At 43.4% G+C, this 72,089-nt stretch overlaps 2 protein-coding genes across 2 annotated transcripts in view; both read right to left on the bottom strand.

Moving 5' to 3' along the window:
- SAMM50 (SAMM50 sorting and assembly machinery component) overlaps nt 1-15,613 on the bottom strand; it is a 46,758-nt gene extending 31,145 nt beyond the window's left edge. The window contains 6 exon segments of the mRNA XM_015425125.1: nt 3,978-4,084; nt 4,388-4,475; nt 6,610-6,711; nt 8,551-8,640; nt 8,643-8,663; nt 14,925-15,613. Of these exon segments, the coding sequence (XP_015280611.1) occupies nt 3,978-4,084; nt 4,388-4,475; nt 6,610-6,711; nt 8,551-8,640; nt 8,643-8,663; nt 14,925-14,945 (429 nt within the window). The 5' untranslated portion in view covers nt 14,946-15,613.
- Nucleotides 15,614-31,208: 15,595 nt separating this feature from the next.
- On the bottom strand, nt 31,209-70,733 carry LOC107122093 (patatin-like phospholipase domain-containing protein 3). Its single transcript, XM_015425124.1, has 9 exons — nt 70,466-70,733; nt 59,934-60,166; nt 51,975-52,040; nt 48,309-48,518; nt 44,960-45,020; nt 37,871-38,080; nt 33,574-33,706; nt 33,012-33,128; nt 31,209-31,793 (listed from the first exon to the last, which is right to left on the bottom strand). Exons 1-9 carry the CDS (start codon nt 70,650-70,652, stop codon nt 31,508-31,510), a joined length of 1,503 nt encoding a protein of 500 aa, XP_015280610.1. The 5' UTR covers nt 70,653-70,733; the 3' UTR covers nt 31,209-31,507.
- Nucleotides 70,734-72,089: the final 1,356 nt, after the last annotated feature.

The following is a 72,089-nucleotide window of genomic DNA, read 5'->3' as shown; positions in this document are numbered from 1 at the left end:
TTTATTAATCAAAGATAATATGGACTAGGCGATAAACCATCTAAGGTCCTAGCTAGATTATTACAAAGAGAGAAGGAAAATTTGGTTGTATCTTTGTTAGTAAAAGGGGAAACATTTTGAGGGATAACATTTTTGAGTGTTTCCAGTCTTATTGCCAGAATTTATATAGCCAAGAGAATAATGTTGAGGAGAATATTAGGGATTATCTTGAAAAAATTAGATATCCACGCAATCTCTAGGGAGGATCATTATGAGTTACAAGTTCCTTTTACAAAAGGAGAGTTGACTAAGGCAATTGCCTTAGTAAAACTAAGTAAAAAAAATAATAAAGCTCCTGGACTTGTTGGCCTTCCTTCAGAGTTTTATGAACTTTTTATTCATAAGATTAGCTTTCCCCATATAGTTGTGATTCTGAAACCAGAAAGGATATTTCATCCTGTGATTTACACAGACCCATCTCATTTTTCAATCAAAATTGGAAGTCTATGATGGCTGACCTTCCTCAGACAGCTTATCATGAGCTTGTTAACTGCTGAACAACCATGTGCGACATCTTGTCAGAAATCTTCTGAATCCCCTAATATTAATGATTGTAATATGAGGATATGAAAAACTGCTCCCATGTCTAAAATGACATATCAAAGTAGACGTACACATCAAGATGACTTAAGGGCTGTTAAGTCTACAGAAAGACTGGTTTTGTTTCTAAAGGCATGAAATGATAAGATTAACAAGAGTTTTTCTCCATTTATGTTTCTTGAAACTTAGCTTCTGAGATCTCAACAGATCAACTCGCATGGGCTATCCAGGTCTGGGCACAGGGAACTGGCAGGTCTGACTTGGCAGTCATTTTCTATTCACTTGCCTGGGAGTGAAAGGAAAAGTAAGACTGACATGAGGGTTCAGGGAACCAAGATGGCCAACGCCATTTTCCCGGCCCTTCTATGGCCTTCCCTGGGCCTTTTAGCTCCCCGTCTGTTCCAAGGGGAAAAAGAGAGCGGGGGGGCGCTTTTTAATCCGCTCCAACCTGTCTCGGGTTGGGGAGATCGGAAGCCCCAGGAATCAATTTCCTCTTCTTCCTCCCTGAATAGTTTGGGGGTTCGCTTGTGGCTTTCCCCTCAACCTACCAACCACCTCCAGTCTAGGTTTTTTGCACCATTGGGGCTTACCATGATTCTGTTGAGAGCTAGAGGCTCCCGGCTTGTCTGTTCCCCTGCATGCTGGGCCCTCCAAGACTGGGGAGACTTCCGGGTCTGCGGCAGCATCCTGGTCTCCTTACAGACTCAACCACTTCCCCTGATGTGCATTGGTTGGGGAGGGGACCTCCAGCCACAGGCAGAGCCTGGAGGGAGTCTACACACACAGCCACGGCTGCTGGGATCTCCTAGTGCTGTTGGCTTCCTTTGCGGTCTGCCACCGACCGCAACTTGAAAATAATGAAGAGGGAAGGTCTCTCCCTTCTCCTTCTCTTCTTCTCATCCCTGGATTACTGTACTCTACACAGCGCCTGTCAAACACATTCTGCTCAAGCAGCAGGGCTGGTGAGACTGGCCCCTCCCTCTCTTGGATCAATCTGAGGAAACCGACCCTGTTCTGAAAGAGGAGCCTTTTCCCAAGAACCCTACTCCCAGGACCACCAGAGAATAATATCGTAGGGATGTCATGGTCCATTTTATGGTCAACACTTCCTTTTCCAATGTCAAATATGCTTGTTCATGTGGAAACAGCTACCTACTTAAGAACATGATTGCATGCTCCACTCCATCTTGTTCTTAGGCCAAATAAAACAGCTTAGCAAAATCTGGGTTATGGTGCATCGAGGGTGATGAAAGCGCTTGGAGCAATGTTTCTAAAGCTCTCTGGCAGTCCATATTCAACAGCAGAGGATTCTTTATACCCTTCTTTAACAGATCTGATAGTGGGGCCACGGTCGTAGCAAAACAAAGTACAAATCGACAATAATACCCTGCTAACCAAAGCAACTACTGCACTTGTTTCCATGAATGCGAGATTGGAAGCTGTCGCAAAGCCTCCACTTTCTCTTTTACTGGTTGCACTCTCCCCCTCCCCCAATATGTCCTAGATACTGTAGCTGAGGCTGGGCCAAAATACACTTCCGAGTGTTAAGATGCAACCCTGCCCGCTCAATCATCTCAAACACCTCCTTCAAATTGCCATAGATGTTCAGGTCACGTTCAACTAAACAATGTAATCTATATACTCTGCAGCACAGCCCTGACAGGCACTCAGCAACCAATCTACCAGTCTTTAAAATGTTGCCACCACCCCAGGAAGCCCAAATGGCATAGCTACAAAGTGATGCAACCCCATGGAGTCGCAAAAGGTATTTTTTCCTGATATTGTACCTGGAGGGATATCTGCCAAGAACCTTTAAGAACATAAGAACATAAGAGTCGCCAATGTTGGATCAGGCCAAAGGCCCATCCAGTCCAACACTCTGTATCACACAGTGGCCAGAAATACCAGTGCCATCAGGAGGTCCACCAGTGGGGCCAGGACATTAGAAGCCCTCCCACTGTTGACCCCCTGCTAACCTTTGGTCATGTCAAAAATTGTTAGCTATTGAGCTTTTCTCAGCTGTTCTAACAACCCAAGTACAGGATATACATCAAAATGTTAAACACGATTTACACCCCAAAAGTCCAAACACATGCGAATGGTGCCATCTGGCTTGGGCACAATCACTACCGGACTTCTCCACGGACTAATCGAAGGCACGATTATTCTGGCCTGCAACATGGCCTCTAGCTCTTTATTCACTGAAGCCCATGTCTTTCTAGGTAAGGGCCGTAGCAGTTCTCTGACAATCTTTCCTATCTCTGTCTCAACAGCATGTTCGATAACATCCGTATGGCATGGTAATGATGAAAATAAACTCCAATAGTGTTCCAATAACCTCTACAATTCCATTTGCTGTTGTATTGTTAACCTTTCCTTGGGAACCTCCAGTAAAGCAGCTACTCCTACATTCCACTGGGGAGTAATTTGTTCCTCCAACAGTTCTTCTGCCAATGCAAATAAAGTCTCAGCCTCTCTCCATTCTTTCAACACATTAATTTGTAGGCACTTAGGATGGGCCCTAGTTTTACCCACTCTTACACATTATTCCCCACTCGACCAACTACAGAAAAGGGCCCTACCCAAGGATCACCTCCTTTCTGTCCCAACACATGGGCCTTTACCAAGACAAACCTTTCTTCCTCTAGTCTAGAATCTACTGTTGGGCTTTTTCATCAGACAACCTTTTCTGAGTTTGTTGAATCTGTAAAAGATATTGTACCCCCTCATTTTGAACTTGACGAAGCATCCCTTATAAGCATTCCACATAAGCTTCTGGGTCCTGTAGGGGCACTTTGCAACTCCCTCCCCATCCTTCTGCCAGCACTACTAATGGTCCTCAAGGTGTTCAGCCATAAACCAAATGGAAAGGTGTTTCTTTCAAAGATTCTCAGGACACTTTTCTAACTGCAAACATTAAAGGATCTAGCATCAAGCGGTACCACGGTCGGACCACCTTGCTCTGAATGGCACCTTGTCTTAAAAAGCATTTCATTCATTCAAAATTTTAAAAATCATAGGATTTTTAAATTGATTCCCCAAGTGGTTTTTAGCAGAAAAAAATGGCAATTTCACCCCTGAAATTTTCTGTGTCCCCCCCATGCTTTCACATCTCTACACAGACTGTAAAATTCCTTGTCCCCCGCCCCCTACTGCAGACCAAAAGTGTCCACTATGTGCAGTGAGGGGGGGGAATCAGTGAAAATCCCCGAGCCTTCATCAGTGGAAATCCTCTGTAGAATCCAACTATTCAATTAAGCGGAATTTCCTTACAAGTAAATGTGACTAGGAAGAAATATTTTAAATAATGTTGCCACAAAAACATTTCTTATATAGTAAATTGGTCTCTATCACATCACCAAAAACAAAGATGCAAGAATTTATTAAACAAGTCTTACCATGCTCCCTTCGTTATTGCCAACCATTGTGTTATAGCTTCCAGTTAATCTTCTCAGCTCTGTAACTTCAAATGTTATATCTAAACCATTTGGAAGAGCATCATCTCCTAGATACAGAGAGGTATTAGTGAAGAGTACAGTATTCACAATACATTTTAAAAATCCTACAGTTACAATTTATTAATAGGTAACAGACAAAAGGTATTTCTTAAACAGCTTCTTTAATTTTAAGAACATCTGAGCGTTGAGAAACAGCCCTCCCCAGAAGCTTGGTACTCATAAGGCAAGAGGATATGAATATCAAATAATTATTTTCAAACTTTTGCCTCCATATATTATAAACTGTTTAAAATAAATCCATCCACCTTCATGAGAAACTAATCCTTGGCATCTCAGACAGATATAATTACCTTGACATGTATCAATTAGAACTTCCACCTGTCTAAAAATTCCTAGACGGAGCAGCTTTTCACGAGCTTCATGCGATTTCCTCATGACCTTCAAAACAGATAAGGACTTCAAACTCGAGTTTTAATAAAACAGTATGACTGAATGTACAGGAACAGTTATTTGCAAAAGGCAGGCTTTGAATTGTTCAGTTAACAAGCAATTCTATGCAGTTACTTCAGGGTTACTGAAATCAGTAGGCTTAGTCTGGAGTACACAAAAGATTATCCTGGAGACATCCAGTACCAAATAAAAAGCTACATTTTCTCTACTCTGTGGTTTTGTTAAGCAAATGGGGGGTTTTTTACCCATACAATTTTTGCAAGATCTTAACCTGTGTGATCAGATGATTGCATATTATTTTGATAACTACGGTCCAGTCTCAAATGTACCATCCTTGGGCAAGATGACTGAACGACACCTGGCTGGCAAACTTCAGGGATTCATGAATGGATTGTTTAGATCTGTTCCAATCTGGTTTCAGTTCTGGTTGTGGGACTGAAATGGTCTTGATCACGCTGCTATATGTCATACACCAGAGGATGGACAGGGGGAGTGTGACCCTGTTAATTCTCCTGAATTCGCAATGGCTTTCAATACCATCAGTCAGGGTAACATTTTGGGACAGCCTATTGGGAGACATTGACTAGGAGGCAATGCTCTGCAGTGGTACCGGTCATAACTGAAAGGGAGGTTTCAGAAAGTGGTGCTGCGGGGACTCCAGCTCTGCCCTTGGCCTCTGGAGTTCCACAAGGTTCCATCTTGTCCCCCATGCTTTTCAACAGTTATGTAAACCCGCTGGGAGAGGTCATCCAGACATTTGGAGTGATTTGTCACCAATATGCTGCTGACATTTAGCTCCATCTCACACTTCCAGCTATGGAAACTGTGAACAAGCACCTGGAGGAAGTTTAGGAATAGCTAACAAACTGAATCTTAATCCTGACAAAATAGAGCTGCTACTGGTGAGGGGGAAGGTCTGACCCAAGAACTGGGATCTCTTCTGTTCTGGATACGGTTGGAGCATGTTCACAGCTTGGGGGTGCTCCTGGAATGCTGCGGCCAAAATACTGAGGTGGGCATAGGGACCATACTACTCCCGTCTTGTTCCATCACCACTGGCTCCCAATTTGTTTCCAGGCCCAATTCAAGGGGCTGGTATTGACCTTTAAAGCCATATACAGTTGGGGGCAAACATACCTTAAGGACCACCTTCTCCCATATCAAGCTATCTGTTCACTCTGGTCACCTTCAGAAGCCCTGCTTTGGGTGCCCTTGCTATCTGAACCTAGATGGTTGGCAACCCAAGAAAGGGCCTTCTCAGTCATGGCACCAAAACTTTGGAACTTCCTCCCCAGGGATTGTCATCAGTGTCCATCTTCATCCACCAGTGAGCAAAGATTTTTTTGTTCCATTTGGAATACTCCCAGTAATGGTTATTGGCCTCGTCCTGGGTTTTTGGTGTTATGCCTGTTTATATGCTTTTATTGAAGTACTGTATATATATATATACTTTATTTTGAATGTTTTAATGTTTGCCACCTTGGAACCCTACTTGGTAAAAATGTGGCACATAAACGTTTCGAACAAAAATAAATAACTATTCCTTGAATTATTTAAAAAAGAATAACAGCACTTGCAGCCCCTCTCTGTAAATTCCATCTCCCTGTCTCAGAATTAACGTTGTTACACGTGCTATGTAATATTGTCTACAAAACCTACAATCCTGCAATTCCCCAATCTGGTCCCATAATTAGATATAAAATCTCTGCAGATCTTGAAGACAGAAAAAGAAATGTTAGAAATCCTGAGTACATTCTTTGTTTTTTTTAACATGAAATTAATCCATGTACTTCAGCAAAAGTAACAATTACCGGTACATGCATCTAACAGCTACGCTAACAGAACAGCCCACAAATTACACCTTAATTAAATCAGCTTTGCAGCCCAATCAAACAAGTATACGGAATGAGTGACAACACTGAGTAATTATGTTGCCAGCAACAACTGAAATTCTGGATGTAAACACATGACTCTACTCTCTAAACCTATTATTTGTTTAATACATACCTTTGACATCAGCACAGAACTTGGGTAACTCTGTGCTTAGATCTGTATTTTAGAATTGGCAAAACGCTAAAAGTTTTGAATGTTTAATAAAATATGTTCCATTAATTTAACTTACATCGATGAGATTTTTAGCCTTGAAAACATCACAAATTTCATACATAATAATATCATCTTTAGTCCTTCCAAGCCCATCAAAGTGTACATGCTGAACCACAACCTGCAAATGAAAACTATCATCAGAATATTAAGCCTGTAGAGATTTAATAATAAACAACCAGACAATATCACATTAAAGTTCATAGAAGCTTGAGCATTTTGGTTTTTGAGCATCAGCAAGTCAAAGGTTATCTACATGATATGTTGTGGGAAGGTTTTGTATTACAACTTATGTAAAATTTGAGAAAATGTTAACTACACATTAAGAGTACCTTTTTTTGAACCTGTATACTATTTTATCAAATTTATTACTTAAACATGATAACAGTTATAAGATGGCAAAAAGATACTGGTAGTAATTTAGATGATAAAGTGGATATATACATCAACACCTAACCCTTTTCAGGCAAAGATCTATGGAACGACACCTAACCTTTTTCAGCGACACCTAACCCTTTTCATCAACAACACCTAACCCTTTCCAGGCAAAGATCTATGGAACTGGGAGTAGTGTGCAGAGGTTATGCAGAGAAAGGAATTTGCAGAAAAATGTGAGACAAAGAGTTCTTAATTTCACAGGCTTTTTATGGTTTATGAAGACATGCTCACCTTGTACCTATTATGAATATCTCTTATGCATATCTATTACGTACATCCATTTTTATTAAGTATATCTTTTTATTGTATTGAATGTTTAAAAATATTAAACTTGGACAATTTGGAATACTTAATCATAACTAAAGACTCTACTACAGCTTTGATGCTTGTTTAGGGTTGCCAAGTCTACTCACCCCTCGGAGCGGGGGAGCCTCGCCGGGCCCCGGGAGCTTGCGGTGGATGTGTGCGCGCGCGCCGGCAGCACATCACAGGAAGTGACGTGCTACGTGCTTACGTTGGGGGCGTGGCCCAGATCGTCGGGGAGGAAACCATATGGAGTCCCCCCCGGGGCCTCCAAAGCAGGGAATTCCTGCCCACCGGGCCCATTTGGCAACCCTATGCTTGTTATAACTTAAGAATTATTGGACTACTGTTTAATAATTTCAGCAGGCAATATGGAACACATTGTTATGAATCAAAATCAGAAAATGAAAAACCAGAATTTTGAATAAGATTTTGTCATCAGTCCTCGTGCACAAAACGTTACACCTACAGTCTATACATCTCCTTATTCTACACACACAAATGTTAAATAAAACTGTGACATCATAATGATCATAAACAGGAATCCCTGGGCAACAACCAGCTCTTTGCCCCCAGAATCTTCTGAAGCAAACCACTGCTTTGTACCGAGGCAAAAAATACAAATAAAAATGAGCACGTTGTTTCTGATCTCACAGGAATCCCTCTCAGCAGGTTAACAATGTATAAAATCTCATCAGCTTCTCTTTGAGCTGGCCCCCGAGCACATAGATTCTAAAGCTTACACCTTTCTCCAATTCTAAAAATCTGGCAATCCCTGACTTCACTCAAAAGTACCAATATGCTATATTAATTACATCTTCTCTAACCTTCAAAATACTTCCTTTCAGGTTTAGGTACTCATTATACCAACAAAGTGCCACATGCTCCCTCTTAAATTAATAAATAGCACAGGTGTAGTATACTATAACCCCTTCAAAAAAAGTTATTATGCAGTACTGGAGAGCAGGGTTGTTTTTTAAAAAAATGACTTAACTACATTTTAATGCCTAGGATTGAAATTAGACAATCTGTTTTACATTTAAATTCTAACAATTATTTTACAATTTTTTCTATATTTATACCTCTGTAAAAATACTGAAAACATTTCACATAAGAGAACGGTAACTTTTTAAATCCAGGCATAGTTAAACACTGATTTAGGAGCTGAACTTCATATATACATAGATATACACACACCATTTAAAGAAAGGTTACCCACATCTTTATTTTCCAAAAGTTCCTGTTTGGCTTCTGGTTCAACTTCAATTAGTTCAGATTCTTCTCCTAAAGCACCAAAATCACTCCCACTCATTTCGGAAGAGGCTCTAGACTCTGTAAAATACATACATATTCCAAAATTATATTAGTAAATTCCCTGGTTACTGATCAAACAGCACTTTATTAATGTTACACAAATACCATTCTGCTTGTCTTAAACTAAAATGATAGTTTTAAGATCACTCATACAGCATCTGAAGTCACATTAACACAATATAATATTCACTTGGGTAGCCATGTTGGTCTAAAGCAAAAGAACAAAGTTTGAGTCCAGTGGCACCTGTGAGACCAACAAAATTTAATTCTGGGTATAAGCTTTCGTGTGCATGCATATATCTGATGAAGTGTGCGTGCACACAAAAGCTTATACCCAGAATTAAATTTTGTTGGTCTCACAGGTGCCACTGGACTCAAACTCTGTTACAATATACACAAGTAATCAATGGTAGTTTTGCTCTGTCATTGACCACAGGCATGCCTTCCAAAACCTATGATAATTTCTTTCTAACTTTATTAGTATTCAGAAACCAGTGGGAAAATATTTCTGTTTCTTAGGATGTTCTGTGCTGACACAGAAATTACCATTCTTTAACAAATGAACTTCAAAGGAAGTTAACCTACTAAATTGTAATTCAGCAGTTTTAGCAGGAGATTTTACATTATCTTGGCTACTGTATGGGTTAACTATCTTAACAAAACCTGAAGCTTCCTACCCCTTACAAATGTTAACTAGCAAATGGGCTCTATGTTTTTGTGATTAGCCTTAAGTTTTACATAATTACTTTTTATCCTATAATTCCTCAGTTTAACAACCCTGTTTTTCCCCAAACCAAGGTCTGCACAGTTAGGAATTACTCAGCACATCCAACAAAGTTGGTTCCAGTACACGAAAACTCATGCCAGAATATAATTTTGTTAAGCCTTTAAGGTGAAAAATATGACTCAGTGTGTGGTAGTGGTGAAAAACACAAATGCCACTCTAGGGATTTGTACAAAAGAAATTGAAAAGAAAATGGCCCAAACTGTAAGACCCCTTAATAGACCTATAATATAGCCTCATTCTGAATACTATGTACAGTCCTGGACTGGTCACCATATATCCCCATCTTCCATTGAGAATCTTTCAGTGGTACAGTCTCTCACTGAATTCTCCTTCCTGTTCACGTGGTTTTAGCTGCTATTATCACACACATATGTGTGTATATATGTGTGTATGTACATGTATATATGTGTGTATGTACATGTATATATGTGTGTGTGTACATGTGCATTTTACAGCCCATTTCAATGTTGTTGATCATTCATGTTCACAGCCTTTGAAACCCTAAGTTGGGTAGAAAGGAGGCATAAAAGTATTTTAAATGAATAAGCAAATAAGATATTGCAGAGCTGGAATAGGTACAAAAGATAGCAGCTATGGTGATCTCACCCTCTTCCCTCCCTCATGCACAGGATGTTTCTTCTTTCTTGCTTTTCTTTCTATTTTCTTCTTATTTGTGATCTATAGCTGTTTCACCCTGCCATGTTATAATATATTTTAATGCTGACCCCGCCCAGGGATTTGAGGGAAGTCACAAAATCACCATCTAATATTCTACTCCTATAATGGGACAAGAGAGGCTTTTGAAAGTTCAAAAATAAGAAAAATATTTTACTTAACTCAGAGGGGAAAAGGTCAGGTGGAATCAGGGGTAGGATGTATGAGGTGAACCAATAATAAAAACTGAGGTAACTTTGTAATCACACTAAATCCATCAAATTTGTTGCCAACAAGTAAGTGTTTTTGTTTTTCAACAAGAACTTTGAAACTCTGAGGAGAGAGGCTTTCTTATCAGTTTCTACTTTAACTCGCAAGCATAGGTTTCTGAGTTTCACTGACACTTCATATTTAGAAGGCAGAAACATACAATGAAGTTCCCAAAATTCTTCTCTCTACATAGACCAGGGATCACTTCTCTTTTAAGAGTGATCTCCTTTTTCACTTGGCAGGGATTACTTTTCTTAAGTAGAAGTTCTGTTCCTTCTTGGCTTGAACAGAGATCTTCTGTGATCCTCTCACTCTTCTTGCCTCCTTCCCAGTCCTCAATCAGTGCTAAACTGTCTCTTCTTCTACTGTCAGTTCCCAACTGTCATTTCCTAACTGACTCTCAACAGAATTCCATTTGAACAGCCTGTCACCCAAAAGTTCTCAGACTCTGTTAGGTATTAACCCTTGACGGTGCATCACAGCAAACTAAGACTCACACAACCATTTTTAACTTTAAAAGGGGTAATTTCTCTGATATGAGGGGACACGTGGGGAGGAAACTGAAAGGAAAAGTAGAAAGGGTCAAAACAATTGGGGAAGCTTGGGATCTATTTAAAACTACGATCCTAGAAGCTCAAAAAATATATATTCCGCAGGTTAGGAAAGGCACAAAAAGGTATAGGAAAAAGCCTGCATGGTTAACAAACAGAGTAATGGAGGCTGTAAAAAGAATTCCTTTAAGCAGTGGAAAGCTAGTTACAGTGAGGCTGATAAAACGGAACACAGGCTATGGCAAATAAAATGCAAGTCTGAGGTCAGGCAGGCAAAAAGGGAATATGAGGAGCATATAGCAAAAAACGTAAAAACCAACAATAAAACTTTCTTCAAATACATTAGAAACAGGAAACCAGCCAGGGAGGCAGTGGGGCCCTTGGACGACCAAGGGGTAAAAGCAGTATTGAAGGATGATAGGGAAATGGCTGAGAAGCTAAATGCATTTTTTGCCTCCGTCTTCACTGTGGAAGATGAGAAGTGCTTGCCCTCTCCAGAACCACTGATTTCAGGAGGGGTGTTGAAAGACCTGAGTCAGATTGAGGTGACGAGAGAGGAGGTCCTAAAACTGATAGACAACTTAAAAACTGAAAAATCACCAGGCCCAGATGGCATACATCCGAGAGTTCTGAAAGAACTCAAATGTGAACTTGTAGATCTCCTGACAAAGATATGTAATCTTTCCTTAAAATCTGCCTCCATTCCTGAGGATTGGAAGGTAGCTAATGTCACTCCCATCTTTAAAAAGGGTTCCAGAGGAGATCCGGGAAATTACAGGCCAGTCAGTCTGACGTCGATACCGGGTAAATTGGTGGAAACCATTATTAAGGAAAGAATTAGTAGGCACATAGATGAACAAAACCTATTGAGGCAGACTCAGCACGGTTTCTGTAAGGGAAGATCTTGTCTCACTAACCTGTTAGTGTTCTTTGAGGGGGTGAACAAACATGTGGACAAGGGGGATCCAATAGATATTATTTACCTTGACTTCCAGAAAGCTTTTGATAAAGTTCCTCATCAAAGGCTCCTAAGTAAGCTCAAAAATCATGGGATAGAAGGACAAGTCCTTTTATGGATCAAAAACTGGCTAGTTCATAGAAAACAGAGAGTGAGTGTAGGTGGGCAATTTTCTCAGTGGAGGGTGGTAAGCAGTGGGGTACCGCAGGGATCAGTACTTGGTCCACTGCTTTTTAACTTGTTCATTAATGATTTGGAGATGGGAGTAAGCAGTGAAGTGGCTAAATTTGCGGATGATACAAAGTTGTTCAGGGTGGTGAAAACCAGTGAGGATTGTGAGGCACTCCAAGGGGATCTGTCAAGGATGGGCGAGTGGGCGTCAACATGGCAAATGGGGTTCAATGTGGCCAAGTGCAAGGTGATGCACATTGGAGCCAAAAATCCTAAATATAAATACACATTGATGGGGTCTGAACTGGCAGAGACTGAGCAAGAGAGAGATCTTGGAGTTGTAGTGGATAACTCACTGAAAATGTCGAGACAGTGTGTGACTGCAATAAAGAAGGCCAATGCTATGCTGGGGATTATTAGGAAGGGTATTGAAAACAGATCAGCCAATATAATAATGCCCCTATATAAATCAATGGTGAGACCTCATTTGGAATACTGTGTGCAGTTCTGGGCACCACACCTTAAAAAGGATATTATAGCTTTGGAAAAAGTGCAGAAAAGGGCAACTCGAATGATAAAAGGGTTGGAACACTTTCCCTATGAGGAAAGGTTAAAGCGCTTAGGGCTCTTTAGCTTGGAGAAAAGACGACTGAGGGGTGACATGATCGAGGTTTATAAGATTATGCATGGGAAAGAGCAGGTAAAGAAAGAGGTACTTTTCTCCCTTTCTCACAATACAAGAACTCGAGGGCACTCCATGAAACTGCAGAGCGGTCGGGTTAGAACGGATAAAAGGAAGTACTTCTTCACCCAAAGAGTGATTAACACATGGAATTCACTGCCACAGGAAGTGGTGGGTGCTACAAGCATGGACGGCTTCAAAAGGGAATTAGATAAGCATATGGAGCAGAGGTCCATCAGTGGCTATTAGCCACAAGGTATAGCTAGGGGCTCTGGGGCAAGTGATGCTCTGTCTTGGTGCTTGGGGGGGGGGTCAACAGGGGGAGGGCTTCTAATGTCCTGGCCCCACTGCTGGACCTCCTGATGGCACTGGTATTTCTGGCCACTGTGTGACACAGAGTGTTGGACTGGATGGGCCTTTGGCCTGATCCAACATTGGCGTCTCTTATGTTCTTAAGATGATTAAGAAGTTGAAACACCTTTCCTAAATGGAAAGGTTAAACAGTCTGGTGCTCCTCAGTTTATAAAAAGATGACTAAGGCTGACATGTCTATAAAATTAGACATGTGGTAGAGAAAACAGGTACAGAAAACACCCAATAAAGTTTAGATTCTGGACAGAGAAAAAAATATTTCACTTAAGGAGTTGCAGTTTTATTGTAATTATTTTATGTGTTTCAAATTTGTTGTAACTGCATATTTATTTACATCTTGAAAGCTGCCATGGCCACAGTGGAAAAATAAAATATAAATATTTTAAATAAACCCTGGAATTCATTGCCAGTGGACATAGTGATGATGTGAGCATAGATGGGGGATTAATCAGATTCATGGAGGATAGATCCTTCAGTGGTTATTAGCCATAGTGACGAAAGAAGCCTCCACATCCTGAGGCAGTAGACCTCTCAATATCAGCACTAGGAGGCAGCATCAGGATGGTGTGTGATGGCTCTCCAGGACAAGTGGTTGGCCACTCTGTGATACAGAATACTAGACTACAGGAAACACTGGTCTGATCCAGCAACAGGGTTGCCAGCTCTGGGCTAGTTAACACCTGGAGATTCCGGGGTTGGCATGGGAGGGCAGGGTATGGGGAGGGGAGGGACATCAGCAGGATACGATGTGATAAGAGTCCACCCTCCAAAGCAGCCATTTTCTCTGGGTGAACCAATCTCTGTCCTCTGCAGATTAGTTGTAATAGCGAGAGATCTCCAGTCCCACCTGGAGGTTGGCAACCCTATCCAGTAGGGTTCTGCTTCTGATCTGATGCTGACAAAAGAATCCTATTGCTTTTTATTCATTAAGACTTTCAAGACTATCATCTAGTTAACCATTACTGTTTACATCTGAGCTTTTCAACAGGTCTTACTAAACATTAGCAGATTAGTAATATAACAAAATTTTCTCAAACTTTTATTTTTATAAAGTTTGTTTCCAGTGGCACCTTTAAGACCAACAAACTTTTATTCCGGGTTGAAGCTTCTGTGTGCATGCACATTTCTTCAGACCAACATGAATCTACCCACGTGAATCTATTCTATTTTAATCATATTCACTCCTGCAACAACAAAGAAATTTCAGAACTTTTTTTCCTGATCAGGATGTGACAGGGAAACCTTCCTCTTCGGGATGGGGCGAGGGCTTTTATCACCTTTTAAAAACGTCATAAATTCTACTGCGACTTTTAAAAAATCTATTTTTTCGACAAGACTAAGCTAGATTGGACAGCTTTCCACTTTTGTAGCTCCACTTTCGTCTATTCTTTTGGGCAACGATTCGGCGCGCGGCTTCGATTCGGCGCGCGGCTCTTGTAGTTCTCCCCCGCCCTGCTCAGCCTTTCGTCTCGCGCGAAAGCCAGCTGCACCGTCCAGCAGCCTCAGGCCTTGTCTATAGTGGCGGCCGGGGGAGCCATCCCTACGGCTGCTGGCGTCTGCACGCACTCGCTCTGCCCACTGACATGCACGGGCTGACAGACGAACTCCCACATACTCTCGAGGCGGAGGGGGGCGGAGTTAGACGAGGTCAGCGACAAGGGCCTCGGACATCTCTCGGCCAAACCCCTCCGCCGCTGGCCTCCTCCTGGAAACTCCGCACAGGTGCCACGGCTCACAGGCCGGGCTTTCCCTCACGGGGGGGGGGGGGGGGCAGCAGAGCGGGACGCGCCCTGCCCACCCTGGCATCAAAGGACTCGAGTGACCCGCTCCTTACCCGCGCGTGCACTGTCCCCATGGCTTCGCAGCACACGCAGCAAGCCCGTCCCACGTCGCTCAGCACCCGGGGGGGTGCCCTGATTGGTCACACGAGGGCAAAAAAAAGCTGTGCCGGGCAAACCGCTGGCATCTCAGCTAGGCGTGCGCGAGACCCTAAGGAAATTGTCAGAACGCGCAACTTCCGGTGATAGGGGGGGGAAACCACCGCCTAGGATTTAAACAAAGTCAGGCCAACACGGCTGCCCACTTTGATTCGCCTAGGATTTGGGCATCGCTCTACCCCTGGCATCTTTATGGTGAAAGCTTCGCTTCGGAAGTAAAAGCGTGAAAGCCGTTCAGTGTGAACCGGAAGTGCGAAAGAAGTGTAGGACAAGGAGATCGTAGACCAGCCCTCGGCGAAAAGAGAAACCTCGCGATAAGCTCTATGATGTGATGGCGCTGCCTATATCCGACAAGGTCAGCGTATACTTTTTTTAAAATAATATTTAAACGGAAGGTCTTCGAGCTTCGCCGAGATGCTGCCAGGGCTTTCTTCATCCCAGACCAAGCAAAAATTGTTGGGCAGGAGTCAGCCCCAAAGCTGAACTACTTTAGATCCACGGACTTCTATGACCAAAGCCTGTACTTACGTTGTTGTTGTTGTTCAGTCGCACAGTCGAGTCCGACTCTTTGCGACCCCATGGACCAGCTCCCTCCAGGCCCTCCGGTCTTCCGCCATCCTCTGAAGTTTGCTCAACTTCATGTTCGTTGCATCGATGACACTGTCTAACCATCTCATCCTTTGCCGTCCCCGTCTTCTTTGACCTTCAATCTTTCCCAGCATCAGGGTCTTCTCCAGGGAGTGCTCCCTTCTCATTTGGTGGCCAAAGTATTTGAGCTTCAGTTTCATTATCTGGCCTTCCAGGGAACAGTCAGGGTTGATTTCTTTGAGGATTGACTGATTTGTTCTTCTTGCAGTCCAAGGGACTCTCAAGAGTCTTCTCCAGCACCATAGTTCAAAAGAATCTATTCTTCTGCGCTCGGCCTTCCTTATAGTCCAACTCTCGCAGCCATACATGACTACTGGGAATACCATTGCTTTGACCATGCGGACTTTTGTTGGCAGGGTGATGTCTCTACTTTTTATCATGCTGTTTAGGTTCGCCATCGCTTTCCTCCCAAGGAGCAGGCGTCTTTTAATTTCATGACTGCTGTCACAGTCTGCGGTGATCTGGGATCCCAGGAACGTGAAGTCTGTCACTACTTCCACGACTTCCCCTTTTATTTGCCAAGGAGTGATGGGGCCGGATGCCATGATCTTAGTTTTTTTGATGTTGAGCTTCAAGCCCACTTTTGCGCTCTCCTCTTTTACCCTGAGCAAGAGGCTCTTTAGGTCCTCTTCACTTTCTGCCATTAGAGTGGTATCGTCTGCATATCTGAGGTTGTTGATCTTTTCCCCAGCAATCTTAATTCCCGCTTGTGATTCATCCAGGCCAGCATTTCGCATGATGTACTCTGCATATATATTAAATAAGCAAGGTGACAATATACATCCTTGTTGTACTCCTTTTCCTATGCTGAACCAATCAGTTGTTCCGTATCCGGTTCTAACTGTCGCTTCTTGGCCCTTATACAGGTTTCTCAAGAGACATGTGAGGTGGTCTGGTACTCCCATCTCTTTAAGGACCTGCCATAGTTTGTTGTGATCCACACAGTCAAAGGCTTTAGCATAGTCAATGAAGCAGAAGTAGATATTTTTCTGGTACTCTCTTGCTTTCTCCATAATCCAGCGAATATTGGCAATTTGATCTCTAGTTCCTCTACCTCTTCGAAACCCAGCTTGTACTTCTGGCAGTTCTCTATCCACGTACTGTTGAAGCCTAGCTTGTACCGTGATGTAAAAACATGGATCTATAGATATTTATGATTTTTAACAACCCAAACTCACCATCAAATGATATGTCCATGGCCACAGACTGAAACACAAAAATTACAGATGCAATGTTTGTGGTGCTGTTGTGGTATAAAAACGTAGATCCAAAGCTTGGATCTTCATGATTTTACATGGAGTCACCCAAAACCCACCAACAAATCACATAGCATGTCCACGTGGGTAATATTGGTATCCTAAGGAAAATAATAAGCATGTTGCAAAACGTACAGCCCGGGTCATGGATTGTACACTGCCAGGGTCAGATTGTGTTGCCCTGTATTCTTGACAACTATTTCAATTGAACATGCTGAAGCATCAGCGTTTGACCTGAAGGAACTGGTGACAAAATTTGCTAAAGAAAAGGCACGCAAAATGAGATTCTGAGGTGCCTGAAATGGAAACATAAAAGAGACTTAAATTTCAACATCACAGTTAACAGGATTTTTCAAAATGCTTTGTGATTTGTGTTTTTCTGAGAGAGAAAATCAGATATTATATTACTTGTTCTCACAATTAAAAAAAAAATAGCAATTTCAAAATTTGCGTTTTTCATTCTTCATAAAATGTATTTATGTTTGAACATTGGTGGGTGGGTGGGTGCCAGAAGGTAGCGTCGCGTAGTGTGCAAAAAAACCTGGCACCGGAAATGGGAGGTGGGGGAAGTTTTCACGGGGGAACCTGCGGGCGGTGCACAGGGCGGCGCCGGCCGTGGGCCTTTAAGGAGTGCCTCCCCAGCCCTTCTACAGGAATGTGAACAAGGACTGTGCTTGTTGGTCTTGTGTCAGGAATGGAATAACTGCCTTTTCTGGTTGATGGCCATTGCAGTTGTGGCTCTCCCATGAGCGGTGGATTTTTTCCATTGCGTGAATCGCTAATGTGTGATTTAAGCCCCACATTTGTCCAGGTAGTGTCCCTTGATTTTTATCTTTGAATCTGAATGCACAACAGCTCTTCCATATGAACAGGTAGATGCAGGATGTGTACATACATTCACCATGATGCATGCAGGGCTAGAGTCTCTCTCCCTTTCTCTCCCTGTCATGTTTTTCTGCTATCAGATTTAAACCAGAAAACCCTTTGGACAGGGACCTGTATTTTACGGGTATGTTATGTTTTTGTTAAGCTGGTTCTCTTGAAACAATTAGAATATGGTGTTTAGTCATGCTGGCCACATGACCACGGTCTTCGGGCAGCGCTGGCTCTTCGGCTTTGAAACGGAGATGAGCACCGCAACCCTAGAGTCGGATTCGACTGGCTTTACCTTTATGTTATTCTGAGGAAATCTGGCTATGTTCCCCGAAGAAGGCCTAAATGTTGGCTTAATGGCGCAACTCTTGAGGAAACGAGATGTGCTCTGCTCAGTGAAAGCCGTCTGACTGAGTGTGGCCTTGATAGCTCAGAGGAGCTATGAATGCTGACAAGAACAAGTGCCCTGAGTCACCCAGCCAATCAGGAGAAAAGACCAGAAAAGAAGACTTCTTCTACAGTTAGTTGGAGGGTTTCTGGATTCCATGTTAAAAGCGGAAGAAAATACTAGGCTGAACATGGTGGTGGTGGTGGAAAGTGCCATCATGTTGCAGCCGATTGATGGTGACCAGATACAGTTTTTGAGACAAGAGACTTTCAGAGGAGGTTTGCCATTGCCTGCTTCTGCATCATGATCCTGGACTTCCTTGTTGGTCTCCCATCTAAATACTAACCAGTGCTGACCCTGCTTAGCTTCCTCCAAGAACTGATGAGATCAGGTTAGCCTGGGTTGTCCAGGTCAGTCAGGGCTGGATGCAGTCAGTACCAGAGTGATATGGCATACCTCCCGTTCTCCTGATTTTTAAAAAGGAATAATTAAGTTTTTTTTTTTAATGTAAGATACTCATCACACAATCCCTGAGATAAATGGTTAGATAGAATTGGTAAGGCATGTTCTGAAAATTGACTTTTAAAAGCTCACCTGGTATCCCCCAAACAAAGAAAAATGAGAAGGCGGCCCAGGGTAGCACCCATACTCAGGCTTTCTGTCGCACAACAAGGAGACCTCTAATATCCTTGAAACAGTTATTTCTCTTCCTGTTTGAAGGTGCTCTTCGTTCTCATTTGTTGTGGTGGGTTTTTTTCTTTCAGCCACTACCTTTGTAGCCTTAAAGCCTCGTTACCTTCCCATGGGAAGGGAGCAGGAGTTCTGCTCTATCAGCCTTAACCATCAACTAGAACTGATATGGGATGTATTGCAGGTAATTTACTATAATTTAAGGGGCTTATCTTAATTTTTAAAATTATCATAAACCAAAAACAATAACACAGAATGATAAATACAAGTCAAGTGCAACAATGTTATATTTTTATGTTCTACAAATAATTCTTATACTTTTTTCTCCATATGTAACATTCTTCATAATAAGCCAAAAAAACAGCTCTGAATATCTTGCATTTAATCGTTGATCAATAAAATCCACTTTCTGCAAACTTGGATGCGGATTCATTTTTTAAATTAATCTTTTAAAGTTTAGATAGCAAGATTAAGACATCAAAGCAGTTGACCAAACTCTTCCAAGCCAGTCTGTCAAAGAGGGGCAATCTGATTTTGCCCCCAAGATAAGGCAACACTGGGGTTGCCAGTTCTGGTTTGGGAAATCCCTGGAGATTTTAGTGGGCGAGCTTGGAGAAGGCATGGTTTGGGGACGAGAGGGACCTCAGTAGGGTACCGTGCCATAGGGTTCACCCTCCAAAGCAGCCATTTTCTCCAGGGCATCTGATCTCTGTAGTCTAGAGATCAGTAGTAAGAGATCTCCATGCCCCACCTGGAGCTTGGGAACCCTAGGCAATACACAATCTTGCTGTAGATTAATTCCTAACCGGAGAAATTGACCACGTCTTTCAGATAACCAAGCAAGATCACTTTAGGATGAAAAGGTAAAGCTACCGTATTAGATTTCTCCTTGTGCAAAATTTCTTGCCAGAAATCCTGGGACAACTCCAAAATACATTTTACAAGTTGGCTTGGCTGTTGCCGCAACACCAGCAGTTCTGTGCATTGCCCTAAATCTGGATCAGCTTGGTACCAAGTGCTGTCACATCTCAGGGACTTACAGCAACCTCATCGGGTTCCAAGGCAGGCGACGTTCAGAGGTGGTTGTCCTTGCCTGCCTCTGCACAGCCACCGGAGAATCCCTTGGTGGTCTCCTGTCCAAGTACTCATCGGAGCCAACCCAGCTTGGCTTCCAGGGTCTGACAAGATGAGGCTAGCCTGAGCCATCCCGATAAGGGCTTGACTCGGCTTAGCTTAGTTTATTAAATAGGTGGGATGGAGGTTATGTGGTGGTTGATATTGTAATGCTGTAGAATTCAGTTGAGTCTATGAAGTAGAATGGACAAGGAGGTGTTTGGGTGGTAGAGCCCTGCGCTTTGCCATTAAGTTAATTGTTGTTAGTTGCTTTGTTTCAAATGTACCACAAGGTTATATACTCCTGCAGTACATTTTTATATACTCCTGCAGTACATTTTTATATGCAATCCCTCTAAGCTGAGTTAGTGTGAGGTAGCTCACAATTTCTTAGCCTCCGGCTCACACATTTTTGTCTTAGCTCAGGAAGGACAGCTCCAGAGCAGACTGATTTATGCAGTAGTCAAATGGCTCATTCACAACTTTGATGCCAGTCGCTCACAAAGTAGAATTTTTGCTCACAAGAATCCACACCTTATGGCAGTGATGGCGAACCTTTTAGAGTGCCCACTGCTCAGTGAAAGCCGTCTGACTGAGTGTGGCCTTGATAGCTCAGAAGAATGAGACAGTACATGGATTGTCTGTGGGCCCAGTGGTACCATCTCTGAGGTAGCAATGGAAGTGCTTGTGGGAGTTGTAATAAGTGCAGGAGTCAGGTCAGGCCATTCAGTCTGATGAACAGAACGAGCCTGAATGGAAAGGCCTGCAATCAGAATGGGAGTGACCAATGTTGGACCTGAAGGAGGAGCCGTTTTTGGTTGCTTGGATTTCGATCCCGAGGGCATGGAGTCCAATGGCCACTTCTTACCCCTTTTCTTTCAGGCTCTAGTCAAGACGGCCAAGCTACTCAAGTGTACCAAATCTCCACTCGGTGGTGGTGGTGGGGTAGGCTGGCTCTCAGTGGGCTGTGCGATCAAAGGACAGAGTGAGTACTCCAAGAGAAGAGTGCGAAGGCGAGCCACTCTATTCCTGCACGTCTGTTTAGTGAATTTCGTGCAGTGCGTGCAGGAGTCCAATTGATGGGCTTCCCAAAGGCACAGAAGGCATGTCCATCAGTAGACTGGATCTTAGCCTTGCAGCTTCAGCACTTCTTTAAAAAGACGGGCTGACCCCTCTTAAGGAAGACAGGTTGCTTACCTGTAACTGGTGATCTTCGAGTGGTCATCTGTGCATTCACACCCTTGGGATATACTGCGCCTGCGCTGACCTTCTCGGTACCGGTAGCTAGCAAAAGGGATTTTCGCGCCTCTCCCAGGTCACGCGCCGGCTCCACTGCGCATGACCAAGGAGGGGCACGCAGATCCCGCCAGTTCCTTCTGACCGCCGCCCAACAGCCTTCAAAGAAACAAGATGAAGGGCCGAGAGCAGAGGGGAAGGAGGGCGGGTGGTGTGAATGCACAGATGACCACTCGAAGATCACCAGTTACAGGTAAGCAACCTGTCTATCTTCTTCGTGGTCTCTGTGCATCACACCCTTGGGAGAATAGCAAGCAATAACTCTTACCTGGAGGAGGGGCCGAGGCCCTACATCTGCGCCGTCTGCAATATAGACCGACCCAACGCCACACGACGAGAAGACCGGACATCAAGGGCATAATGCTTCACGAAGGTGAGCGGAGTAGCCCAAGTCGCAGCGTTGCAGATGTCCTCCAACGGCATACCTCGCAGGAAAGCTGTGGAAGTTGCTACCGCCCTCGTAGAATGGGCGCGAAGCTGACCTGGAAGAGGTTTCTTAGCCAAAGCGTAGCATAGCTTGATCACCTCCACAATCCATCTCGACAGCCTCTGGGAAGAGATCTTCTTCCCTTGGGAGGGCATACTGTGAGCAACAAACAAAGCTGGAGACTGGCGAAAAGACTTAGTCCTGCCCAAATAGAACAACAACGCTCTCTTAACATCCAGAGAATGCAATTTCCGTTCCTCTTCATTAGCAGGAGACGGGAAAAATGATGGCAGAACTACATCTGAACGTAAATGAAATTCCGAAACAACTTTCGGTAAAAAGGAGATGTCCAAAGACAATGAAACCCCATGTGGGGAAAAACTTAAGTATGGTGGATCACACCTCAGAGCAGACAATTCGCTGACCCGACGAGCAGAGGTAATGGCCACCAAAAACGCAGTCTTGAGTGACAGCAATTTTAGAGAGCAAGTGGCCAATGGCTCGAAAGGTTTTCCCATCAAAAAACGCAAAACTAAAGCCAAATCCCAGGCCGGGGTTGGAGGACGACGGGGAGGGTACAGGCGAATAAGGCCTTTACAAAACTGTTTTGTCTGAGGATGCGAGAAAACTGAAAACCCATCAACAGATGGATGAAAAGCTGACACCGCAGCTAAATACACTTTAACCGACGAAAAACTGAGACCCAAGTCCATTCTGGACAAAATAAATGCAAAAATAGACCTCAAATCCACTGGCGGAGGAGGTAGATTTGAGGAATTCAAATACTGCAGGAATAGATTCCACTTCCTTGTGTAGGAAGTCCGAGTAGACAGTTTACGACAGTTCAACAAGACATCATTGATACGAGCGTCCATCACTGAAAGCGTATTTCCCACAGAGTCAGCTTGAGACTCAGAGGATCGTAGTGAAGGACCTGGCCCTCCTGAGCCTGGAGGAGATCCAACTCCTGCGGCAGGTGTACAAAGGATCCCTTGGCTAACCTCAACAGTGTCGGGAACCAAACTTGCCGAGGCCACCAGGGGGCTACTAGAAGACAATGGGGCTTGTCGTGTTGTATTTTCACCAACACCCTGTGAAGCAGCGGAATCGGAGGAAATAGGTACAGAAAGTTGTGAGCCCACGATATCAACAGGCCGTCCCCCAGTGACAGAGGGTCCAACCCCGCTCTGGAACAAAACATGGGACACTTCTTGTTGAATCGAGTTGCAAAAACATCGATGTGGGGATGTCCCAGACGTTGAAAAAGAGGGAGGAGATACTTTGAATTCAGCTCCCAATCGTGGTCCGATGCTCCTCCTCTGCTCAGGAAATCTGCTTGCTGGTTCAAAGTTCCTGGCAGATGGGCAGCTTGGAGAGTGATATTCCGATGAAGGCACTCTTCCCATATGTCCATAGCTAGCCTGCAAAGGGATCTGGACACTGTCCCGCCCTGGCGATTGATATAAGCCATTGCAGTTGTATTGTCCGTAAATATTAACACAGCTTTCCCTGCAACCTGTTTGTGCAAGGATCTGAGGGCAAATTTTACGGCCAGCAGTTCCAGATAGTTGATGTGATGACGTTTCCAAAGGGGCTGCCATGGAGCACCCACACAAGTGTCGTCCGTATGAGCACCCCAACCCCACAGGGAGGCGTCTGTGGTGATCGACATCACGGGAACAATCGGTTGGAACGGTGCACCCGCCAGCAAATTGGTGTCCACGAGCCACCACTGCAGGGAGGTAAGGACCTGAGGAGGCACGACTAGTCGAAGACTTGGGGGGTGAAAGGAGGGGCGAAATTTCTTTAGAAACCAAAGCTGCAACGGACGCATGCGAAGGCGTGCACACTCGATCACAGAGGTGGTGGCTGCCATGAGACCCAGGATCCGCTGAACGTGGACTGCTGATGTCACATTGGATCGGAACAAACGTCGAATTTCCAGACGAATGGTATCTGCCCGTTGGCGAGGAAGGTAGGCCCGAGTGGCCAGGGAATCTATGACAGCTCCTATGAACTGCACGCGAGTTGCAGGTTGCAGCATGGATTTCTGCAAATTGACTAGAATTCCAAGGGAGGATAGGGTCGACAGTGTAATGGTGATGTGCTGAAGGAGACAGTCCTTTGAATCTGCCACCATTAACCAGTCGTCTATGTACGGAAAAATCTGAATGCCCTGAAGACGAAGGTGGGCGACGACAACCACCATTACCTTCGTGAAAACCCTGGGGGCGGTAGAGAGCCCGAAGGGGAGGGCTTTGAATTGATAATGGTCCTCTCCGACCGTGAATCTGAGGAATTTTCTGTGACGAGGATGGATGGAGACGTGAAAATAAGCGTCTTTGAGATCTAAAGTGACCATCCATGTCCCTGGAGGCAGGAGTGGTAAAATACTTTGCAAAGTGGTCATACGAAACTTTTTGTAAACAATGAATCGATTGAGAAATCTTAGATCCATAATTGGACGAAGTCCTCCGTCCTTCTTGGGGACCGTGAAATATCTGGAATAAATCCCGTGGCAACGATCTGCCGCCGGGACTATCTCTATAGCGTTTTTCAGTGACAGAGATCGTACTTCTTGCATCAGGACAGGTGACGTTGGAGTTCCGACGAAATGGGAAATTGTGGGGATTTGAGAAAACTCTATGAGATAGCCATCTCTTATTATAGAGTGAACCCATTTGTCTGTAGAAATGTCCAGCCATGCGTGAAGAAAGGGAGCGAGGCGAGTATGAGCAGTAAGGCTGAAGTCAAAGCCCCTGTTTGGGATTCTTGGGAAACTTCGACTTATAGGCACCCGATGATTGTCCTTTATTCTTAGGGGGAAAAGACCTTGACTGAGAAGAGGGAGGTCTTTGCCATTGATCCGTAGGCGATTTGTTGTACGGTTGTCTAGAAGACCAAGATTGTCTAGGCCATTGCTTGGTCTTAGGGTATTTAGTTGGGGGAGAGATTCCCAGACTTTTAGACGTCTTGATACTCTTATCCATTTCCTGTAATACCGTATCAGTGGTGGAACTAAACAGTCCAGAGCCTTCAAAAGGAAGGTCCTCCACCGACGATCTGGTATCATATGGCAATGAGGAGGAACGGAGCCAGGCATGTCTGCGTAGGGCTACGGAAGTTGCTAGAGTCTTGCTAGCAGATTCCAAGGAATGCTTGGCAGCACTAATTTGATGTCTAGCCAGTACCATCCCTTCATTTTGAAGCCTCTTAATCTGAGGCTGACATTCCTTTGGTACATGTGGAAGGAAGTCGTTTAAGCGTTTCCACAAATTGAACTGATAGCGGCCCATGCAGGCTGCATAATTTGCCGTTTTAATGCCCATTGCACCGACAGTGTAAAATTTTCTGCCCACCGAGTCCAACTTCTTTCCTTCCTTATCTGATGGCGTTGAGTGACTCGATTTTCCTTTCGTGGACGACGATACGACCAAAGAATTGGGTTTAGGATGCGTGTATAGAAACTCAGCCCCAGATTCTTGGATCTTGTACATGTGATCCAGACGTTTATTGGATACAGTAATGGAGGCTGGATGGGTCCAAAAGTCCTTAGTAGTTTGTAAGAGGACTTTTGTCATTGGAAGAGCCACAGAAGGCGAAGTGTTGGAATGCATAATGTCAAAAACATTGTCATCCACGAAACTGGCAACGAGAGTAGGAGTCATAGACAGGTCCAACGCCATACGTTGAACAAAGTCTCCATATGACTTAACATCCTCTGATGGAGAAATAGGCAGATCCGCTTCCACATCCTGTGGGGTGGATTGTATGTTCACGTCCTCTATATGTTCAGAGGAGTCGTCTGAATCGGAGGATACATTGGATGGTTCCGGGGATGATCCGGGTAATTCCGGTTGATGCGTTGTCGGCATGTTGACCGGGGGTGCAGCCGGGTCTGGTGGATGTATCGGCATGGACTGCTTCGATACCGAGGATCGATCCCGAAACTGCGAGATGCGGGATGACACCGATTGACGATCCCAGTCAGGTGGAGGTGGTGGAGGAAAAGCCCATGGGTATGGGTATCGGCTTCCATACAAGTAATGCCACTGTCTCTCATCCCAGGTTAAAGTAGGGGATGCCGGTCGGTGTCGATCATCGACTCCACGTTCCGGGGAAGCATGAGAGGATTGACGACTCGACATATCAGATTGCGACTGATTTGTCTGCTGAGTAAGGTCGATGTCGAGATCTGAACCAATCAGGTGATGAGGTTCTTGCGTGAGATCTCGACCTTGACTAGCTGAAACCTTATGGACTTTCGACTTGTCCGTTTTAGGTTTCTTCGACTGCTGTGAGTCTTTGCCCTGCTTCCGGATCTTGGAAGGTACGGCATCAGATATCCCCTGCTTCCGGATCTTGGAAGGTACGGCATCAGATATCCCCTGCTTCCGGATCTTGGAAGGTACGGCATCAGATATCCCCTGCTTCCGGATCTTGGAAGGTACGGCATCAGATATCCCCTGCTTCCGGATCTTGGAAGGTACGGCATCAGATATCCCCTGCTTCCGGATCTTGGAAGGTACGGGGTGGTCTTTTATCGGCGTCGATCGTTTCGGTGCCGAAGCATCGATTGCGACCGTCGACGTCGATGGTCCCGAAACGGGAGGACAAGTGTCCGCAGCCAGGGTGGACATCGAGGCGTGCCCGGACGTGTCCAACGGCGAAGACGACTGTGGAGATAGCGCCTTCTCCATCAAAGCCAAGTGCAGACGAGCTGCCCTGTTTTTTCTCGTCTGGTTCGAGAATTTCTGGCAATGTCCGCACTTAGAAACACAGTGCGACTCCCCTAAACAGACGAGGCAAAGCGAATGCCCGTCGGTGGGAGATATTTTAAGGCCGCAAGTCTTACACCGTTTGAAACAACCCCACCGCGGGGCCATAGGCCAGCGGAGGGGGAAACGTTAAAGACAAGGAACAAACACACCGAAGAAAAATGCTAACTACAAAAAACAAAATAAAGAAAAGGAAACTAACTAAACGCAAGTTTAGCAGAAAGTTAGGTACTTAACAGACCGAAGCAGAAGGCGTCCTACCAGCGCGGCGGTCAGAAAAGAACTGGCGGGATCTGCGTGCCCCTCCTTGGTCATGCGCAGTGGAGCCGGCGCGTGACCTGGGAGAGGCGCGAAAATCCCTTTTGCTAGCTACCGGTACCGAGAAGGTCAGCGCAGGCGCAGTATATCCCAAGGGTGTGATGCACAGAGACCACGAAGAAGATCAGTCCCTTTCATGTGCGCTGACACCCGCGAAGGGGAATAGGGAGCAGGGAAGGGATGGAAGCGAGGGTTCGAAGACACACAACACATGGAGGAAAATTAAGGGTTTGGGGTTTTTTTGCTTTTAAAGAGGAAGACGACGTGGACAAGCATTGGAAGAGGAACAAAGAGGTGCTGGCTATGAGCTGAAGAAAAAGGAATTGAGTGGGAGGCGGCTTTCTCCACAGCTCCAGGAATGCGCAGTTCATGCCTGCTCCCCAGAGCAGAGGAGAGCTCTAGAATCTTCTGAGGTTGGGTCCTGTGCAGGTGGAGGGGGGTAAGCAGTGGGGTACCACAGGGATCAGTACTTGGTCCACTGCTTTTTAACTTGCTCATTAATGATTTGGAGTTGGGAGTAAGCAGTGAAGTGGCTAAATTTGCGGATGATACGAAGTTGTTCAGGGTGGTGAAAACCAGTGAGGATTGTGAGGCACTCCAAAGGGATCTGTCAAAGATGGGCGAATGGGCATCAACATGGCAAATGGGGTTCAATGTGACCAAGTGCAAGGTGATGCACATTGGAGCCAAAAATCCTAAATATAAATATACATTGATGGGGTCTGAACGTTGATGGAGACTGATCAAGAGAGAGATCTTGGAGTTGTAGTAGATAACTCACTGAAAATGTCGAGACACTGTGTGACTGCAATAAAGAAGGCCAATGCTATGCTGGGGATTATTAGGAAGGGTATTGTAAACAGATCAGCCAATATCATAATGCCCCTATATAAATCAATGGTGCAACCTCATCTGGAATACTGTGTGCAATTCTGGTCACCACACCTTAAAAAGGATATTATAGCTTTGGAAAAAGTGCAGAAAAGGGCAACTAGAATGATAAAAGGGTTGGAACACTTTCCCTATGAGGAAAGGTTAAGGCGCTTAGGGCTCTTTAGCTTGGAGAAACGACGACTGAGGGGTGACATGATTGAGGTTTATAAGATTATGCATGGGAAAGAGCAGGTAGAGAAAGAGGTACTTTTCTCCCTTTCTCACAATACAAGAACTCGTGGGCACTCCATGAAATTGCTGAGCGGTCGGGTTAGAACGGATAAAAGGAAGTACTTCTTCACCCAAAGAGTGATTAACACTTGGAATTCACTGCCACAGGAAGTGGTGGCGGCTACAAGCATGGACAGCTTCAAAAGGGAATTGGATAAGCATATGGAGCAGAGGTCCATCAGTGGCTATTAGCCACAAGGTATAGATAGGGACTCTGGGGCAAGTGATGCTCTGTCATCTTGGTGCTTGGGGGGGGGTCAACAGTGGGATGGCTTCTGGTGTCCTGGCCCCACTGGTGGACCTCCTGATGGCACTGGTATTTCTGGCCACTGTGTGATACAGAGTGTTGGACTGGATGGGCCTTTGGCCTGATCCAACATTGGCATCTCTTATGTTCTTATGCTATACCCACATAGAGTTTTGGCTATTGAACTACAAAATCTTTACAGTGCTGCTAATAAAACTTTCTCTTCTTTGAGGTTACGGATTACATTCAATGCAGGACACATGGCTCCTTACCTTAATCTCTGCAAAATCCCCAACAGCGTAGAGCCTTCTCTCTGGCCAAATTTAACATCATGCCACCAGCAATTCTATATGGCAGACTTTGCCTGTGTAAGTTAAAATGAAACAATCTCGCATATCGTCTTTTATTGCCCTTTCTATGCAAACATTTGTTTTAAGTACCTTGACCCTATTTTTGAAAATAAGACGGGATTGTCTGATCATACTAAGGTCCAATATATTTTGAATGATGTCTTTTACTGGCGTAACTGAGGTGGTTGTTTCATTCGGGATAGGGCGGGATATAAATCCAAAGATAAATAAATAAATAAATTTCTTCAATGTGCCATCAAGATCTGTCAATATAAGACATAGTGATGATTCAATGTTTATATTTACATTTTAACTGTATAAGTCTTTTTGTTACTCTTATTCTGATAGTACTGTAATCTGTCCTAATTTATTCTGTATGCCATTAAAGGTTTGATTCGATTTGAAAGACCACAATGAAGATCAAAGATGTTACAGACCTGAAGGCAACAATAATTAAGCTTTTAAAAAGTCTTAAATAAATCCATGTCATCATTCATCTGCCAGCCAAAGCACAGACTTTAATTATTGCAGAGTGACAGCTTAAAGATACAAACCCAGCAGTGAAGATATTTGTTGGAAGCTGCCCTGAGCCCTGTTTGGTGGGGAAAGGAGCAGGATAAAAATTGAATGAATAAATAAATAATGAATATTAAAACATTTTAATGATAACCATTTATTTCTAGAGAACATTGAACGGTTTGGTATTCAAGTTTCATTTTGATATTATGAACACAAAAATATTCTGTCATTATTTTACTTCTCCTAAAAGTGATTATAGCAAAAAATTTAGCAAGTCATTTTAGAAATAAAACCAAGATTTTTAAGACGAGTGCATCAGAAGACACTACATTAAACAATGACTAAAGATACATTTTGAGTGCACCAATGAGATCATAAATGTCAATTAAACAATATCTGGGAAAACTTTTGTCAACATTTCAAGGCAGTTTGATTATTGCTCTGAAACACAAAACGGGTTTTTATTTAATCACAACGGACTGTCTGCTTATCGTCCTGCCAGAACAGTCATATTAACTACAGTGCTCAGGGTTGGGGAGAGTAAGGAGTGCTTACCTGCCAAAAGGACTTGTGTGACATAACATGATGAGAACTCTTCTGTAAGCCTTTCTAAAAACAAGAACTGAATCTGCTACAATGGAGTATCCTGATCACTTTTAAGTAGTAATATTGAGAAGTCAGGTGCACTTATACATAAGGTATCAAGCAGCTCTGAGATGCTGTATTGCCATCCCAAAGCATATTGCTTAAATATTCAAGCCACTTCAGAAGTAGCTTTATTTATTATATACACTGATGTCCTCTTGTCATTGGCAACTTGAAGGCCTTAACCTAGAGTAAATCACTTTGGCACATTTTTCTCAGTAAAGATTCAGCTGAAAATGGTTTTTATTCAGTGCTATTTGGTACAGAATTATTATTGTAAATTACCTTGGAACTACAAATAGTTTAGTTTTTCAGATTTTTTTGCTCTTCAGGTTCTCATGTACTGTTCAATAGTTACAAGAAATGAATAGGATGCCACTACTGATATCCCCTTTCACCCATTAGCTTCTTTTCCAGTTCTGCAAACTCTAAAGCACAAGGAAACTCTACTATTTATGCCATATGAAGGAATTATACTAGACATGTCTAGATGACATCTGCAATCACATTCCTGCCTGAAAAGTAGCTTTGCTACACCTATACCATCTTCCCAGGAAAAGTCCTCAACTTATGCTTTCTTCTAAAATATTTTAAGTATAACTTTGAGTCTTTAAGGATAACTTGTTATGCAACAGCACATAAGTGCTGAAATATTAACAGTTTTCGTATTTCTAATGCTGAAACCATTATTTCTAGATTAGCCTCTGGGGAAAAAAGAAGCTTCACAATACCTAAGGTACTGCCTCTCCTGTTACGTCCTCCACAGAGCTTTATGCTCAGCAGATCAAAATCTTCTCATGATCCCCAGCCCGAAAGATAGTTGCTTAGCCTCAACCAGAGCCAGAGCCCTTTTGGCTCTGGCAGCGACCTGGTGGAACGCTCTCCCAGGTGAGATCCAGGCCCTGCAGGACTTAATGCAGCTCCATGGGGTCTGTAGAACAGAGCTGTTCCACCCGTCTTGTGGTTGAGGCTTTAGTAACCATCTGGACTGGCCTCCCCTCACACTCTCTGTTTCTTGTCCACTTGTTCTGCTCCTCTGTATTATTTTTAACATCCATCGTTGCACTTGGTGCATTAATCCGTATTAATCTTTTCTAACGTTTTGGGTGACATTGGATATTGATATTAGACACTGTTCTTTTTTTTTTAACCAGAACAATTTATTTGTTTTTTAGACACTGTTCTTAATGTGAATGTATATTTACTGTTATTGTTGTTAACCGCCCTGAGAGTGCTTGCAGGGGAGGGAGGGCTATAAATCAAATCAAACAGCATGTGTGACCAAGACACTAACACTTCCCATGTAGATAATACATTTACGTTTAAGACAAATACAAACATTAAAGGTTTATATGCCGTATTTCTTTGTTAAGTACAGATGTTTGTTTTACTCAAATGCTAAGCACTATTTATAAAGGCATATAGAAAATGACTGTTGTTTAAAAGTTACATAATTTTAAAAGCTCTGTTTTGCTACGTATGTTTGCCCCAATATAAAAACTCAAGCCATTATTTGATCACACTTCCTAGTGGGGATCTTGTCTGGTAAACATTGTTATATTGCACTGGGGCCCTCCTTTCAGCTCTGTTTTTTAATCCATCAGGAAGCCATTTGTCACTTTTCTATAATTATCTTGCTTAAAGAGATTTCCTGAGGCAATTTGTCATCCATTGTAAACAGTATCTTCCAAAAGATGGGTTGACAGATGCTACATCAATCATGCCCTCCAAGACTTAGATTTCTCTGCCTGATGCAGCAGTTCTCAAGTTAGTCTTCCGAGGCAGTCTGGAAACTTTGCTCAGAGGAGGAATCAAAATCCAGTTCCAAACCTGATTCTTCAGAGTTCATGAAAAAAGGGGGAATGGACAAAAAGCTTTCATTTGCATCAGCTTCAGCTTCCTTCATAGCAGACGCGTCGCAGTAGGGAAGGTCAAAAAACCATTCTTTGAGGTATGCAGAAGAATGAGGCATTTTAGAATGGCGGCAGGGAGAGGAAAGACCCATATTCAGGGGTGCAGTCTGGCATTTTCTAATCAGAATATGGCTTTCATTACTGTAAAAAGAAAAAAGAAATTCTTCAGCAACTTTTGATTTTAGTCATATATGAACATGGGTATATGTATGGTTGCCAGCTCTGGGTTGTGAAGTGCCTGGAGATTTGGGGGGTGGAGCCTGGAGAGGGTGAGGTTTGGGGAGGGGCCTCAGCAGGATATAATGCCATAGAGGCCACCCTCTAAAGCAGCCATTTTCTCCAGGGAAACTGAGCTTGGTCACCTGGAGATCAGTTGGGAGGCTCCAGTTTGGTGCATGAACCCACAGCATATTCCCGGTCTTCTAACTGCCACTCAAGAATATTATATCTGCACATAGTCAGCAAGATTGCATCAGGAAGCTGTCACAATGCTGTTCTGGGTCTCTCTGTGTTCTCTCATTCTTGTTGCACGTTTGCCTGCATGTAAAACCATGTTCCTCTTTATGCCACCACCCTAAGATATAAAAGCCCACTTATCACATAACCAGTGCTTTGGAGAACCTTGGCAAGGCTGCCTCTGAGCAACTACAAAGGGCAGAGCTTTCCAATTACTTTAGCTCCTCCCATGCATGCATGTTCTTAGCATGTAAGGGTGCTCTCATTGTGTGAGCAGGATCTGAATCCCAGTCTGCTTTTTTAAACAGGAAAGGAACGTTGTTACTAAAGATTAAGCTGGAGCACATACATGGAAAATAGATGTCATGCACAGCTAATACAGATCTAAGGAAAAGGACATAAACATGGGTCTAAGCTAAGACAGATCTTAGATGGAGCAAACACCCCCCCCAAAAAAAAAACCTCCCCACTGTTCTTTTGCAGAGAAGTTTGGGTTCAAGCAGGTCACAACATCTGGGCAAAGTATTTGAAGCAAGAACAAAGGAAGATTCCACCCTTTAAACATTTCTGCCTGCTTTGGTAACCCTCCCCCCAATGTAGAGTTAGGAATCCTTCCCCTTGTAGGAGATATCCCAAGCTTTCCCAATAAGGTCACCCAGCACATAGTCCTCCTCCTTCCCGGGGTTTTATGACCGGAGTTAATCTCCTTCATTTGGTGTTTAATCAAAATGGGCTATCTCCAGCAGAACTCAATTCCTGTTTCCTGACTCACCATGGCTGGCCCATTTTATTGCACCCTTTCATGTGAGAATAAACAGTTGCTGTGGTTTCAGGGTCTACAATCACAACAGCAGCAACTTTTTAAAAACTCCATCAGGATGCATGTAACAGCACAAAATGTACCTTGGAAAACTTAGTAGTCTTTTTCTTGCTTTGGAATATACAGCACCCACAAACTGACGAAGCTGTCCCTGCATCCATTGCACATCAGTGAGGATATCAGGAAACCAGTCTACTAATCTGCAGTGATAAAAGAGATGAGTGCTTTACATAGAGTCCAGATTTTGAAAAATTGCAGTTAAGTAGGGCAGAGAAAGGGAAGAAAAGCCATCCTATTAAATCTATTTAATGGTATTTGCTTATTTTTTTATCCACTTCCTTCAGCATTATCTACACCTAGCTACAGTGTTCATTATGGGCTCTTTGGTATAGCAAATGTTGAGAATACAAGGAAAACGTATTTATCTATTTTATTTTAAAAGTCCAGAATAACAATGCAAATTCCCTGGACAAAAGTCAAATGAAGAAATATTTAAGAAGACATTGTTGTAAGGATTACTTTGAGACACTTTCTTTAAAAGAAAAAAGGCAGGTTGGAAGTATTATGTTCAGCCAAACTTAAAGCCCTTCATATACATTAGGAAATAAACTGTATTAAAGACAGTTCCAAACTCCTAAAACTTACCTTAAGGCCACAAAATATGCTGATTCAACTGGCAGGGTATACGGCAACATCATATAGGACATCAGTCTCATTGGTAGAAATTTAGAAAGCTGAGCATAAAGTCCATGTTTCTCTTTACAAGCCTCCTGTAATGCTGTTATTTACATAGTCATTAATTCCAACTGAACATAAACGTAACAGCTTCTAGCATTCCACAAGTATGGTCAAGCATTTTCTAGAATTATGAAGTGAGAAACCATGGTATGCTTTTGTTCAAGTTCATACTTTCTGATTTCCAGTTGGCGGCGACTCGTGACAAACGCACCCCATCGAGCTCCAATGGGGGTGATTCGGTTCGGGGCAGCAGGGAGGGGGATTGGCTGGCTCCAACCTCCCCATGAAGCTTTTGGAGGGAGCTTCTACCCTGGAGCACTGAAAGGGCCATTCCCAAAGTTTCGGCATGGAGAATTGAGCTCCTTTTTGCTCCAAAAGGTGCTGCTGTCCCGAGGCCAGCAATGGCGCTTAGAGACGTTACCGGAACAGAGTGTACAAGGACTTAAACAATAAGACTTTATCTATGTGGTGAAGTGATCCAGCGATTAAAGAAACAGTGAGTTAGTTTCAAAAAGAAAGATATGCAAAGAGGGTGGTGGAGCAAATACTGATATAACTAAATGGCACAGCTTCATAGAGAAAGGGGGAGGGGACTCGTGGAGGAAGAACCCTACCCCACAGCAAAATTGCAGCGAAACATGCCAGGTTTAAGCTACTAAAAACCCACCCTACTTAAGCGGAACACATCAGGTTTATTTATCTACGCCATACAAAAATCGTGGAACTTTAATGAACTCTTACCAAAATATAAACAATGTCTCAGCGAGGGGGGAAAATGGCGCCCAGAAGCAGAGGCTCTGCAGGAAATGCCAGCACAACATCACCAGTCACAAGACTGGAAAATACCAGTGAGATAGCTACCACAATTTCTGAAGCCTTGTGCCCTCTGCTGGATCAGATGACGACTCTTAATCAGAAATTTGATAAACTACAGGAGCTTAAGGAAACTACAGCCAAAACAGAGAAATCAGCCAAAAAGCTAAAAAAGGTTGAAATCGAGACCAAAGAAATAGACCAAAAAATGGACATTGCAGAGAAAGAAAGAGCTTCTGAAAAACAACAATTATTACAACTACAAGTAGAAAGATCCTTCTATGTTCTGAGATTTCAAGGGGTTCCAGAGAAAAAGGATGAGAATCTAAGAGAAATCATGTGAAGCAATGGCCCCCTTGATCAATAGCAAACCTGAAACAATACAAGCGGAGTTTGGGGGGGAAAAATCTCCCAGGGGAAATTTTTGTGAAATTTGCAAAAAGATCAACAAGAGACTTAATACTTAAAGCATCCACAGCTACGACAGCCAAAATCCAAAAAGGGGAGATAAAAATATTGAAAGATGTTCCATATGAAATATGAAAAAAAGGAAACAATACAGAAATATTACAACATTTCTTCAAAAGAACAATGTCCAGTACAGATGGATTCTTCCAAAAGGACTTATATTCAATTTTAATGAGAAGAAAGAAAAGACTGACTCTTTACTAAAAGCAGAACTATTTCTTAAGCAACAACAAACCCCATCTAACCAAAGGAACGGAGCAGAGAAAGAGAAGGCAACGAAAAAAAGCAGCAATCAACAAAAATCTGATACGGATAGTTCATCCTCTACAGCCACTTCCATGTCTTTGGGTGAAATCTTCAACTCTGACTCTGATTTGGGAGAAGTGGCTCCCAAAACTTTCAAAGTGAACCTTCTCTGGCAAAAGAAGAAGAAAAGAAAAGATAAGAAGAAACCTATGTTCTCATTTAATGATTTTATATTATTATCCAGATGGGATATAATAACCAAAAAGCTTTGAAGTTCTTTCCCCTTGAACACTTTTATTAGAACTTAAATAACTGAATGTAATCATAAACATGTAGATAAATATCCAAAGCGTATGAATAGCTTATCAAAGTACCTTGCTACTCTCTTTTGTAGTGTATAGTTTTGTAGTTTCTAGTTTTGTAGTTTGTACTAGAAAACCAATAAAAATTATTTTTTTAAAAAAAGTTCATACTTTCTACCTTGGGGTCATATTTCAGGAGAGCGGATCTAATGCAGCACACTGTAATCTTTTGAAAAAATACAATCTAAATTTCTTCATGCCATTCTTCAGGTCCCTCCTGGTGAACCTAACTCCATCCTCCGACCAGAAACAGGACAAATGAGAATCGAGGCAAGAATCCTGTTCACCTCTGCCTTTCAGTATCTTAGGATACACAGAAATCCAAAAGGCCTTCTTCCTTTAGTAACACAAGCTCTCCAACAGCCAAGATGGTTACATTTCGTTGAGGATAGGTTAGAAAGAATGGACCTTTTACCTGCTGCTCTATTGTCACAAAATACTGATCATGTGAAATCTATAATCAAACAAAGAGTATGTGACATGGAGTGACAGCAAGACCTAATGAGAACTCCTAACTTCATGGCCCCTGAGAAATTTAGATATTCTATGACAACAGCCCAAGATCTTGAAGCTTTGGATTTTCCTTCCCACAAGAGGGCTTTTACCCTGGCTAGATGCGATGTTATGCTGTCAATGGTATTAGAAGGAAGATATAAGAAGATCTCATATACTGAAAAGATTCTGTCCATGCTCCCTAGGTGAAGTGGAAACGTCGAGATAAAGAAATCTGAAATAAGACAATCCTTTTTTTGGATGGACTAGCACTGCTGACGGATAAGGCATGTCTGGAGAAACTACTGACAGATGAAATTCCAGCCATTACTAAGGTAACAGCTAAGTTTTGTACCCAAGCGATCAAAGTGTGCAGCAAACAATAGACATGTTCAGTAGGACTTCTCCTTTTCTGATTTTATATTTTTAGAATAACATCTATTTCTTTAAAAAAGGTGACGATCGGTACATTTTATCTTTGAAATATATGTCCTAATGACATTATTTTTTCTTTTAAGCTATTATATTTTATATTGTACTATGTTTGAATATGTTCGCTGGCTGTAATAAATAAATAAAAACAGACTGCTATGCAGGCTTAAATCATATCAACACTTCATTCATACAAGATTTTAGTTCAGCAATTCCCACTCAGCTTCTACTGCAGGGAGGCAATTCAGCAGAGTCTCTGAATGTGGTATGATTAGATCATTCATTCACCTATAGCAGATGCATCCTCCCCACTGCATCATTCGAGAAACTGCTGCTCTTGGTTTGTCTCCTTCTAGTAAGGACTGTGACTTGCACATAAAATCAGAAATAGACTCCTCTGTGGGCAGGTAAACTTTACTTTTTTATAGTCGCATGCTCCCAATTTTCTTTCAGAAAAAGGAATATGCTTCAAGTATCAAAGGGACAGGGGGAAACTGGCTTATTCAGCAGTCCACTCAAAACAAACCAAGATGTATTTGATCCTCAGTAACATTTCCTGCATTTTATAACTCAACAGAAATATACCTCCCTTATAGTTTTAGGAATACTGGTTATAATCCATTCCTTTTGCCAACAGATAATAGAAAACTAAGGACACTTCCCTAGGAATCAGCCCCACTGAATATCATGAGACTTCTGAGTACAGCTGCTTAGGACTTAGGACAAGCAATGATACAGAATTGGGATGTAGGAGCTTCTTTCATCTCTTTTTCTTTCCTTTGTTCAGTTACAGCTTACCTATGACAACCAGCCACTTAGGCCTTTGCATCATTCTTTTTAAACATTAGTGTTCTGAATACTATATGCAAATTCTTAGGTCGTTTTACTGAAACCATTTGAACAATATTGAAAGCTACCATGCTGAACTTTCATAACTTGTTATTTCTCCTATAAATCAATCTATAAAACACTGCCCATTTGTCAGTTCTTTTACTTATTAAATTAAAATAATTACTGAAAATTAGCAACATGAAACTGATTAGCAAATAGTACATATTTTGTTCTTTCATATTGTATGAGAACTGGTAAGTTCTTCATTAGTAATGCTGCATAAATAATGTTGTTTTTCTAACCAACATACAGTACAAAAGCAACAAAAATGTGTATTATCCAAAGTCAAACACTTTTCAGTCCCATTATTTTTAATAGGAAATAACTGGCATATGCTTAATTCTCCTACTGAAATCAATTGAAAGTTAAAATTGCAAAATTGTGGCCAGATTGTATAGCTATTGGCATCAACCTTTTGTTAAGCTATTAGTTATTACTACAATCATTTTTACTGAAACTTTGTTTTGTCATTAACGTTGAAACTGACTTTATATTCATACCTTTGCGAAGTCTAGGAGGTAGATTGTCAAAAATAGCTTTGTCCAATGGCCATGAGGCTAACTTCAGTTGGTCGATGAGAATTTCTTCCTTTAACAGATTTTCTTTGCCTTGATTTTCTGCAACTGTTTTCTTATTAGTATAACCTGGGATTTGTGCATGATCTCCCCTTTTTAAAGGTAAGATGACAGAAATTGAGTCATGCAGTATACCTGAGGAAAACATACAAATAATTTCTGATGTGATATCTTAAATTCCAAAGTACAATGGGCACCACAGATGAAACATGCAGGAGTTAAAGAAAATAAAGGTTTAGAAACATAGAGGTGGAAGGGAACCCAGTGGTCATCTGTTCCAGCCCCATGCACAATGCAGGAAATTTGCAGCTACTGCCCCCCAATTCCCCAGTGACTCCTGCTCTAAGCCCCACATTACTTAATACTAGGAAAAAGGCCCGTTGTGGAAATAAATACAACGGTCTCTAGAAAGAGGCTCTGGGCGGATGCCCCGACCTTGGACACTCAGTGTCAATTTGCTGTGGCGACCTCAGCAGGGTATAATGACACAGAGTCCACCATTTTCTCCAGAGGAACTGATCTCTGCTACCTAAAGAACAGTTGTAATTTTGAGTGATCTCCAGCCCTCACCTGGAGATTGGCAACGATGGTTCCCCAGAAGGGAATAGTTGGTTTGGAGGGTGGAGTCTATGGCTTTGTACCTGTCCGAGGTCCCACGCCTCCTGAAACCTTACCCTCTCCAGGCTCCATCCCTCACATCTCCAGGAATTTGCCATCTGGAGTTGGCAACCCTATCTCCTTCCCAGCCAATCATCAACCTACCTTTATTTCCCCCTCACTCTTCAGCTTTCCACCCCCCACACACCTGCAGCCTCTCCTGTGCTCTGAAGCCCTGACTGCTACGTCACATTGGCTGTCATACGGGGGCCGCCTCAGCAGCATATAAGGATACAGAGGCCACCATTTTCTCCAGGGGAACTGATCTCTGCCATCTGGAAAGCAGTTGTAATTCTGAGTGATCTCCAGCCCTCACCTGGAGATTGGACACATTTTACCTCAGAACAGCAAACTGTTTAGAATGTTAGAGGCAAAAGCCAATCAAGTCGCATATGCAAACGACCTCTGTGTTCCGAGGCAAAGGCCAATGAGGCTGCATATGCAAATAACCTCTGTGTTCAGACTGGCTATGGGGGGGAGAGGAACAGCAAACTGTTTAGAATATTGGAGGTGAGACTCAAGCAATGCAGCCAGTGGATAGGGACAGATTCTGAGTGACACACCAGGGCGCCAACCAATTCCGGAGCATGTGGAATGTTCTAGAGAAGTGCCACCAGGGGTCGTTTCGTAGAAAAAGAGCTAGGGGGATTCATTAGCATAACTCATTAGCATATGCCACACCCCCTGATATCACCGGAAGTGTGTCATAAGGCCACACCCCCTGACATCACCGGAAGTGTGTTATAAGGCCACATACCCTGCCCCCAATGGTCCCGGCCGCCACCGCTGGCCTTGCAGCTCCACTGCTGAGCCCCATGAGGGGCCCGGCGGTGAACCTGCAAGGCCGGTGGGAGTGCAAGGAAGCCCCACAAAGGCCCTCCCTGGCCCCAGGCAGGCAGGGGTGGGGAGAGGCAGGGAGGAAGCAACTTACCCTGACTCTTCTCCTGCCTCCTTCTGGTTGAATGAGGGCCGGAAGCGGGGCAGCCGGAAGCAGGAGGCGGGGTTTTGTCATGTGCCCCGCCCCCCCACACCTCACCCGGGGGAACTGCGATCCCCTGCGATCCCCCCCCGAAATGACATTCGGCTTTTATATATAAGGGAGATTCATGTCAGACTCTCTAGCTGAAATCTAAGTGCTGGCTTAAGAATTTCATATTTCTAAGATGGAGAAATGGGAAACTAGTATGTGTCCCTGTAATCAGTATCCTGTGCTGAGCAAATCCAGAAGTAGCAATTTTTTAAATGTTTGTTATGTTTACTATTATTTTTATGTTTATTATTAGATAGCCTCCACAGTTCCAGTTGAATCACAGAACACCATACAACGGGTCCATAAGGAAACCTACATTCTCTCTGCCCCATCCTAAATAACCCCATGAGTGACCTTCTGCAGCACTTATTTATTAAGCTTCGTAACCAGTGGCTAGCATGGCAGTGTCTCCAGTGCCAGTAATAGGGCTGGGCCTTGTCACAAGAGTTGGGATGCCTAAGCCAAAATTTCTGCATAGCAGAGCACTGGATCACACAATCAAAAGGCAGTCTTTGACCTTAATTCTGTGGAACTGTCTTTGAGCTAAGTATGTCACAACCAATTTCCTTAGTAGTATACTTCCAAACAATTGCATTTTAATACAGTTTCAGCCTTCCCTTTGAGGCACACTTGGCACCTAAATTCATCTCTTTTAGGTGCTATTCATTCATTTGGTTCAATTTTTAAACTGCCCTTCCCTGCGAAGCAAGGCTCAGGGTGGTGTACAATAATACAAATATATGCATATGAATTACTAATAAAAACAATATAATCCACTAAAACACAATGAGACCCAATTTATTGGGTTGATCTTTTAAAATCATTTTATAGTGTACTTTTAGTCTGAAAATTATTAAATTCATTTGTAGCTCGTCAATTATTTGGGTTTTTTTAATTTTCTGGCTGGAGTTCTTTATGCTAGGTTTTAATTTGTAACTTTTAATGTGATGTTTTATTGTTATTTTTGTAAGCCACCTGGAGCAGGTTCCCCAGGAGAGGCAGCACAAAAATCCCCCAGATAAATGAATAATGAATGTAATTTATCCCACATTGTTTATACTGGGAATGGAGAGGGAGGAAAATAAGAACTGGAGAATTGTGATACACTTATGTGGACTTTAGACTCTTGTCAAACCACAGTTGGCTGATGGCATGCTTGCCAGTGGGCACAGCACCCCCACCTGCAGGCATCTGTGATGAGGCTTAACTGTGTGGTGTCAGTGGGATGAACTCAGCTCCCTGAAGCAGGTTGTGGGAATGTGCATACTAAACCAGGCTTCAAAGGCCAGCTGGAATACACTGGATAGGAACCACTGTTGTAGGGTTCTCACTGTGAACCCACTAAATGGGACTACAAATGTGGTCGCTCCCATGAGATCCAGTAAAGATTGCACTTAAAGGTGGTGGTAAAGGAATGAGAGTGCAGGCTGTATCTATGGAATGAGAGTGCAGGCTGTATGTATAAGTAGACATTATCAATCTGTCCCTGGATTCGGGGGTCTACCCAGAGGGTCTAAAGGGGTTATGGTAATACCGCTCTAGAAAAAGCCATCTCTGGATCCCTTAGTTTTATAGTCAGTCTTCTAAGCTGTACCCATTGTTTTTATTGTTATGTTTTATTGTGCCTTAATGTTTAATGTTTCAAACTGAAATTGTATTTCAATGATGTTACCCGCCCTGAGCCCGCACGTAGGATGGGTGGAATATAGATGCAAATAATAAATAAATACATTCGTTTTGAATTTGTTGTTTCTGGATAAGGTAATTGAGAGAGTGGTAGCTGAGCAGCTCCAAAGTTTCCTGGACGACACATCAGCACTTGGCCCATTCCAGTCCAGTTTCCGCCTTGGCCATAGGATGAAGACGGCATTGGTCACCCTCATGGACAATCTCCGCAGGCAACTGCATTGTGGTGGGTCAGCACTGCTGTTGTTGTTGGCTCTTACAGCAGCATTCAATATGGTCAACCATAATCTTTTGAACCACCACCTTTCCAATATAGGAGTTCGTGGGGTAGTCTTGCAGTGGCTTCCCTCATTTCTCCAAGGTCAGGGACAGAGGGTAGTGCTAGGGGGGAGGGTGTAAATTAGGAACCCCTTAACATGTGGGGTCCCTCAGGGGGCAATCCTCTCTCCGATGTTGTTTAAACTCTTTATGTGCCCCCTTACCCAGTTGGTATGGAGCTTCATACTGGGGTGTCACCAGTATGCTGATGACACCCAGATATATCTGTTGATGGGCAACTGCCTGGATGCTGCCCCACAAAATCTGGCTGAGGGGCTGGGGGGCATAGTGGGATGGTTGAGGAAGAGTCGACTGAAACTGAATCCAACCAAGACGGGGGTTCTGTGGCTGGATAGAGAAGATTCAGGATCAGGGTGCCAACTTTCCACTCTTGACGGGGTGCCAAATTCCCACTCTTCCCACTCTTTAATACCAACTCAAGCCATCAAGAGTTTGGGCCTTCGTCTTGGACACCTCCTTATCAATGGAGGCCCAGATCACAAATGCACCAGGCGAGGCAACTGGCCCCTTCCTGTCCTGGCCACAGTAATCCATGCAATTGTCACTTCCAGATTGGATTACTGTAACTCGCTTTACACTGCTCTGGAAACTCCAGAAGGTCCAGAATGCAGTGGCATGAGTCCTGATGGGAACACCACAGACAGCACATATTCAACCTGAGCTCGGTCAGCTGCACTGACTTCCAGTGGAGTACTGGGTCAGGTTCAAGGTTTTGGTACTGACCTTTAAGGCCTTGAACAGTCTGGGACCCGTGTATCTTCGGGACTGCTTCCTCTGGTATGCTCCTGAAAAGCCTTGCACTGAGAACCACCTACTGGTGATCGCTAGTCCAAAAGATGTCCAGTTGTCCTCAACCTCCCACCTGGTGGAACTTTCTGCCAAATAACATCCACACCCTGCAGGACCTGGTACAGTTCCGCAGGACTGTAAGGCAGAGGTGTTCCTCTGGGCTTTTGGTTGAAGACAGCAACGGGTACCATCCTATCTGGTACTCCCCATCCTGCTCTTTCTCTATCTATTTGCAAGACAGTAATGCAATCTGTAAATTTATTTTAGCACCATCTGAAAATGTTTTTAGTTATTTTAATTCCTTGGATTTTAAATTGCATAGATTTTGTTGTTAACCGCCCTGAATTCTGTGAACTCAGAGAAGGTGGTTCATAAATCGAAATTATAAATACATAAATAAATATATAAGGATGCCTTGGTGCAGAAAGAGTCACCAAGTATATCTCTTGGGGTACAGGTGAAATCTGAGTCTACTGACTTGCAGACTCAGGAGATGACGTGCCAAAGAAGTGAGTTGTGGGAGTGCACATTAAGAGTCAGTTGTCAATGTAGTGGAAGACCAATACAACCAATCATCACAGATGGGCTGCTGCTACCACTGTATACTTGTGAAAACTCTGAGACAGTGGAGGATTTAAATAAAAGGACTTTGTATTAGTAGGACAAAATGGAGAAATTTGCAACATTATGGCTGAATTGAGTTGTGGAAGCATGCATCCTTTTTAGATCAATGAAAGCAAACAAAGGGGAAGGATGGTCTCCTTTGCATTTCTTGAGGCTGATGGAGATATTGGTTTTCCTGAGCTCTGAAATATGGTATAGACCACAGTCTTTTTTCAGGACAGAAAAACAGCAGGATTAAAATCTGTCATTCCTGGGACGGCTGGAAAATTTCTATGACATCTTTCTGCAGGAGTGATACCACTTCTGATAACATTGCTGGGTTTGATTACAGCATCTTTCCTTTTCATTTTGTAAGGAGATGATTGATTCACAAATCTTGAGCAGCAGAAAACACTTATTTCTTATTTTTTAGATGAAAGGGCTTTGGTTTTGCCCATCTCAAAAATATACTCAATTGATATTCCAATTTTCATCAGTTTCTCATCCAGAGCTGTTTTAATCTCATTCTGAAGGCAAATATTGTTAAGGTTTTATAGATGACTGTTATCTTTGCTGTAATTGTTTTTGATATCGTGTTCATATTATGGTTTTTGAAAATAATAAAAGAACTGGGCTAGTGGTTGATCGATATTGTCAGAGATAGCTTTAATCCAAATAACTGAATCGTAAAGAATGAGTGGAGCCACTTTCAAATTAAAGGCTTGTGAAGACAGCATCTGAAAACACCCAAGGAGGTTAGCAAAGGAAATTCTATTGCATATCCCAGACTGATTATACTCAGTACCCAGATATCTCTGGTGATACACTCCCAGACTGGTAGAGAATGATGAAAGTGTATGCAGGGACAGGGTTGAAAAGAAGTAGGAAACAGGGAGTGGCCCTCTCAATTGTCCCTTCAATCAAAGAAGCTTGTTTGGTGGATATGTGAGAGAGGGCCTTTTGGTGACAGCCTGACAATTATGGAACAACCTTCCCAGGGAGGTGCACCTTGCCCCCTCACTTTCAATCTTTAGAAGGTAGATGGACTGTTTTATTTAGGACTGCATTTGATTAATTTGGTGGCAGTCTTAAATTGTGGTTTTTAATTCTGTTTTTTTAATTAATGTTATTTTATTTATATTGTAAGCCAGCTTGAGTTCTGTAAGGTACAAAGGCAGCTACTAAATGTTTTAAATAAATAAACACTGACATTAAACACTGTATTTCAAAGTGGATGTTTTTTGGGCCAGGGACCACTAAATGGCAGTGTTCCCTCTAAGCTGAGTTAGTGTGAGCTAGGTCACAGTTTTTTAGCCTCCACCTCACACATTTTTGTCTTAGCTCAGGAAGGATGGTTCCAGAACAAACTAATTTATGCAGTAGCCAAATCACGTGCTCACAACTGTAATGCCAGTAGCTCACAAAGTAGAATTTTTGCTCACAAGACTCCACAGCTTAGAGGGAGCATTGCTAAACGGTACTGGTGAGAAGAGTGCAAAGCTCTTCGGCAACTGCGGTCAGCTGTGGAAGGAAATTTGCACCTATAGTTGAAGTACTTTTCAAAGATGGTCTGTGGCATTATAGTGGCACAGACGAAAGAAAAGCCAACAAAACAAAAACACAAGGTGGAGGAAATGGGGAATATTTTTTTACTAAGCTCTGGAAAGAAAGTTCCCAAATCTGCTACTGCTATGGTAGACAAAAGAACCAAGTGGGAAGGCCATCTAGGCATATTCCTTGCATGAGAGAGATGGAGCTGACATCTAAAAACATTTCTACATATTTCCAAACTGAGTTATTTGCAAACACAGGCAAAGCCTGCATTAGTTTCTGCCTGCAGAAAAATGGGCAAGCCTATTCAACATCCTATTTGTCATTCATATTACACATTCAAAATTATAAGGACCTACCATTTTCTTTCAAAAATCTAAGAGCGTCTGAATATCCTTGTTCACAGATCTCTCCTAGTACCTGAAAATAAGATTACAAAAAATATTGTTTCATACCATTTAAACTTGTTAGGTGGGAGTGAAAATGCTCTTCATATTGTTTAAGAGTTTTGCTTATGAACATACATGGACGTATCTTTCAATGTTCACAAACATGCTGTATATCACTATTTCTAGAATATTTATCTGGTAATATTCTTCTCATCAGGGCTTTTTTTGTAGAAAAAGCCCAGCAGGAACTCATTAGCATAATAGGCCACACCCAGCAGCAGAGACCTATTAGCATATTAGGCCACACCCCACATGTTACCAGAAGTGTGGTCATCCAACCACACCCACCTTTTGCTTCTTATTCTGTTTACTTTGTTGTCAAAACCCTGGGCTTTTTTTGTAGCAGGAACTTCTTTGCGTGTTAGGCCACACACCCCTAATGTAGCCAATCCTAATGAGTGTCTGCTGTTAGGTGTGGCCTATTATGCTAATGAGTTCCTGCTGGGTGTGGCCAACTCAGGAGCCAGCAGTTACTGCTTGTCCGATTCATTCCTGCCTCAAAATAGCCTTGCTTCTCATAACTGTGCACAAGCAATATATTAAATGGCTTCACAACGGCTTCCCTTAGTAAGCTTAGATTCTTAGGGGAGCAATAAGGGAAACAAAAAAAATGTTACTGATTATAACAACACATATTAGTCCCCTTGATGGTCAGTCCCCAAAACAATGCACAGTAAATTATGCAATTTTCCTAGGGAGGTGGTTTTAGAAGCATCATTAGACTTTCAGTGCAATCCTAAATTTAATATCTGAGTCCAGAGCTCCCACTAGCAGCTTCGGATACCTCAGGCTCTTTGAAGCCATCCAGCAGTCTGCAATTCACCCTTGGCACATGACCAGATGGAGGGGAGACAAGCACTGCAGCCCAGGATTCCCTGGCACCCAAAGACTGAGGGACTAGCTCCTGGCCTGAGGTGGGCTAACCTCCATGTCTTGCCACCAGTCCTTATAACCCAACCCAGGGATGGAGTTGGTCAGGAATAATAGTCATAGATGGGCCAACCCAGAACAGCATGACTTATCCGCACTTCCTGACCCAACACCTGGTTGTTCCCTGGGCTCTAGGTGCAGCCAGAGAAGACCAGAGATCCTTATGCTGGGAAGGAGGGCATGGCCATGGCCCACAAGCCAGGAATGGCAATCGGAGTCTGAGGGGGGCAGGATCTGCCTCTGCCCTGATCTCTGCCCAGTCTCTGCAAGAACCGCAAACCTTGTTGGGTCAGGGATTCTGTAGGGATGGACCTTAGCTGTCAAGGTCTCATGAGAAGCAGGGGAACAAGACAAGGAGGAGGGAAATGCCTGACTGTCCTCTGGGGCAAACTTACGCAGCTGCCAGGAGGGGAGGACTAGGATGAGTCAAACCCCCTTCCTCTGTCTACCCCTAGGCTTGAGTAGGCTTGCCAAGTCCCCCCGGGGGGCAGGGAAACCCCTGCCCCAGAGGCCCGTTCCCCACTGCTGGCAGATCGGGCCCCGGGGGGAACCCCACCCCGACGTGCACGTCACCCAGAAGTGATGCGACCACGCCGGGCAAGCTGGGGGCGGGGCCACGGTCATCCGAGGGAAAACTCGTGGCCCTGCCCCCGGCGTGCCCGCGTCACTTCCGGGTGATGTGGATGTGGCGCGCGTGCGGTCTAGCCGCCAGCCGGGAGTCCCCCGCTGCGGCGAAAATCAGACTTGGCAACCCTAGGCTTGAGAGGCTTCCAGAGGTAGATGCTATTGGGTGCCTCATCCCCAGTCAGAGACCCTGGCACACCCCTTATCACATCTTCAATGGATGTTTAAAAAGATGTGATTCTACTTAGGATTGCACTGCTAGACTTGGAACACATTTTATAGCTGTTACGGTGATGCTGACATCACGTGTCTTGCCACCTGGCTGCAACATCTACAAATACTCAATATGTGTGAGGTCAGTGCCATCACCTTTTAGGTCACCATTGATTTAATTAAATATTTGCATCACACCATTCCTATTCAGCCCAGGATGGTTTACAAAACATGACTGCATGGCCAGCAGAAACCAAATTTAAAAGACTATAGAAAAACTTATAACACAGAACTGCAAGTTCTAAAAATGGAGACCTATCCACTTTTATTGCCCATCAGGAAAAAAAATCAATTTAATATCTAAACTTAGAGATATGAGACTCTGAAGAAAGCCCACAGGAAAAGACCAGTCATCCTCCTATACAGATGACTGGAGCATGGAGAGTCAATGTAATCATCATCTCTCTATGGAACAAGATCTTGTATCCAATGGGTATGGCTTGCCACTGGAAAGCTGTTTTTGCCAAAAATTCCCATAGCAAGTGTATTATTCAGCCATTATCTCCTGTTTGGGGCACCAGGGATTAAGCCAATATAGTATTAATGTGTTAGCAGTATGCTTTTTCTCATTCCCCTTTCTTCCTTCTGTTCCCCATGTTCTCCTTCCATCTCCCCCCCACCCCCCTTGGCAGCAGGTCAGGTTGTGACAGCCAATTAAATTGGTGCACAAAGTCTCTCAAGACTTCAGGCACTATTTCAATTACTTCTGCAACTGTAATGTATCTCAGGTAAATAGGCAGATCACAGGAAGCCCCATGTTGAGGGTTTTTTTACCTCAGTTTCTGGGATAAGGGGGGGGGGATATCAGTAGGCTAAACAGAAGAGAAACAAGAGAGTAAGAAACAGCATATGTATGGTTACCTGCTCCTAACATTGGGACAAGTTGAGATATATATTTAAGTCATTGTATAAACACAGCTTTAGCAAATGCCCACTTTAATACAACTCTACAGCTGGTGTAAATTTGCAGCTGTATTTTCCTAAGAAATCATGTGTCATACTTCAGGAGCAAAGCAAGAACAGTAAAGGACAGATAAGAAACTCCAACACTATTATAAGGATTAATAAGCGCTTAATTATAGTGGGTGAAAATGCAATTGTAGTTATTAAAATAGAGCTCATTCTTTCCTGGAACAGTAAGTGTAACAAAACTGTCTCCATCATCCAGTATCAATGTCCTGAACCAGAGAGGCACATTGTTTATTGTTTCCCATTCTTTATTGTTTCCCGTTCATAGGAATTGCTCCCAGTAAATCTACCACATGTAAACAAAGATGTAAGGTCTTCTAAACCAGCTAAATCAAAATATGCATAGAACTATTTTGGATGTGTGTGGATCACTCCCTGATAGAATATTATACATGAATGGTAACTAATATATACCAATAAAGATAGCTCAGCTGAGAGATAAGTAAGGGTGAGCATACTGTACCTGGGGTGCTGGAGGGAAAAGTGCTTGAGTCAAACGATACATGTTTCCTGACGTAAACTGAATGCTGGTATTGGTCAGATTCATTTCGTGGAAGTTTGCAGAGTTGCCCTTAGGGCAAATGTCACACTCCCCAGAGAAAGGTGAAATTGTGATGGTATTCTTTGAGTCATGGTGAGGTAAGTTGTCGCTTATTCCACCATCCACATAGCGCTTGAAAAGGGTTGAGGGAAGAAAGGGGGGGGGGGGGGGGGACAACTGCCTTATTTACCTAAACAAAGTGCAGCTGGCTTGCTCCACAGCATCATACAGCATATTCAGAAATGAATTACTGGATATATAGAACTTAACTAGAATTACATTTCCCGGCAATCTAAGAAAATGTATTTGATCTGGAACAGGATTTGAAACCAAGCAATTAAATCAAGTAATTTTTAAAAGACATTCATGGCCTGAAGTTATCTTTAAGACCAACAAAGTTTTATTTAAAGTATGAGCTTTTGTGTGCACCTGAGGAAGTGTGCGTGCACATGAAAGCTCATACCGTGATTAAAACTTTGTTGGTTTTAAGTGCTGCAATAAAGTAGTGTGAAGACCAAGAAGTTTTCTCAGGAGTCACACAGAATGCAGGACACAACTCTCAGCTTACACATTGCCCAGCATTTTCTGCAACACTGGAAACAATCCCGGCATATTTTTTTCTAGATTGCACTATACATCCAACTTGAGTTGGCAAGCTCTGGAGAAGACAAAGGCAATTCCCTCAGAAAACCTACAAAAAAGTTCAACAGCACAAAAGGCAGTAACAATGAAAAAATGTATGAAGTCTGTTTTTGAAAAACGTGCAGGTAATAGAAGAAATATATACACCAGGAACAAGAAAATCCAATGGCTACTCTCAAGAAAAGATAAATGAGAAAATTATACAAAAAGAACTGAATGACATCACTGAAAGTCAGCCACAAATAAAAAAGTTGATCTCTTCAGCTCTTCATTTTATTAGTCTTCAGCTCTTCATTTTATTGGTGGCTTTATGCAAGAAAGATAGAAACGATTCATATTTGAAGAAATACATTTATTTATCTGAAGAGAATAATTTGAAGTATTCTGCCAGCAACCATAATATATGTTATTACTTGGGCTTTCAGCTTTTTGATTTGTGGCTGACTTTTTGATGAAGTAATTCAGTTCTTCTTGTGTAGTTTTCTCATTCAGCTTTTCTTGTGAGAAGGCACTGGATTTTCTTGTTCTTGATGAATGTATTTCTTTTATATAACTGCATGTGTTTTCAAAATGGACTTTTCATACATTTAAAAATTCTTCTATATAATTGTTCATGTTTTTTCAAAATAAACTTTTCATAGATTTTTCATTGTCAGTAAGTAGTTCCCCCCCCCCCTTTTTTGTGCTATTACACTTTTTGGTAGGAAGCCCTGGAGAAAACATTAAATCTATCAAATCTTACTACTTCCTGCTATTTCAAAAGGCTCACATCTCTCTGTCCTATAAATAACAAGAAGATTTCAACAATCATCTATACTTTCTCTCATTTGGGCAAATTTGTTATGGCTTTCTCACTATCTCCCTTTTTTCCAGTTCCAGTTCTCTGCCAATAATAAGTGAAGTCAATCCAAAAAATGAATGAGACCTTCAAACACCTTTGTTATGCAAAGAGCATCAATTTAGACAACATGAAAACCATACTAGGGATGGGCACAAACTGAACCATGAAGAAAAATCTGTGACACATTTTGCCTTGTTTGTGGCTCAGAAACAGAAGTTCATGACAGGTTCACCATCATGAACATGCACAAACTTTTAGAGTGATTCATAATGGTTCGTGAATTGAGCAGAAAGCAGGATTTTAAAGCAGGGGTGGCCAAACTGTGGCTCGCGAGCTGCAGGCAACTCTTGGAGCTGTCTTCTGCAGCTCACGAGGCTTTCCACACACCCCCACGCCCCCCACTCAGGTCACCCAAGACCTCCCTAAACCGGCTGGGGTGGTTGGATCTGGCAGCGTGCATGTTCACTCATGCTCTCAGGCAGGGGGGAAGGGGATGAGATGGGGGAGCAAGAGGAGGGAGGAAGGGCGGTGTGTGGGTCTCCGCAGCAGGCGGAGGGAGCGGGGCGGGGGAGGAGAGGAGAAGAGAGCCAGGGCAGGCAGGATGGCAACGGTGGAAGGAGTGCAAGGGCAGCAGGAAATCGCTCCAGGGTGGTTGGTGGGGCTTCCTTTGCAGGTGGAGGCTCGGAGCATGTTCAGGTTGCCCACGGCCTCCCTAGCCCGACAGGGGGGGGGGATAGTCTCCTCTTCCAAGCCATGGGGGCAGAGACCTTCTCTGGCAGGCAGCCGAGCGCGACTCCTCTGGCGGTGATGATGCCCGGAGGGCGCCATTAGATCATCCTGCAGCAGTGGCTGCCCTCTCGGCCGCAGCTGCTCATCTGAACATGGCCAGCAGGGTTCTGCTGCTGCCCGTCTGCAGCCGCCTTTATGCACTGGGCCCCTGGCGTAGGGCAGGGCCAGTTGACCACCGAGCCATTATATTCCCAATATGCAACTTTCCAGTTACAACTCTGCATTCTGCCACCCCCATTTAATAGATGTAGGGGGCTGGGGGGAAATAATTCAGAATAAGTTTCTATAATGGCAGCAGTGTTAGAGAAAAGAGGGGGCAGGCTTACTGAACTCTAATACCAAAATGAATCTCCAGGAGGTAAAAAAGGTAAAGGTTCCCTTGCTTGAAAGCCAGTCGAATCCGACTCTAGGGTTGTGGTGCTCATCTCCGTTTCAAAGCCAAAGAGCCAGCACTGTCCGAAGACGTTTCTGTGGTCATGTGGCCGGCATGACTAAGCACCAAGGTGCACGTAACGCTGTTACCTTCCCACCGAAGTGGTACCTATTTATCTATTTGCAATTTCTTGCTTTCGAATTGCTAGGTTGGCAGGAGCTGGAACTAGAGACGGGAGCTCACTCCATCATGCGGCAACTCGGGTCTCGAACTGCTGAACTACTGACCTTCCACAGCCTGCAGTTCAGTGTCTTAACCACTTGAGCCACCGCAGCTCTTCTCCAGGAGGTAACCATGTGCAAAAAAGCCATGTAGCACATGGCAATCACACAAACCACGTAAATGTTACACAAGCAAGTTCTACATTTCTGGAATCCCAAATATTGTTCAATGGGTTCACTGAAGATGTTCTATAACAGAAGGGGATCCCCTTCAGAAAAAAGGTGCAGACTGCTGAGCACAGCCTGCTGCACATTTGAGGGGGGAAACCCCCCACAGCCAATGACTAAACAGTATTCTTACAGTGTAATCTTATGCAGAGTTACTCCAGTCGAAGCACACTGATGTCAGTGGACTTACAGTGGAGTAGCTCTGCGTAGGACTGCACTGTTAATCACTGATCCTGTATCACCAAAAAATAGGATAATGTCTGCTGAGGAGCACCAAAAACTTCTAGTGTTAATGTACCATCTGTGCAATATGAATAATTGTGTTCAAAACCTTACCAGCTGAGAAGTCTAAAATTCTTTTAAAATTTCCAATGATGATGGTGGCCTGCAACATTTTTGTCGCTAGCAGATGGAAGAATTACTACAACATTTTAGACATCCCTACAAGTTCTTTCATGCTATTCCATAGTCAAGAATATCTGAACAATACTTACCACCCCTCTAAATGAAGGTGGAATGAGGCCACAGTATATAGGTACAAAGGAGCTGCAAAGCAAAGCCTATAAAAAAATAAAATAGGGTTAGACGCACATTCACTTCTGATAACCAGAAGACTTCCTATGTGCTAATAGTGGCTTTCAGTCAAAGTAGGAAAGGGCATCCTAATATAGTAAAACACATTTTTCATTTTTATACCCCTGGTCACTAATATTTGGTCCATGAACTTGCAAATGATAACAGTATTTCAAAGGGTAGCCGCATTAGTCTGCTGTATCAACATAAAACAAAAATCCAGTGGTACCTTGAAAAAACATTTATTTAAATATGAGTTTTTGTGAGTTACAGCCCACATCATCAGATACATATGTGATGGAAAACCATAGTGAGGAATTGTTCTTGGAGGAGGTTATAGAGGGAGGAGTCAAGGCTTGATGTCAATTACTATGAACCTTTCAAGTATAAACACTAGAATAAGAGAAAAAGTAGGAGTTGATGCAGAAGTGTGCTGGTCTTTAAGGTACCACTTGATTTTTGTTTTATAGCAATATTCCAGTGTATATCTAAGTAAGCCAAAAATTGAGGAAGGGTTCTGTGAGGCAAAGCACCCTAATTGCACCAAGGGTTAACGTGAATAATAGTAGGTCTGTTTAAGTTTGCAGGTGTTTGTAATTAGGCTTTCTTTTAGACACTATCTGGTGTGTTCAGATGGCGTGCTGAGAGCAGTTTAAACTGGTCCAGTTCTGATGCAATTATCTTTGATCTGGATAATCGTGATCACACTTACCTCCCTTATCACCCTCCTGTGCAGTCACATCGCTCCCCGTCGTCTACACTACCGATGCGCGGGAGCGTGTGTCGGTGGGGTTTTAAAAAATTTTCTCAGTTTGTGCATGCGCATAGGCATTCATCCATAGAATGGGGCGAAACTACCATGGCGCATGCGCAGAACCACCAGGGCGAATCAATCCAACCCCTCCAACAAAAAACTTCCCTTTAAACGTTTGACCCGAAAATGGCCTCCGTGAGATTCCGAACTCATCTAAACACTACAACAAGTGACTGTTTAAATGTCAGGTTTCTAAACATGGTAGCAGAGCTCCGCCTATGCACACACCGCCGACACATTAAAAAAAATGGCGGGTGAAAAGCGGAAGCCTCGGGCAGCTTTCGAGCGGGGAGGGGGTTTAAACCAGAAGTGGCTTGACACCGGAGGAGCGATCACACAGGGGAAACTGTGGCTTTAAACGGGAGAGCTGAGAAAACACCACTTTGGGACCTGGTAACAAAATACTCCAGGTTAAAGGGGTTTTGAGCCGGAAACCAATGGCAGGGGACAGGAGGCAGATGTTGACTGTGTGATCATGCATAAAATCCGTAGTTGAACTGTCACAACACCAGATCAAACGGCACGTGAATGCTCCCTCTGTGTCTCTTTCAAGGCCAAATTTCAGAATATGGTAATTGGCTAAGTGTAAAAACCTGCAATCAGTTCAATAACTAGATGGGAAGGTGGAACCAGGAGAAAGTTGCATCATCTTCTGAAGGGCTCCAGCAAACGAGCACCCTGACTGGATTTTGAAGACTACCTGATGCCAGAAAGCAAGAATATAATTGAGCCTTAGATAAGAATGACACTATGCTAACTTTTAATCCCATGGGACGAATGCATAAGCTTCTAGCCTGGACTCTGCAATTTTGAATGGTGCACCAGTTAATGCCCCGTACTAAAGTGTTAACAAGGAAAGTTATCCTTTGTTGTTTTTTCGCTGATTAATTCTAGAGACTGTGTTGCCTAGTAATGTTCCTAATTTAATTGCACAATAAACCTATGCATGTATTTTTTAAAGGTTGTGGTTTTCTTGTGTGCATTTAACCTCACGGACCCATGAGTTTGTGCACTACTTGCTAACTCGTGAGGCAGTGGCTCAGAGGGACCCAGGCTTGGGTACCTTGACAGGATCATGCAGGACTCCCACTGTTGGGCATACAAAGTTTGGCAGCAGCTTAAAAAGCCTACACAGTTATTTGGAGAGACAAAGTAAGACTGCAGAAGTTTTGGATCAAAAGACACCTGGTAACCTGTGTTTCCCTATACTATGACTTGTTTCCAAAAAACTTGAACAGTCCCCAGTTGCTTTACATCTCTTGAAGCACTGCCCCATGCCTTACTTACTTGCTTGATCTGAAGTGGGCAGTGTACCATCCAAAATGAAACTGAATATATGTTCTTTTGTAGCTGAGTTTAAAGATGGGAATCAATCTTGCAAATTTATGACCACTATTCACAATCCAGTTATTCACCTAGATCTGTGTGTAACCCATTGGTATGCAATTTATTGCTTTTGTTAGCAGCATGGTTAATAACCATTTGTACAGAATAAGAAACATTTTCTGCAAGTTATTGCGCACACCAGTATTTTATTTACTTCTTCTCACTGAGACTCAAGGGGAATTACAATTAAAAGCAATGCAGTATGTACAACATAATATACAGAACCAACAGAATTAGAAAACACACTAATACAGACAATAAAGCAGTATTACAAGATTGAAGGACAATGCAGTGAGACACTATATTACACAGAATAGTAATGAATCTGGGTTAAAACTGGATTACAAAATTAGAGGATAATGTTAATACAGTATAATATGCACAGTGACAACAACCTTAAACTAGATTAACTAAAGCTTTGTTCTCTTTATACAAATGCCCTCCAAAATAATTCTATTTTAAACATGTTGGAATGGTACACGTGTGAGCCAGTCTATAATGTGGGAGCCACAACAGAGAATACTTGGGTATAAGCAGCTGGTGTTCTTATCCACTGGCAGAGTGGCACCTTCAGAAGACTTTCTTCCTATGAATGCAGCTGTTGTGGCGGAGAGTATCAGGAAAGGCGGTTCTTTGAATATGTTATGCCAAGGCCAAATAAGGGCTTTGTAAGGTCATAGCCTACAAACTGAATTATATACCTTTTATTGTACCTGGAAATTAATAGGTATCCATTCCAATTCAGTAACTGAAGAATAGGTGAAAACACAGTGCCTTGTAGTAAATGAGCTACAGCATTCTGTACAAGCTGGAGTTTTGGAATAGTCTTTAAGGGCAGACCCATGTAGAGTGCATCACAACACACTGGCCATGGAGTTACCATGTCATAGATCAATGTGGCCTGATTGACCAGATCATGTATAGAACTATCTTTTGGGCTAAGTGAAGACAGAAGTAAGCATTTTTTTGCAGCTGCATTAACTTGCTTCTCCAGCAATGATGCTAGGTCCAATATTACCTCTAGACTCTTAACTAGGTCAGTGAGCGTTAATCAAATTCCCTTAAATATGGGCAGCATAACAATTTTCAAGACTGCAGCCTTCCTGACTGGCATCCAGGGAGGGCTCCGAAGGGATCTCTGAGCTGTAATAAGCCCTTGCCGTCTCTACCTGTGGTCCTTATTCCACAAAGAGGGTGCAGCCAAGAGAGGCAATTGCCAATCATGATATGTGGCCTCTGAGTAGGCCACGATAAGCGGGTTCAGGATCAGCCTGTAGGCATTATACCACTCCTGGTGATATGCAGGAGACATGTAGTACGGTGGCCATGGTGGAAGTGGAAGTGGATAAGCTGAAGGCCAGTGATCATGCCTAGCAGTGTCCACTTGAGGTGACTGGCATTCTCGTTGAGGCTATTCTTTTGGCTCCATTTCAATCTCAAAAACAGTTGTTCTGGAGACTCAGAACTCAGGGAGGGGGTACATGGCAGAACCAAGACTACTACATCTGAATATGATGTAAGGGGTGGTGAAGCATTCTTCTGTTTCTTTGAGAGAGGCTTCGTCTTCTCCCTATGTTTAGTCTTCTGCCGGCCCTTCTTGGCCAGCAGTTCCAAGATGCTATGATCTCTGACAGGAGGAGGTGGTGAGGGGGAGCAACACCTTGATTCAGTGGTCAGAACTGTCAGGATTGGCCTGCTGGAGCCCTGACCTAGATAGCCCAGGCAAGCCCAATCTCGTCAGATCTTGGAAGCTAAGTAGGGCTGACCCTGGCAAGTACTTGGAGGAGTGACCTCCAAGGAATACCAGGGCTGGGATGTAGAGGCAGGTAATAACAAAGCCACCTGTCCGAAACATCCTAGCCCCACTAGGAGTTGCCAGAAGTCATCATGACCTCCAGGCTTGCAAGCACACACACACACACACACACACACACACACAAAATACTCACACCCCCCCCCAAAAAAAAAGAACTGGCCTGCTGGGCTCTGAATGGGGCCAGCTGGAACTGGTGGATTCTGGAACTGATCATACCAAAGGCGAGCGAGAGTGTGCTTTGGAGGTTGGAACTATCAGAACCGAGCAAGTGGAGGCTGGTCTTTGCAGTCCCAGAACTGAAAGTTCGACGGCTTCAAAAGGGAATTGATGGCTTCAAAAGGGAATTAGATAAGCATATGGAGCAGAGGTCCATCATTGGCTATTAGCCACAAGGTATAGATAGGGACTCTGGGGCAAGTGATGCTCTGTCATCTTGGTGCTTGGGGGGGGTCAACAGTGGGAGGGCTTCTAATGTCCTGGCCCCACTGGTGGACCTCCTGATGGCACCTGGTATTTCTGGCCACTGTGTGATACAGAGTGTTGGACTGGATGGGCCTTTGGCCTGATCCAACATTGGCGTCTCTTATGTTCTTAAAGTTTTGCAGAGTCTCCAGAGGTAAGTGATTTTTTCCATAGCACAGCCTTCAAATGGAAGAGCCTACCCGATCTGGCCTTTGGGGTGAACCCTTGGCAAATTTTTCAGGCACTAACATTCTAAGCCTCACCCAAGTGCTTGTCGCTGTGCGTCATCTTAGCACATCGAGTGTACTTCTCGAAAAGGGCCTTGGGAGCCATGCCAAAAGAGCGGCAACAGGCTAGCCCTGAGTCAGGCAGCTGTGGCGGAGGGGGGAGGTCAGTGAACACTACCTTTCTCTCAATGAACAAAGAATAATAAAAAGGAGAATGTGACCAGCAGTCCAAGGGAATGTACTCCAATGACAAAGACGACCAACGAAAGTAAAAAAAGCAGGAACAAGCTACTAAGCGCAGAGTGAAGCAAAGGAACTCCTCACTGAGCAGCAGCAAAAAAGGAACTGATGGAAAGGGGGGGGTGCCTCCAGAGCACATGACTGTTTGGGCGGGCAACCGCCATGCTTGCTCTGGAGGGAGAGGAGGAGCTCCCTCGGTTCCTAAAATCTAAAAATTAAAAGCAAAAAATCCGACCGCGGCTGGCCTGTGCCATCCCAGTGTGGGGCTGCAATACAGACTGAAGATGAACTGAGCCCTGTGAAACCTCCCTGATGACAAGTAGTCTCTAACAGCAACCCTCTGCGTCCAATCCCTAAGGAATGAATTAAACTAATACAAAGCACCTCCCTTGATACATACTTCTGTCTTCAGACACCTCAACATGACAGCAGGCCAGACTGAAAAGGTTCTAGAGCAGATGGGTAATTTAGAAAGTCCTGGAGTTGCTCTGCAACAATTTTCTCAATCACCTTGCCCAGGAAGGGTAGATTAAAGGCCAGACAATTGCTTCTTTTAGCGAGGGGGGGGGAAGACACCCTGAGCCAGTGATTGATTTATTGTAGACATCAGGGGCTCATTAATTTGCTCCTTTCAAGATTTCAGGTGGCAGGATGGACACAGATCAAGGAGAGGAGTGAAGGCCTTCAAAGATCCTAAGTTCCTGTTGACATCCAACTTGGTGACCAAATAGAAGTAATCCATAAACTGACCAGACAGTACACCAGGCACCAGGCACTTTACCTGAGCTGTAATACAACTGGCGCCCAAACCAGAATGAATTTAAGGTATTTTATCAGTAACAATCTTCATAAGTGTTACAACTAGTCACCATTTACTGAGAATATAAAGACTTATAAAGACTTAGACTTAGGAGTCAGCAAGCAATGAGCTTGATGCATACCAGCTGATGCCATGAAGAGGTATGCTTTCTTCACCACTAACATCCCCACCTCTTAGGCCTTCAAGTGGATTCTATAGCACACTCTGTCAGATTCACTCCAAGTTTTCCTCCAAAGCTGTTCTAGACATCAGCCTGCTCTTGTCAGATCACCCAGCTCTAGTAAACCAAAACACTAGATTCTGCTTTGAGAGCAGAAGAGGACACTGAGAGGAAACCCTGTTGATGGCCTCAACAGAACTGTTAACTGGGATAACCAGTGTGGTGTAGTGCTTAGAGTGTTGGACTAGGAACTGGGAGGCCCAGTTTCAAATCCCCAGTCTGCCATGGAAGTTTGCCAGTCACACAATCTCAGCCTAGCCTACTTCATAGATTTATTGTGAGGATAAAATGAATGAGAGGGAAAAGAAGAGAACATCTCTATTAACTAGGAGCCCAGATACACAGGATATCAGAATAGCACAAACATTACAGAAAACTAAGAAAAGAATCAAAACATAGCCAAGTTCAACAAGTCTCTGGTTTTACCTTGACATTCCTTTTAGAGGAATGGGCATAAGCAGGGCTTTTTTCGTAGATAAAGCCCAGCAGGAACCCATTAGCACAATAGGCCACACCCAACAACAGAAACGCATTAGCATATTAGGCCACACCCCCTGACAGCACAGCTCATTGGCATATTAGGCCACACCCCCATGTTACCAGAAATGTGCTCATCCAGCCACACCCACCTTTTGCTTCTTATTTTGTTTACCTTGTTTGTTGTCAAAACCCAGGGCTTTTTTGTAGCAGGAACTCCTTTGCATGTTAGGCCACACACCCCTAATGTAGCCAATCCTAATGAGTTTCTGCTGTTGGGTGTGGCCTATTATGCTAATGGGTTCCTGCTGGGCGTGGCTAACTTGGAAGCCAGCCGGAACTCCGTTCCTGTGCATTCCTGCCCAAAAATTGCCCTGGGCACAAGGAAAGCTGGAACTTTGACATGGGGGATGTGAATGCTCACTTCACTCAGTTTCACTCTGTTCCCCAGGTCTTAGATTGTGCACGTTGCACAAAACACGCTAAATCTTTTAAATCATTGGGAGGAATGGTGCTTTGCCTATCCTGCAATGGACTGAGACGTCATCAGTTCTGCCTTTGTCCAATCAAAACATATTGATTGTCCTTGGATTTTTATGGCCCTATCTTAGAATAAAGTGATCAATCCTGCCTACTCTTGGCATGTGGGTAAATGTTACCGCTTTCCTTATCATTTGTCTCCAAAAACGAGGGAACATCTATTCTCTGCATGTAACAAGAGGATTTCATAGCCTGGTTCCCACCAGAGTATGTGTTTTCTCTGGGGCTAGGCCTCTTGTTTGTTAATCAGGACACTGTGCATTCTTTTTTCAGAACACTTCAAAGCCACAATCCTGGTACTTCAGTGGGAATGCACCTCCCCACAGGCTGATTACCATTTCTTTGAACAGCTTCATCTGTTTTTTTTAGTTTACTGGCCCTCATCCATTTCATTACCTTCTCCAGGAACTTGTTCAGGACTTCCACAGATCCAACCAGCTCAGCTGTTAATGAGAAATGGACCTGGGCATCATCCACATATTGGGACACCCCATTCAAAAACCCCAGATGATCTCTCCCAGCAGATTCATGTAGATGTGAAACAGCATGAGGGACAGAATGGATCCCCGTGGGGCTCCAAAGTATGAATGTCACAGGGCTGAGCAGTAGTCCCATGCACCACTTTCTGGAACTGGAGAGACAGGTAACAGTGGCTCCACTAAAGCATGTTGCCTCGCCCCTTCCCAACCCAGCCAGCCTCTCCGAAAGGAAACCGTGGTTGACCACAGGCATTTATCCTCATGCAAATATATGCTTGAGATATAGGTGATATATTTAAGATCTCATTACGTATTGTGAGCAATATGCTGAACAGTGTGCAGAACTGGTAACGCAACATGGCTTGCTAAAAAAAACAGTAGCAACAACTTAGAACATACCTGAACAACTTCTTCTTTAGAATTAAAGTTGGATACCAACACATTTTTGCCATCAGACACTTGAGTAAGTGAAATACACAATTTCCCTGACATCAACTGATGAGTATTTTCTGGAAGATTTTTGCAGAGTCCATCTTTTATGATCTTCATCACATTGAAGGAAGGGTGAAGTGGACCAAGATTTCGCTTCCTTGCTTCTTTGGCGAGCCGCAAAACATCTGCACAAGCTTCCGCTGAAAGACACATTATTGTGTATGAAATAGACCATTAATTTATAGATTTTTTTTCCATGTTATGATTTCTGGGTACTTCTTTTTAAAAAAGAACATACTTTGTTTTCAAGAGCACCAATACAAATTTGAAAAAAACCCTCATTTGTCTGATGAAAAGTGATATCTTTTAACATTCAGGTTTGACTGACATAGCTATCAGCAGTGTTCCCTCTAAGCTGAGTTAGTGTGAACTAAAGTAAAAGTAAAGGTTCCCCTGCTCGAAAGCCAGTCGAATCTGACTCTAGGGTTGCGGTGCTCATCTCTGTTTCAAAGCCGAAGAGCCAGCGCTGTCCAAAGACGTTTCCATGGTCATGTGGCCGGCATGGCTAAACACCAAGGCGCACGGAATGCTGTTACCTTCCCACTGAAGTGGTCCCTATTTATCTACTTGCAATTTCTTGCTTTCGAACTGATAGGTTGGCAGGAGCTGGAACTAGAGACGGGCGCTCACTCCGTCGTGCAACACACTCGGGTCTCCACAGCCTGCAGTTCAGTGTCTCTACCACTTGAGCCACCGCAGCTCCTGCTAGTGTGAACTAGCTCACAGTTTTTTAGCCTTCGGCGCACACATTTTTGTCTTAGGTCAGGAAGGATGGCTCCATAGCAAACTAACTTATGCAGTAGCCAAATCACCCACTCACAACTTTAATGCCAGTAGCTCACAAAATAGAATTTTTGGTCACAAGACTCCACAAGACTTCTTGTGAGAGGGGCTGGCTGCCCACCTGCGCCTGAACTCCAAGCGGTAAACTCAGGCGCGGACAGCCCCCGCTTGCAAGAAACCATAGTTTCTTGCAAGCAGGGCCAGGTGTCATGCAGCTTGAACTCCAAGCGGCAAATCTGCCACTTAGAATTCAGGCATAAGTGGGCCCCGCTCACTAAAAACATTTAAAGGGAAGCTTCCCTTAAAATGGTTTATTGCGAGCGGGGCCTGCCCGTGCCTGAATTCCAAGTGGCAAATTTTAAGATATGATAAGAATGATAAGATAAGAAAAAGTTAAGATATACGACTGGTGGCAACCCCTCTCCCTCTCCTCCTGAGAATTTAAAGGGCCCTCCTGCTAATCGGCAGGCAATGTGCTCCTGCTGATCAGCTGGAGGGCCCTTTAAATCATGTTTAGCTTTACATTTCTCAAACTAAGGATTTGTTCTCCAAAGATAACATGCTTCTTGTTATCGATAAAAATGCTTTAAAATACATTATATAGAGAGGTGAGAATGAGACCTTAACCCTACTGTCTAGGAGCTTCAGGGAGCTGGGCAAGCATCGCACAACACCACAACATCACTTCTGGTTTTACCATAGTTTTGAGGGCAATCATCATGGCAATGTGTGACATCATTTCCAGTTATATCACCAGAGGTGGCATTTACCTGGCATTTAGTGCTAACAGTTAAACATGCACAAACATGATTTTAAGAAATCTGAGTGTTTACGCAAATTTGAAAAAGTATATGCTTATTTAATTAAAATATTACATATCCAGAATGTATAACGTTCTTGTTTTACTTACATAACACAATGTAAATGTCTGTATGATGATAGGTATTGCTCTCCTCTTAATACAGTATAGCAAGAAAATCCTCCAAATATTATTCAACTACCTTTGCCAAATAATCATATAATTATTCACTTTGATACAGCTGTAAAACTAACCTGTAATGTTTCAAAATGCATCACTCTGTAAAAATGTACAGTGTGTACCTTCTAAAAATCAAAACTGCATCTATCTCTGAGTTGTGACTATGCATTAAATTGTGAACACGCAAGAATGGACTTTTATGGAGAAAACTATGACCAAATCAGGTCTTCCTGATTAGTGACTTAAATCAAATCCACACTGAGATGTAGCATTTGTGACTTTGACGCTCCCCATCTGAATTATGACAAAGGACATGTGTATGTTTTGGTTGTTGTTACTGGATTTTTCGGCAGCCTTTGATATGGTAGACCAGGCTATCCTGTTAAGGTAACCTGTTCTTTTTCTGATTTAACAACATAGACTGTATCATTACAACTTAAGTATCATGTAAAACTGTAGTTTTTCGCATATTTATGGAATTTAAAATTATAAATGTCTTCATTTTCTTCTACAAAAAATTGTAAGTATATCCAACACTTGAGAATCAGCTGCAAACCACTGCACCCTACGCTACCATAGCACACATATCTTTAATTTCTGCCTCCTGAGAGGTAAGACAAAAATAAAAGTTGAAAGTGAAAAAATAAAAGCTGAAGAAAAAATACAAGCTAAAGGTGAAAAACAAATTCTATAGTAATCAGAAGAGTGTATCAGTTGGTCAGAAACACTGATATGTCACAGTTGGGATATCAAGTTAAACTTCATAACTTTAAAAATTCTGGATTTTTAATCATGCATCAACACATTGGAGAGTTGTACTCTCATTGAAGGAACAGTTCTGTAGGTTTTTGGGGTATTTTTTTTGGGGGGGGATACTCTTGGACCCAAACCTACTATTGAATAAGCAGGTGGCAACTGTGGCCAGCAGAGCCTTTTACCTGCTTCAACTGGTTAGCCAGCTACAGCTTTTCCTGGGCAGAAAACATATGGACACTATGATGCATGCCTGGTTACCTGTGATTAGATTAATACAGGGATGGCCAAACTTGCTTCATGTAAGATGTGATGTCATTGGTAGGGGTGGAGCTTAGGAAGTGATATCACCTGATCTTTGACCTGGAAGTGATATCATAGGACATGACATCACAAAACAGAAAAATAAAAGTGGTAAAAACAGACATTGCTGGGATATATTGCAATACTTTGTGAAATGGCACAGGTACCCCAGCCAGCATGGACAAGCCCACTATTCCTGCAGTCCCCTTCATTATACTGGTAGCAAGAGGCCCATGAAGAGCCTCTCGCTGTGCTCTGTTTAAAGGCCCCCATGGAGGTGGGGGAAGGCAACCGTGTACCCTGGCTGGGGCCGTCCCTCCCCCCGGCAGAGAGCACCCCCCGCACCCCCCCATGGCACTGGCAGCAAGAGGCCCATGAAGAGCCTTTCGCTGCGTTCCTGTTTAATGCCCATGGAGGGGGGTAAGGCAACCATGCAGCTTGGCTGGAGCCCTCCCAATCTCCCTCCCCAGCAAAGGGCATCCCCTGACAAGCAGGGCGCACAGAACCCGGCTTCCCCGGCGGCACCGCGACTTGAGATAGAACCAGAACCCAGCAACTCCCAGTTCCAACCCAGAAAGGCAGTCCCAAAAGGATACCAAGTTTGATGACACTGAAAGCTGCTATTTGTTCCAGGACAATCAACAATTCCGTACTGTACTCTATCTTCTGGCGCAGGTCATCCAAGACTGTTTAAGTCCGATAACCAGGCCTGAAACCAAACTGGAAAGAATCCAAACCATTTGCTATGTTTATAATAATATACCATTGAACAGTTTGTGATTTTAATGACAGAAAGTTTGACTGAACATCCAAGGACGCTGCTAGTCCTACTATGACTGTATGAGACTATTTCTGCCCAAACATACTTTTTTTCCCCTTCGCAACTATTTTTTCTATTTTCAACTTTCATTTTTTTCTACCTATCAAATGGCAAAAACTAAGATGTGCTAAGGTAGCACTGAGTATAGCAGTTTGCAGCTCTCTGTCTCTCTTCAGCACTCTAGTGCAGTATTATAAATGAAGTAAATAAATAAATATTTGGTATACACAAGATTTTACTTACAGAAAAGAATACCATTTATACTTTTAAATTTTCTAAATATGTCAAATGTTGTAACAATATATGCTAAATTACAATTTATGCATCTTATGTTGTTACAAGTCAACAACATTTAGTAAAATCAACAGATCAGTCAACAACAGAGCATAGTTTATATATAAATGTAAAATTAATATACAAAGATTAAAAGTCATAACCTTATTGTGCTGTAATATTACACATAAAAGTGATTTAAAAGTTTGGAATATCTGCTTTCTTATGGAAAGTCTCAGTACAGAATTTGTCCACTTCAGAGGTGGTCTCATTGGAGCAGTCTACAAAGAGGAGATATGTGTAGAATGTCCAGATTTTCCTGGGCACTTGGATAGAATAGGGGTGAGATAAATGAAACAGATGTCCTTATAAAATGGACAATATAATAATACATGTTCCACTGTTTCAATTGCATTCAATTGGCAGGACCACAGACATTGAGGACAGGGAATATGTAAGTATCTTCCTTCAAATAGCACTGAGGCTAGGGTGAAAACTCTGTGGTATTTGGGGAATTCTAAAGCATAAAGATAGTTCCCCAGCACAAAGTTTTGGCTATGATTCCCTGCCACTGGATAGAGATGTGCCCAAACTCTATTGGCTTGAAGAGCTGTAATCCCAGATTCGTTGTCTGAGTATTTCTTTATCTCCTGAGAACCAAGATGGGATATTGCTAAGGAGGAGAAGCCAAGCAGTTCTATTTTATTCTCAGCCGCATCCACCCAACCTGAACGGTGGCCAGCTGCAAGAATTAAGGGGGTTAAATCCAGAGGACTTAAGGCTTAGCTTGAGCCAGAAACATATAGCTGGATACCAACTACGAGCTTTAAGTGACATCTGCCCCAATTTTATTCTGATTTGGTGCACAACGAGGAACACCAAATATACATCTAAGAATTTAGACTGAACTGTTTCCATGTCTTTGTACAAACAGATTTGTGAACCATACAGGAGATGGAAGTGTCACTTTATTTTGGAAAACTTTAATTAAGCAGGGGATATGTGAGCCCCTTTTGAGTAGAAAAATCTCAGAACAGCTGATGTCAGTCTTTGGGCACTCGGTAAGCTAGGTCATCTCAGCCCTCCACGAATCTGTCAACTGAAACACTACACCTAGATTTGTAAAGATTTTTGCCTATTCTATGTTATGTCCATCGATCTGCCATCTATGTTTAACACATCTCCTGGTAAAGACTGGAATCTTGGTCTTCTGAAAATTTACCATTAGTTGTTCCTCTTTACAGTATGCAGTAAGACCCGGAATAGCTAAGTCCTTCTTAAGAATAGGATAGAATGGCTGTGTCGTCTGTGTATAGTAAGGCGGGTATCAGTCCGTTTGCTAAATTTGGCAGGTGAAAATCTGGATTAGTAATATAAATTAGTAAAATATGGATTGAATTAATATAAATGTTAAACAGCAGAGAGGCCAGAATATAGCCTTGCTTCACTCCCCTCTTGATGGAGACCCTAGAAAATAGATGGCCCTGTTGGCTACATCTTACAGAAAGGAAATTGTTTCTGTGCAACATACCGATAAGAATGAGTAATCTGCGATAGACTTCCAGTTGATGGTGGTGCGCTAGCAGACTCACCTCCCAGACCTCCCGGGGGTGAAGCTACGCACCAGCAGAAGGAGGGGGTGCGCAGGATCGTTACCCCCCCAGAGACCCGGTTGAAGGGTCGCTGGCCATGGGACTCTCGAGAGTTCGCCTCTTCGCTGGCGTAATGCAGGGGAATTGAGGCGCCTCTCCGTCCTGAAGGTTCTTCATGTTGTGTGGCCGAATGGAACTAAGTGACACCGACCGGGGCAAGCGCAGGAGATCGAGTGCAGAAACGGAGCTAAAACTAGGTCTGAGGACCAATTATGAACGTGAGTTCATTTAAAGCGTACCGGTTAAATTGAAAAGATAGCTCCCCACCCCATGGAACAAAAAGTGAGGCGAGAGGGGGAGGGACGCCTCCCATGTGCATGAACTTTTAAGTGAATTGGAGAGGGGGGAGCGGAAGAGAAAGCGGAGAAAACTATTAAGAAAGACTTACCAAGGCGAGCTTGAGCATATAAGCGCATATTCAGAGACTTTTAAAATATTTGCGAAAGTAAACAATCCTTAAAGATGGCGGGGAAGAGGACAGAGAAAGAGAAACTTTTAAAAGCGAAAGGAACGGAGAGTCCAAGACCGGAAGGAACCAACGAGCTGCCAAAGACATTAGCAGAATCCATGCACCCTCTGCTGGATCAGATGAGTAACCTCAGGGAGCAGCTGTCAATAATGAAACAATGCATCACCACTCAGCAAACACAGTTGAATGAGACGCTTAAAATGATGAACCAAACAGCTGAGAAGGTGAAAGAAGTGGACGCCACTGCTCAAAAGGTGAAAAAGAAGGTACAAAAACTGGAAAAGAAGCAAATCTCCATGGAAGAACAGTTGCTGCAATTACAAATGGAAAAGGCTAATTTGATTCTTCGCTTCCAGGGCATTCCAGAGACTAAGGGAGAGAATCTAAAGGAAATGATGACATACTGGCCCCAGTGATGGATATGAAGGCGGAATCTTTGCTGAGCGATATGGATGTGGCCTATAGGTCATATTCTGGATATATAAAGAAGAATAATCTGCCTGGGGAAATAGTGATAAGATTCTTGAAGAGGCATGTGAGGGATGCAATCCTGAAAGCGGCATCTGGAACACCCGTGAAAGTTGGAGACAATACTATCAGGATTTTAAAAGACATTCCATTTGAAATAAGACAAAGGAGGAAGAAATACAAAGACTTAGTTATTTTTTTTCAGACAAATGCAATTGGATACAGATGGCTAACTCCAGAATGCGTCACCTTCAAAATCAAGGACAAAAAAGAGAAGATTGACTCTGCACAGAAAGCACAGGAATTTTTGAGAATCCAGTTGGGAGAGCCAGAGGAGGAAGAAAAAGAAGAGATGGACAGTAAGTCCAGTGGCAAGCTGGACTCCAGATCTTCCAGAGAGGACTCTCTATCAGAGAAAGGGGCAGCAGCCCCTAAAAGTCCTTATAAATTGCGGAAGAGACAGGGAAAGGGAAAATGAAGGCTGAAGGACTCTGAATTGTGCCTTTGAAAGTATTGAAACTAGATGCTGAGGGGTCTTACCTGTTAACAGTTAAGTTTAAGTTTTGAAAGAGATAATATGAATTGTAACTCAATTCATAATGCTACTAGCGTGATTGAGAGATAGTGTATATTTAAGCTAATTTGATGATCTCCTCTCTTGGGTTTTTAGTCAGTAGTGGGCATCTTTTCTTTATCCCTTAAATGTAGTCCCCTCCCTCATTTCTATTATAGTTTGTAGTCTTAATAAAAATGCAATAAAAAATTCCCCATTGGGGAGCAAAAGAAAAAGAAAAAGAATGAGTAATCTGCGATGTACTGAGGAGCCCTCTAATTTAGTCCATCATCAATCCCGGGCAATACTGTCAAAAGTCACAAAACAAGCTTAGGCTCTATAAGAAGCTAAGTGCTCATATATTTCAATTCCCTCACTAGAACTGCCACACCTCTCATCTCTAATCTCCCAGGGCAAGTTGTATAGCACTTTTCACTTTCTCACTGACCATGCATTTACCACTCCCATACTGCTATCTCTCCAGTGTCCCCAAACTTCCTATCTCTTTCTTAAGCAGCCTTTGCAGCATTATTATTTAGGAAATGTTTATGCTGCCTTTCCAAAGCCCTACCAGCTTTCAAGTAAAAATACCATAAAGCCATCATAAACTGTCCTTAAAGCCACTGTGCATACCCTTAGATTTTATACTCCCTTCCCATTTCCAATCTTAATATTTTGCTCATGTATTTTACACCTTAGCCAATGATGAGTCGCTACATGCAGGAACTAGGTACTTACATTCCCTGTTCACAAGTCAGACCTTTGCCACCACGAAACACCTATAATCACGCAAAATGCTTTAAAGATGGTAAGGAGTTTGAAATATGAAGCTTTACCATCAATCACTGTCATGTGTAAAGCGTACACCTTATATAAAACTTTGTTGGTCTTAATCTGATAGCTGCCTTGGTGGCTCTGCTGATGGAAGAAAAGCAGGGTATACATTTTCTAAATAAATAACAGCCTCTAATAGAGGGGTCCCCAACATGATGCCCATGAGCTCCATGGCACGCACCAGCACCTTTCCTGATGGGGTCTGTCCAGGACTTTTTTTGTAGAAAAAGCCCAGCAGGAACTCATTAGCATAATAGGCCACACCCAACAGCAGAAACACATTAGCATATTAGGCCACACCCCTTATAGTACAGTTCATTATCATATTAGGCCATACCCCCATGTTACCAGGAGTGTGCTCATCCAGCCACACCCACCTTTTGCTTCTTATTCTGTTTACCTTGTTTGTTGTCAAAACCCAAAGCTTTTTTTGTAGCAGGAACTCCTTTGCATGTTAGGCCACACACCCCGATGTAGCCAATCCTAATGAGTTTCTGCTGTTGGGTGTGGCCTGTTATGCTAATGAGCTCCTGCTGGGTGTGGCCAACTCAGGAGCCAGCCGGAACTCCGTTCCTGTGTGTTCCTGCCCAAAAATAGCCCTGGGTCCGTCCCATTTTTTTTTTAATATGATCCCCTCCCTTTTTCCTCTGCACTTGGGCTTCCACTTCCCTTTTGTGATGGGCTCCATCTCCCCTGGAAGCCATTTCATGTTTGAATCGACCACCTTGTGTCAGAGTTCCAAAGGTGCTCAGAGGGTTAAAAAGGTTGGGAACCCCTTCTCTAATACATAGGACAGTTTCTGCAAACAGTTGATAATCCTATAATAATATTCAAGAGCCAGAGGGTGTTTTTTTAAGCCTCTCGCTGACAGGGGGAGGAAATGGCCACAACAGGACAGAGGAATGACTGCCATACGGGCAGGACCAAGACAATCCAAACTTTACACCCACACAGAAGCCACCCAGACTTTTCTGTGACCTTCCCCAAAACGCTGCAATAAAGCAGTTTGAGAAAAACAGGGAAAACCTGAGATGTACATGAACACAGCAAATGCTGAGAAGCTGGCGGGAAAAAAACCTCTGAATCCAGGGGCAAATAACCACTGTAGAAAAGACCCAAGACTATCACTGCATCCACACATTAGTAAAATCACGTGTTGCATTTCTGCCTGTCAAATGGCTGCAAATGCAGTATGGCTGTTGCCATGACGCTATCTAAATCTGCTGAATGTAGCAGCATGATGGGCAGAAATAAGTTATGGGCAGAAGTTATGTTAAATATTAATATAGAAGATGTTTTAAAATTATCCATAAGTGGCACCTTCATACAAAAGAATGCTACTCTTGCTTTTTTCCCTCTTGAGGACTTCTGTCTCTTTAATAGCTACTACTACAGGCAGACATACAGCTTCTCCTAAAAAAAAGTATCCTAACAGAAAAGCTCCACCTACTGAAATTCTACCTATTATGCAGTTTTTTAAAAAAATAACACTTCCAGGGAAGGGTTGATGACTATGTTCATACTTCTCTGTCAACATTTATATTACTGCTTTACATGCCATCTTATAAAAACTTCAGCAACAGGCAGAAGTTCAAGAGATACTAGCAGGACACTTGCACCTTAACGTCCTGGAAGACAAACACAGACATAAAGACAGCCAGCACCATGCAATGGTCAAAGTATCAGACTAGGATTTGGGAGACCCAGGAAGCTTGCTAGGTGGATTTGGACCAGTCACACAACTTCAAGATAGCCTACCTCACAGGGTTGCTGTGGGGATAAAATGGAGAAGACAAGCTGGTCTAGATCCCCATTGGAGAGAAAGGCAGGGTATAAGTGAAGTATGGAAATTTAGTCTGACCAGGGTGGGGAAATGATGTATATTACAAGTGTCAAAATCTGTACAGTCGCTGATCTTAAGAATCTTCCACCAGTTGAGCAACTAAAACCTCTGGAATCCTCCATGATCTAGCTACAAAAGCTCCATAAATTAATGTCAAATAGTAGGAAATTTGTTTTTAATTGGCCCCCCTCCCCCAATTGCTAAAACAACCGTTCTTCCCAAAAGCAAAGATGGCTCAGCACATAGCAAGATAAATCCATCACACCTTTTCCACAAATGCAACTAAAACTGAAGAATATATGATATTTTAAGGAGATATTTAACACGTGAAACCTTCCCTTGAACAAAGGCAAAGTAAGTGACAAAAACAGTTCTCGATTTGTTAAAGAGCTCAATAGCTGTACTAATTTAAATCAGTTAGTTGAATACAGCATTCACGTGTGGATACTATTCTCAAAGAAATAAAATTTCCCCCCTTTATTTTCCTCTAATGCAGACACACACGCCACAGCTGAAAGCCTCCCGCCCAGACATGTCTTACATTTAACCCTTATTTTCCCCAAAAAAATCCAAGTATTTTGATGAATGTGATCTTTTAAAAGACTGAGTATAGTGTCCCCTCCCCCCGCTGTGCCTGCCTGTCACGCCACCGTCAAGAGCACAGGTCGCCGTCCCCTTCCCTTCCCCTCCCGCGGCGGCGAACACGCACCCAGAGAGCCGCCTCCGAGTAAGACGGCGCCGGTGAGGGCCCCCGCCGAAGCCCCGTAGATCTGGTGCGCGTCGCGGATAAGATGCGGGGCGCGCTCCTGCAAGCAGGAGGCAGCTCCGATGTGATAAACACCCAAGAAGCCGCATCCCGCAAACGACACGTTCCAGCCGCCCTTGCGGTCCAGCATCCTGCAGAGCCTCCGTAGGGTGAGGCGCGGCGGCCACAGAGACGCGCTTCCTCTCCTCTTCCTCACACAGCCGCCTGCACAGTTTCATAATCAGAAGCCCCGCGACGACAACACGGCACCGTCTCCCCGCCCCGGGATGTGGTGCCAGACGTTACAGCCAATTGGTTGGCGGCATTCAAATCAGCAGAGGCCCTGAAGGGGGCGGAGGTCGACAGTCAGGGGTCATTTCGTAGAAAAAGAGTGGCAGGAGCTTATTAGCATATTCCACACACCCTGACATCACCGGAAGTGTGCACCAGCCACTCTGACAGGCAGAAGCACCTGGGATCCATTCTTTTCCCCCTCTCCCTTCCCTCCCTCTCGAAGCCCGGTGAAGGAAAAGGGGAGGGGGAGGATCTCAGGCGCTTCCGCCTGACAGAGGTGCTGACCTGCCCACAGCCAGCCTGGGTGAATTATAGAATCACTAGCAGTAAAGCCCTTGTGGAAATAAATACAAGGAGATCTAGAAAGAGGCTCTGGGGGAGTGCTCTGGCTTTGGGCAAACAGTGTCATTTTGCTGTGGTGACCTCAGCAGGGTATAATGACAGACTCCACTGTTTTCTCCAGAGGAACTGATCTCTGCTCCCTGAAGAGCAGTTGTAATTTTGAGTGATCTGTAGCCCTCACCTGGAAATTGGCAACAATTGTTACCCAGGACCAAATGGCTGGTTTGGAGGGTGGAGTCTATGGCATTCTACCTGTCTGATGTCCCACCCCTCCGCAAACCCCGCCCTCTCCAGGCTCCACCCCTCAAATCCCCAGGAATTTGCCAGCCTGGAGTTGGCAACCCCATCTCCTTCGCAGCTAACCATCAACCTACCATTATCTGCCCCTTTGACTTCAGCTGACTTCCGCCCTCCCTTCTGCAGAGCAATTGTAATTTTGAGTGGTCTCCAGCCCTCACCTGGAGATTGGCAACAATGGTTCCCCATGAGGGACTGAGTGGTTTGGAGGGTGGAGTCTATGGCATTGTACCTGTCTGAGGTCCCACCCCTCCTCAAACCTCACCCTCTTCAGGCTCCATCCCTCAAATCTCCAGGAATTTCCCATCGGGAGTTGGCAACCCTATCAGGATTGGCCCCAATATGTTTTCTCCCAAAGGCCAAAGTAGGTGACAGGACCAAGCTTAGTTGCCTACCAACAGGCATTGATGGGAGTTGGCAACCCTATCAGGATTGGCCCCAATATGTTTTCTCCCAAAGGCCAAAGTAGGTGACTGGACCAAACTTAGTTGCCTACCAACAGGCACTGAGGGGAAAGTAGGGTTGCCAGCTATAAGGAGGGAAATACCTGGAGTTTTGGGGGGTGGATTCTGTTCTCCAGGGGAAACTGATCTCTGTCATCTGGAAATCAATTGTAGCAGTGGGAGATCTCCAGGTCCCACCTGGAGATTAGCAA

Source organism: Gekko japonicus, unplaced genomic scaffold (genome assembly GCF_001447785.1).
Source record: "Gekko japonicus isolate JY-2015 unplaced genomic scaffold, Gekko_japonicus_V1.1 scaffold3567, whole genome shotgun sequence".
NCBI classification, from domain to species: Eukaryota; Metazoa; Chordata; class Lepidosauria; order Squamata; family Gekkonidae; genus Gekko; species Gekko japonicus.
The sequence above is the reverse complement of the archived record's forward strand: the minus strand, read 5'-3'. Positions and strand labels throughout refer to the sequence as shown.

Excerpts from the sequence above, each read along its gene's own strand:
- LOC107122093 (XM_015425124.1), bottom strand. The coding sequence starts at position 70,652 with ATGCTGGACCGCAAGGGCGGCTGGAACGTGTCGTTTGCGGGATGCGGC. Across the intron at positions 48,519-51,974 it reads CACCTTCATTTAGAGGGGTG|CGCTATGTGGATGGTGGAAT; the intron begins GTAAGTATTGTT and ends ACCCTTTTCAAG. Across the intron at positions 31,794-33,011 it reads AGACTACTAAGTTTTCCAAG|TAATGAAAGCCATATTCTGA; the intron begins GTACATTTTGTG and ends TTCTTTTTACAG.